General features: G+C 40.2%; 3 protein-coding genes and 1 long non-coding RNA gene across 13 annotated transcripts; 3 read left to right on the top strand and 1 right to left on the bottom strand.

The window, feature by feature from the left end:
* Positions 1-11,310: 11,310 nt before the first annotated feature.
* LOC309492622 (serine/threonine-protein kinase Nek7-like) lies at positions 11,311-24,045 on the bottom strand. Of its 7 annotated transcripts, XM_082161635.1 has the most exons (8): positions 21,915-22,047; positions 21,741-21,818; positions 18,635-18,735; positions 18,063-18,146; positions 17,736-17,797; positions 17,591-17,655; positions 17,420-17,474; positions 11,311-11,379 (listed from the first exon to the last, which is right to left on the bottom strand). In XM_082161635.1, the coding sequence occupies exons 4-7, from the start codon at positions 18,117-18,119 to the stop codon at positions 17,428-17,430; spliced, it is 231 nt and encodes a 76-aa protein (XP_082017761.1). In that variant the 5' UTR covers positions 18,120-18,146; positions 18,635-18,735; positions 21,741-21,818; positions 21,915-22,047; the 3' UTR covers positions 11,311-11,379; positions 17,420-17,427. The 7 variants fall into 7 exon arrangements, 3 of the variants coding, with proteins under 3 accessions (XP_082017761.1, XP_082017760.1, XP_082017759.1); XM_082161634.1 differs by lacking the exon at positions 11,311-11,379 and having other exon boundaries at positions 13,777-17,474; XM_082161633.1 differs by lacking the exon at positions 11,311-11,379 and having other exon boundaries at positions 13,777-17,474; positions 17,569-17,655.
* Positions 22,452-22,735, top strand: LOC309492639. Its single transcript, XR_014203627.1, has 2 exons — positions 22,452-22,560; positions 22,592-22,735. It is a non-coding gene; the product is annotated as an uncharacterized lncRNA (long non-coding RNA).
* Positions 24,046-29,029: 4,984 nt separating the features above from the next.
* On the top strand, positions 29,030-37,503 carry LOC309493524 (uncharacterized protein). Of its 3 annotated transcripts, XM_082162680.1 has the most exons (4): positions 29,030-29,210; positions 30,117-30,170; positions 30,401-30,445; positions 35,564-37,503. In XM_082162680.1, the coding sequence occupies exons 3-4, from the start codon at positions 30,435-30,437 to the stop codon at positions 37,158-37,160; spliced, it is 1,608 nt and encodes a 535-aa protein (XP_082018806.1). In that variant the 5' UTR covers positions 29,030-29,210; positions 30,117-30,170; positions 30,401-30,434; the 3' UTR covers positions 37,161-37,503. The 3 variants fall into 3 exon arrangements, with proteins under 3 accessions (XP_082018806.1, XP_082018805.1, XP_082018804.1); XM_082162679.1 differs by lacking the exon at positions 30,117-30,170 and having other exon boundaries at positions 30,398-30,445; XM_082162678.1 differs by lacking the exon at positions 30,117-30,170.
* Positions 37,504-38,907: 1,404 nt separating this feature from the next.
* On the top strand, positions 38,908-45,760 carry LOC309493190 (uncharacterized protein). 2 transcript variants are annotated; one of them, XM_082162309.1, is made up of 3 exons: positions 38,908-39,120; positions 42,139-42,190; positions 43,446-45,759. In XM_082162309.1, the coding sequence occupies exons 2-3, from the start codon at positions 42,180-42,182 to the stop codon at positions 45,016-45,018; spliced, it is 1,584 nt and encodes a 527-aa protein (XP_082018435.1). In that variant the 5' UTR covers positions 38,908-39,120; positions 42,139-42,179; the 3' UTR covers positions 45,019-45,759. The 2 variants fall into 2 exon arrangements, with proteins under 2 accessions (XP_082018435.1, XP_082018436.1); XM_082162310.1 differs by lacking the exon at positions 38,908-39,120 and adding an exon at positions 39,132-39,501 and having other exon boundaries at positions 43,446-45,760.
* The last annotated feature ends 23,802 nt before the right edge of the window (positions 45,761-69,562 follow it).

The raw sequence follows: 69,562 nt of genomic DNA on the forward strand, positions 1-69,562 counted from the left end.
ACACGGAGAGGCGCCCGCGCGTGAACTGGAGGTCGCCTAGGCTACTTGAATGGCCCAAAACAAAGCGCACTTTAGCGCTCATTAGCCCATTCATGAGGCTATTGTGATGTTGAGAGAGGTGCAAGATAAAAAATAAAGCACTTTAAATGGAATGATTTTAGCTTGTGTGCGATTTATCGCGGGCACGGGTCTCCAAAAATGGACCCGTGCAGGACTCTGCACTATTACAACTTGTGCAATATTGAACATTTGTTGGTAGATGGCGCGATCCATTTTGTCTAGCAAAACTTTGTTCGCAAATGTTTGCTTGAATGTTGTGCGATTCAGTGCAAAAATGAATGGAAACACCTTAAAATGTCTCAAATCAATTCGATATACCAATTTGATCGCAAAACAGCACGTGACGTCATTACGCACAGGTTTTTATTCGCTTTAAAGCCGTTTGATGGAAACACACTTTCACGAGCTTTATTCGCATGATTTTTTTTACCGAACTTCAGATAATTCGATTGACAAGTTGATGGAAACATAGCTAGTGACATCAATGGGGCTGCTTCGAACAGTTTTTTTCAGCGCTTCGAAACTAGACGGTCATTGGATAAATGCTGCGATTATGTCCCGCCCACAAACGCTCAGCTTCTCTGGGGGTGAATGAGGAGTGGGCTGGCCTGGACTCCGGGCTTCTGCGTGATGATTGGAGGGTCTGTCGAAAGGCTGTGTCTCCTTTTGATTGACAGCGATTTCATACAATAAAAAGTCGCTGATGTTGAAGCTGTTCGAGCTCAGTCCCATCGCGGATTTTTCAAAGACAAACTGCTGCAACCTATTTCTTGGTATTTGCTTGTCGAAATTGCTGGCCAATTTTCATAATACATTTCACACAATTATACATTTATACCTTTATTATATTATTACTTATATTTTTTATATTATTATTAGTACAAATTCAAAAATAATTATAAAAAAACAAACATATTATTATTATTATTATTATTATACTTTATTATATTATTATTTATACCTTTATTATATTATTATATACATTTTTCACAGAGCATTTTCTTGAAAAGGAACGTAGAATTTGCGTATAAATAAATGAATAATTTTTATGATGTAGGCCGAAAATGAGCTTCCCCTCTTTGAAAGACCAGCAGCCGCCACTGTCATGCAGGTATGTTTTCTTTCATTCTTCTGTTAATATTGTTTTGAGTTTATGTAAAATGCTTTTTTTTTTTTTATGAAATCTGTTGAACAAACACGATTTGATTATTTGAGAAACTGAAATACATGTTTATAAAGACAAAAGTGTAAAATGTTGCAGTTCGCGGTAGTGTTGTCACGGTACCAAAATTTCAGTATTTGGTACCAATACCAGTGAAAATCCACGGTTCTCGGTACCAATTTCGGTACCAAAGCTTAATTTAGATTAAATGTACATATATTAAAGTGTATATCACGGTTACAAACAATGTTGGGAAAGTTCACTTTCTACATGAACTAGTTCAAAATTCAGTTCACAAATTGTAAAATATAGTTCAGTTCATAGTTCATACTCAAAATTTTGAACTAAGTTCACAGTTCCAAAAATGAACTAGTTCATAGTTCTTTTTTTCCATGTTGCTGCGAGATATTATTTTTCAAAAATGATTGCCACAGCCCATATAGAACCACAGACAATTATTTTATCAGTTTTAACACTGAAGCTATGCGTCAGATTGTAACACTGGTTACAAAGATGGAAACTGTAGTATTAAAAACACTTTACAATAAGATTCCATTTGTTAGATAACATTAGATAAAATTACCTAACAATAAACAATAGTTATATACTGTCGCAATTATTCTCCTTGGGGTTAATTTAAAAATACATAAAAAAACATTATTGCTGTTAACATTATTTAATGCACAATGAATGAAGTGAACAAACATGACCAATCAAGTGTTTGTATTAAATAACATTCACAAACATGAATTAATGTTGTAAAAATATATTGTTCACTCAATGTGTTGAAGTTAGATAACGGATTAAGTAATGTAAATGAATGGTATCTTATTGTAGTGTTACCAAACTATACAGGAAATAAAACGTGTTTTATTTGACTTGACTGTACTTTTATTTAATCCAAAACTGCATTCATATTTAATTTTAAAAGGGCTTTTTAAACCTGCCAAGAATAAACCTAGAACTGCTTTTCTGATGGACCGATATTAATGACATAATGACGGCTTTTTATTTCTCATCTTCATAAATACACTCACCTAAAGGATTATTAGGAACACCTGTTCAATTTCTCATTAATGCAATTATCTAATCAACCAATCACATGGCAGTTGCCTCAATGCAGTTAGGGGTGTGGTCCTGGTCAAGACAATCTCCTGAACTCCAAACTGAATGTCAGAATGGGAAAGAAAGGTGATTTAAGCAATTTTGAGCGTGGCATGGTTGTTGGTGCCAGACGGGCCGGTCTGAGTATTTCACAATCTGCTCAGTTACTGGGATTTTCACGGACAACCATTTCTAGGGTTTACAAAGAATGGTGTGAAAAGGGAAAAACATCCAGTATGCGGCAGTCCTGTGGGCGAAAATGCCTTGTTGATGCTAGAGGTCAGAGGAGAATGGGCCGACTGATTCAAGCTGATAGAAGAGCAACTTTGACTGAAATAACCACTCGTTACAACCGAGGTATGCAGGCATTTGTGAAGCCACAACACGCACAACCTTGAGGCGGATGGGCTACAACAGCAGAAGACCCCACCGGGTACCACTCATCTCCACTACAAATAGGAAAAAGAGGCTACAATTTGCACGAGCTCACCAAAATTGTACAGTTGAAGACTGGAAAAATGTTGCCTGGTCTGATGAGTCTCGATTTCTGTTGAGACATTCAGATGGTAGAGTCAGAATTTGGCGTAAACAGAATGAGAACATGGATCCATCATGCCTTGTTACCACTGTGCAGGCTGGTGGTGGTGGTGTAATGGTGTGGGGGATGTTTTCTTGGCACACTTTAGGCCCCTTAGTGCAAATTGGGCATCGTTTAAATGCCACGGCCTACCTGAGCATTGTTTCTGACCATGTCCATCCCTTTATGACCACCATGTACCCATCCTCTGATGGCTACTTCCAGCAGGATAATGCACCATGTCACAAAGCTCGAATCATTTCAAATTGGTTTCTTGAACATGACAATGAGTTCACTGTACTAAAATGGCCCCCACAGTCACCAGATCTCAACCTAATAGAGCATCTTTTGGATGTGGTGGAACGGGAGCTTCGTGCCCTGGATGTGCATCCCACAAATCTTCATCAACTGCAAGATGCTATCCTATCAATATGGGCCAACATTTCTAAAGAATGCTTTCAGCACCTTGTTGAATCAATGCCACGTAGAATTAAGGCAGTTCTGAAGGCGAAAGGGGGTCAAACACAGTATTAGTATGGTGTTCCTAATAATCCTTTAGGTGAGTGTATATCTAGTAGTAAAGCTAATGCAAGGGCTAGAAATCAATTAATTCTTTGCTGATACTTCCTCATTATCATGGAGAGCGCAGTTTGCACCGCTTTCTCCTTTCCACAAGCGCTTGCTCTCCCGTGGCGTCTGTCGTTGCTATGCAACCATGAACATAGGCGCGCCTGGAAAAACGAGCGTGCCGCGCGCCTACATTTGAAATAACGAATCTGCACGTGCAAAAAACGCGCTATGTGAACGGCCCCTTATGGCAACGTGACATTAGCCTAATCCAAAATATTTCCATATGTGGCTCTTTCCTCCTTTCTTATCAACAAGTGGATTAACAGCCACCACATCAGCAGCACCGCCGGTCGCCATGTCTCAGCGCTTTTTTTTTTAAGAGGACGCAACTGCACGTGTTTCGGGCATGCACACACAAGTACCGGGTTTGTACAAAAAAAAAATTGTACCGACTTGGTACCGAAGTACCGGGTCTTTGACAACACTAATTCGCGGTAAATGCGACTGAAAAGAGGCTAAATTGTGAGAGAAGGCCACAGACTCGAGCTTGTTCTTAAAATTCTTTTTTTATTCATGCAGATGTAACGAGGTTAAAATGGTTTTATTTATTTTACAAGATTTTTCTGTTATTATACATTTAAGGCTGTTCTACTATTATTTAAATAAGTGTTTATATTCATTAAATTCATTAAAAAGGGTCTGTAAAGAGGTGATGGTTCGACCGTTTCCCCCCTCCTCTTTACAACAAAGTGGTTCGGTCCAGGCAGCTATATCCGCTGTATTGATCTCTGAGCGGTCTTTTCTGCCTTTTTCCCGAACTGAGGTATGCTGTATTCTATGCTACCGATTAGTTGTTAGCATTGGTTGAAAATAAGTCACACACACGATGTTTAAGTTGTTTTTATTTATTTTATTCACAGATGTAAGAAATGTATACAATATTTGGGAATGTTATTTTTTTGGCAGTGTCACTGTGTGATTGAGATGAAGCTGGCGTGACGGCCTGTTTATCAAAATATATTCTCTTATGCAGGTATGCATTGACAAACCCTATTTTTGTGTTTAAGTTTATATTATCGGGTTTCATGTTTAAAGGGACTATGTGTAGCTTTTTAGGTATTTTATTATCTAAAATCAATATTTTTATTCATAAATATGCCCTCAATGGTGTACAAATACCTATGCCAATGATCAGACTAATCCTCGTAAACGAAGAATTTATTATCTTTATATACATAGGACGGGTAGGTCCACGGAGGCTTCCATGTAGTTCCGCCATCTTGAAAAACTATAATAGCAGAGAGGGACAAAAAGTACTAGGCCAAGGCGTTTCCACAACGCGTTTTCGTTCAGAACCAGCGTCACGTGACTGAAGCCAGCAGAAGCGGAGGAGCAGAGCAGTGAGAGGCGCTTGTCACTGCACCGGCAAGTTTAAAAGGCTGCACTGCACGGTTATTTATACACCGTTCATTCATAGATATGTTGAGTCACAGGATAAGGAGTCCTTGTCGTCGAAAAAGTCCAAAATAGACCGTAAAAGGAAACGTGACCGGAGATTACAAAAACAAGGGTTAATGTCGGGATAGCTAATGCAGGAGAAAGCTTTCAAAAGAGACCCTGAAGTTGCCTGCTTTCTTCTCGACAGGTAAGTCAATGTTACGGTCTTAATTACAAGCTTTTTTTCATTGCTTGGTTGTGTACTTTATTATATAGACAGTCGAACATTTATAGTTAAAAGTTAAACAGGCTCTTTGATGAATAGCAGCTATTGAGTAAAGTAACGTTAGAGAATGCTCTGATGATGATGATATCTAACAATGCACGTACTTCAAAAAATATAACGAGTAAAGGCGGCATTACTACTAATTACCATAGTTAATGTTTTTCACAGTCAGTAATTGATAACTGTAACATTCTTTTTTTCGTTGTTTCAAGTTTCAGTTTGTTTTAAATAACAAACCTGTTCACCCGATGAAAAACTCGAAGTGCTATTATAAGACATCCTGTCATAGCTTTTTGGTACATAACAGCTACCGTAGATGCAACGCGCATTTGAAAAAGTGAGGCGCTGGAGAGCATTATTCGTTTGAATGCAAAATACAATTTCACCACTAGATGGGAGAAATTCCTACACAGAGTCCCTTTAAGTGTACAGATTTACTGTGTTTTCTCCATCTCTGTGCTTTTGTTTTCTTTGCTTTTTCTTTCCTTGTCCTTTTCTTTTCTGCCTTTCTCCCGAACTGAGTGTCACTGTGTGATTGAGCTGAAGCTGGCGTGACGGCCTGTTTATCAAAATATATTCTCTTATGCAGACCCAATCCGGCGCTCTCCTGTCGTTTTTGCACTGAATCTACAACACAACGCAGACAGAAGCATACGGTTACACAGAATAAAATCTGGCCTGAGAAATTTCTGCTGCCCGGTCTCGTTCATCGACCAACACAACGCAGAGCTAAACGAAGACCGGTCACACTTGCTTGTGGAACAAACCCATTTATGATCTCCCTATTCTAGCTTATGCTACTCAAAGCAATGTCTAAAACTTTGTATTTTAAGCACTTCTTGTGTTTATTTGCCTCTTCACAATAAATCGCTTACTGTATTCCTCATTTCTAAGTTGCTTTGGATAAAAGAGTCTGCAAAATGAATAAATGTAAATGTCCTGTGAAGTGGATCATAATTTTGCATGACATTGTATGCCAGTGTAGCAGATTGGGTATTTCCCTCCATTACTCCCCCTGGTGGAGAATGGGAATAATTTCCCCATAGACTCAGCTGTGTCAGATACCGGCTGGTTAATCATTATCATTATTGCACTTATAATAAAAGCAAGACGCACAAGTAGCGGAGTTTGCGTTTAGCCGTTTCTGGTTACCCTCTTGCTTTCCCTTTTTCTGCCTTTTCCTGATGGAGTCGTGTAGTTTGGGTCGATCTCAGTCGCTACAGTGCAGTGAGGGCATGTTGCAGCATGCAGTCGTTTTATATACGTTGTTCTGACGCAGTTAGGAGGGCGTGCCTAACGGTGTGCTTCCAGCTCGGCATCTGTAATCAGCAGGATACATGGACCCAAACTACGCTGCTGTTTTTGTCTCCTTTATAAATTTGCTGTGTTTTGTCTATTTATTTTTATGGGATCTGTAATTAAAGTGGGTTCTCCCTGGGACATCTGAAGGGGGGTATTTGGCCCGTTTGGGGTGTAGTGTTGTGTTAAACACACTTGAGTGTGGATTTGTTTCATTGCCTTTGGGACACTAGCGTGTGGGTGTAGTGAGTGATTACTTACAAGGTGGGTCAGAGATTCTTTCTCCTTTTAGTGTCTTCGATTAACCCCCAGTCTTTATTGATTTTCTCTGGGTTTTTTTTCTTTTTTTTTCTTTTTTCTTTTCTTTTAAATACCTTCATGTTTGGAAGGTATTTATTACTGAATGTGGTGTTTTTCAATGTGAGAAGATTTTATGTAATACATTTATATATATATATATTTATTTTTATTGTCAGAACCGTCTCAGTCCTCTTTGTGAAGAGTGTTGTCTAAGTATATTGGGTGAAAGTCCAGAGGTGGCGTAGTTGGCTACATTGAAAATCTTATTAGAGTTTATTTAATGTGAACTTCCTTGCTGTCTAGATTTGCTCTTGTCCCCCACTCTGCCACACCAGGGTATGATTTCAAATTCAAAGTCAAACTTTTATTAGTTTGTACTTGGTTGTTTTTTTTTTGTTGTTGTTTTTTTTCTGCACATATTCTGATATGCTGAAGTGGCACATTTCTTTCTGGTTATAATTATTCCAAGACCACACCTGAATTTAAGTTTTTATTCAGCGATCGCCAGTGTCTGTCTTACACCAAAATCTCGTCAGACCTGCTCATTAAAGAAGCCTAAAGACGCATTACAATGGGTTTGAAAGGCCAATCAGGTTTCACTCTGTTAATCCTCAATCAAAACCAACACATCAATGTTCACATTTATGTGTTTATTTCAGTTCAAGTGCATTATACAAACCGAGTAGAAAGAAAAATTACATTTAGCAGCTAGTCACAAAGTTTACATTTTCAAAACATCATGTAAATAAAGGCCACGCCCCAATTCTTGACATAATTAATTAGGATTAATTAAAATGCTCCTTTTTTTGCTTCCTAAATTTTCTTTGAGCATTATCCTAACTAGCGATATTGGTTTAGTGACTTCATTATGAAAACCTGAATATGGACCATATTACCTAACCTTTGCTACTACTATAATACATATCTATGATGAAAGAATATACTGAACATTACAAACTGCCAGATCTGGTAATTATTAGTTAGAAGTGTTTCTCAGTTTGGGTGCATTGCGTCTCGTAGTGTATCCAGGATTGCTTGAAGCTCCTCTGTTGTAGGGCTGTCAAAATTGCTCAAAAATGACGTTCGAATATTCCCTCTAAAAAACACACGAACTATTCGAACATCTGGTTGCACAATTTGTCAATGACGTGCATTACGTCAATAACAGGACAAATTATTACAAAGAGACATACATACTTGTATAGGTAGTTAATTTAAGTTTAAACATATTTGACAATGTATTACCAACACAAAACCAAGTAAATAAACTAATGGGCAAGACCGCAGACCTCAGTCTCGCTCACTCGCAGGCTCTCTCTCTCTCTCTCTCTCTCTCTCTCTCTCTCTCTCTCTCTCTCTCTCTCTCTCTCTCTCTCTCTCTCTCTCTCTCTCTCTCTCTCTCTCTCGCCCTGACGCCCTCGCGCTCTCTCTGCGCATAACGGTTTAAATTAACAACAATAAGCTCATGTTGAGTGCTGATCAAGAGTTTTGTGCAAGCAATTTAAGGTCGCGACTCTTGTCCCAAATATAGCAGGCTTCATTCAGTGATTGAAACAAATTTATTAACATTAATTGAAGTTTTACAGTATAGATCCGACATTGAACGCTCCGAGCGAGCTGTGCTGTGGTAAACATGGAACATTTCTGTTTAACGTTAAATGAAATGAGGCACACAATTCCGAGAAATGTGACAACAAAGAACTTTTACCCTGAGGTTCATAAAAAATAAAGTGCTATTAAAAAAGAAAAAGGCTACTTACATTATTGGTGCTTGTATTAAAAAAAGGAAAAACTGACTGCAATTTATTCCATTGTCTTTTAGTGCACTGTCAACTTTCAGCAGTGACGCTGTGCTAGACAGTGCGACTCGTGTGACCTGTCCCTCAGGCAGCGCGCGCGCCCACTCGCAGAGCAGACAGCCGCGCCTCTGCTTCCACGGGCGTGTTTTTCAGTATTCGAAATTCACATTCGAATATTAATTTTCACGTTTGAATTTCTGTTTTTTAAAACTATTCGAATATATATTCGAATTTAGAATATTCGTTGACAGCCCTACTCTGTTGTCTCCTTTATTTTTGTGACAAATGTCATGGTCTCAGACTTCAGCTCTTCTGCTTGTTGAGTGTCTGCGGGCAGCAGATCTGCTGTGTCGCTGTTATCTGATGTGTTCTCAGTCGACCCAGTGCTTTGGTTGCTGGTGGATTCTGATTCTCGTTCACTCTCTCTTAAAGCGTAATCTTGGCGGAGTTTGTGGATTTCTCTGGAGTCGAAAAAAACGAAGAAGACGTCAACAGCTTTTTATAAATTTTCCACTGTTATTTGGATGTTTTGGATACAGCAAATTGTGGAGGTAATTTTTTCTTGGAACTCTGTTATCATCATTTTGATCTTCTGTCGGTTTGTTTGCTGGTTAACCCTCTGAGGTCTGAGGGGTTTTTGGGGTCCTTGAGATGGTCTGACATGCCCTGACATTTGTGCTTTTTTCAGTTGCTTATAAACATATTAATGGCAAAGGTGTAAATTCACTCTATATAGCACAAACAGGACTACAATAATATGTGAGCCACATGTATGTACATGTTTTCATTTTTGAGAGAATAATGTTTATGCGTGGTTATCGAAAAAACTAAAAATTAAAGTTTTTGAAATAAGGCCACAAAACACATACTAAATATGTGGCAATAAGACTTTTGACTAATGGATGTCCTCGCCTAGAGTTTTTTCTTCAAAATTATGTGAAAATAGTCTTGCTTTATCGTTCACATAAAACCATACATTGATTTAAATTGATGTAAAACAGGTTTTGCTTGGAAAGCCAATATGCGAGGGGGGCGTGAACGAGGAGTGGTTTACACCTTAGAATACAATGTCCCACCCACTCTGCATAATGATGAGCCATTCACTCAGGTGTGACACTGACTGAGCCACAATGCAAGGACAAAAGATATATTTAGAAGAAGACTTATATTGACCATTTAAGATTTTGCTTACATCTATCTTGTAAATATGTTTTGCTATTTTATTAAAACGGTTACAATTACAACAATAATTACAATTTCAACAATATTTCAAGTGTACTCTTTCTTTGTAAAAAAAAAATGATTAGGCCTATAGGCCTACATTTTATCTATGTATTCATTAGTTTGAATATAACCAACATTGGCACAGCTAACATCTTAGTTGATGACTTTATTTTTGACAAAAATAGTATTTTATATATAGAAATTGCTAAACAAAAGCTTATTTGATGTGGCAGTATATTCTACAGTAAAAACTGTACCCAAATCTAGTCAACAAAATGTTGTCTTTCATATTTCGTCTGACTGTAACGTTGTTTTCATGAAATATTAGGGCATATTGTTAATTTGCAGTTTAATACGTTGCTTATACAAATAGCCTACATTTTATTTCAACATTCAGTCGATGTTTACTTATCTCAGTATAGCAATACAGTTTGCTAAAACATCATCATTCATTCACACACGCGATTTAAATTTAAACTGTCTTTGCCAGCTGTGGTAAACAGCGCGCATCTCTGCCGTTTATTCATTCATAAACAGAAACCCACGTGAAGAAATTCACGTGAGAAGGAAAAAACTTACAGTATTCCTCAGCTCGCTCCTCGATATACCCGCACTTCTGAGGGACATTTCCCATTAGTATTATTCCTCACAGCGCTGCAAGACGGTGTAAACAATGATCTAAATAAACTTGTGTGTTTTCTCGAGCTGATGGGGGCGTTCACAGGATTGCCTCAGCCATTTGCGTTTGAATAGCGCGCGCTCTCCGTGGGCGTGGCCGATTATAACGTAATGAGATGAGATGAGCTCGACTGGAATCGCTCTCTTTTAATACAGATTTCACAAGATGAGAATATTAGCTTTTTATATAAATTACTTCATTTAAAAGATGAGAATTCAAGCTTCATGCCTGTGTGTCTGTATGCCTGTTTGACTGAGCATTCGCTCAGTTATTGTTAATTTTCGGACGCGTTTCAGAATGGACTTCACTGGCAGAGAGAAGGCAGAACTCGCTTCGTGTTTATTTTTCTTTATTTGGCAAAAAGCACAACACTTTGTTTTTATTGTGAGTATACACAAAAATAATACACATTTAACAGAATCGATTGATGTATGAAACTCCTATGGAAAATCAAAGTCAACAGAGTATTTATGAGTTTCTTTTACACTAATAAAAAAAAAGCGAGCTGGTATCGCCGGCGATACCGTAGACCTCAGGGGGTTAACCATGTTTGTTATGTTGCTCACACCAGATGTTACTCCACCAGCTACAGCTACACCGCTCCTGTTACTATCAGAGAAGCTCCGAGAGTGAACGGAGCCAGAATAAGCCCAACTACTATGTGATTCCTCCAGCCAATCCCAGTACACCTCCTGTCAGACTGCTGACGGTTGTGTTGAAGTGGACCATCTCCAAACCATCTGCCAACTCTCTCAGTACATCTAGAGTCTTGTAAAGGTCTCCAATAGTTTGTATGCTCTGAAAAAAAATTAGCTCAGGAAGAGCTTCATAGGAGCAGGTGAGTATCTTTGTAATAATCTCAACTGTGCTTTTTGCGGTAAACTAAATGGAATTAAAATATTAACCAGTTGCAATCGTGAAAATTACAACATACAACTTTTACGCCAATTGAGACAAAACAACCTATACTGTCCAACCAACACAATTTCAAATCAATAATCAATACTAAACCACAATCTAACCCGAACCCCAATGCTCATGTTTGAAATATGCTTTATAGCATTGAAACTACAATATGAGCAGAACTAAATTTAGAACAAAAACCTTTTCCATATACTGTAGGCCTACATATAAAGTGACTAAACACAAAAGTTGTCCACTGGATTTGTGTGCTATTGTATTTGTTTCTATAAATCATGTGAAGCCAATGAATAGCTTTCAAATTAATATCTGGCGTATATTAGATGCACACCAGAAGAGACAAGTACTAGAGTTCTCAACGGGCCTGAAGATTACAACCCGACCCGACCCGGCCCGCGGCTTTTAAAGCCCGGCCCAATGTAACCCGACACATCAACATGAATTATCAGCCCGAACCCTGCCCGCGGCCCGACGCCGCCGTTTTTTTGGGTTTTTTTCTCATACACGTATTATCATGACCAGCAGGCGGGAATTCAAATCAACCTTTAATTTTCACGCCTTTTAACAATACAAACAACTGAAACAATAAACTTTAAATATATAAATAGGCTATATAAATATGCCTTAAATAAAATCTTCACACAATAATAAATAAAAATAACTCAAACATGTACCCAGCCAGCGGGCGAGCTACTTTTCACACCACACAATTTTTGAAGAGTTTTGAAACATAATCGTATGCTTATAAGGCATCGTGGAGGAACAGTAGTGCGTCCACAGTGGATGGACTGAGGCGTGTTCTCCTCTCTTCAATGGTACGGCCAGCCGCACTGAATACCCTCTCGCTGCTGCTGCTGCTGCTGGCTGGCACACAGAGCACCTGCCGTGCCAAATGAGCCAGTTTGGGATACACGCTGCTGTTGGTCTTCCACCAAGATGCAGTGTGGGATATTTGTCCCCCTCCAGTTCACGCTGAGCATCATAAAAGGGCTTCAAAAATGACACCAGCATGCCCAAAGTGTCGGGGGTTATTTTTTCAATCCTGTCACTCTCTCCACGCGCTTCCAGTTTGTCCTGCAGCTCCGTGTAAATGTCACTGATGGATTTAAGGGTCAAATACACAGTGCTGAAGCGTGTATCTACCATGTGCAGGATGGTCATTGAGAGCTGCGCTGTCATTCCCGACTGCTTTACATATCTGTAGAGACAATAAGAGAGCGTGCTGCTGTTACACAAATGAGTAGCCTAGTGATAATCATCAAACACAAACTAAAGACTCAGATTATATTACCTATTATATTATATTATATTATTATTTATGACTTATATATGTTTTTTTTTTCTCTCCATGACGCATTTTTTGACTGATGCAACTTATACTCTGGAGCGACTTATAGATTAATAGGATACTAATAATATTATAAGAGTAAAACATTTCTACCATAGCCTACTACTTTACCTGACAAGCGCCTTTGATGCTGTCTCTGTTTCAGCGAAGTCAGGGTCCACCTGCATCAGTGCGTCATTATCAAGTCCATGGCGAAGGACAGTGTTGAGGACGTGGTCCATGCAGTCAAGTCTCGTGTATGACCTGAGAGCATTAACTACATTTGCTCCCTGGTCTGTAACCCAAACAATGTCTTTTAAAGACAGTGGGTCGAACCCGAACTTGGTGACCAAGAGCTTGACCAGCTCCCTCTTGATGTTATCGCCCATCCACGGGAAACGTTGCCGTGGTCAGATTCTTTCCGGTCAATTCAAAATCTTCTGTAACATAGTGCCACGTTATTGACAGATAGTGAATCTTTCTGAAGTCGTCTGTCCACATATCTGTAGACATTCCCACTTTTCCTCCTTTGATCAGGATCTCTTTCACCTGCTTCGCAAGCTCTTCTCTTTTTTCCTCTGCCAAATTCCGACAGTGTGTTGCTACTGTGTTGGGAGATGGGAGGACAGAGCTTGCAGCAACTCTGCCATGTGTTGCACCAACATTTATGAGTTCCTGTGCAAGTTCTAAGAAGCCGTCTCCTTGAACAAAATAAAATGGCCTAATGTCCTTGGCGCACATGTAAACACATTTTTCTGTTACTGCCTGTTTTGTTTTAAGGGGGACATTTTTGGCAAGGAACTTCGTCATTGATTGCTGCTGCATGGTGGTGGTCGAATCATGCCCACAGTTTAATGTATGGCGGCTCAGGCTGGACGACCCTGTTTTTTTGCTGTCATATTTCATCAGCACCTTGCATTTTGACCATTGCACATAACCTGTAGAATTTCCATCAGCCAGCACCACTCCAAACACTTTCCAGACCTCTGATTTTCCCACTCCTCTACTGGCGACGGTGAATTCACCTGCGGCAAGTTTACTTTTCACCAACGGCAACTCGTCCAGGCTAAAGGCGTGCACGCAGCGGCATCAGGTGGTCTGCCCCCGCGATGCACGTTGCACGCAGCAGCCAGACTTTCTTTACGGTGAACAGCAGCGATGATTAATAAAGTTTTTTTTTTTTTTTTTTTTACTGAGCGGAAAAAATTAAGCCATTAAGCCAAGTCATTTGCTTATATTTTCGACCCGAACCCGCGGGTCCCGTCGGGTTTGTCGGGCCGACCCGACCCGTTGAGAACTCTTAACAAGTACTGTGTACTAAAATTTTCAAACGTATCATAAATTGGAAACACAGGATTATTATATATCTTATTATATTGTATAGATTATTGATACATTATACAGAATATATAATCCAGATATGTTCACTTAGGGTAATTGTTTATTTTTATAAACAATATTTTGGTTAATAAACCAGCTAAAATAATTGCATTTACTGTATTGGTTTGAAAATGTGATGAAAGGTTGATTGATTTGTCTCAACTAAGTAAACATCGAAGTAAACATCATAGAGTAAAGACCCATTCACACCAAGGACGATAACTATATAGTTTTAAATATTAAAGAATAACAGATAACAACACAGAGAAACAATATCAGCCTGTCATCTTTGAGTATTCAAAAAATGAGCCAATGCACATTGGCGTGCAAGATTTGCATATTGCGCTCCGCCCTGCAGCGCGGGTATAAATACAGAAGCACACACCACTTGTCTTTCACTTCGGAGCCGATCGGATGTCAATGTCTCTGAAGAGTGTTGAAGGGTTTTCAACGAGCGAGTGTATCGGTGCTTCCTCCGGAAGTCTCTCCCAGTGCTGGTGTGTTACAGCGCGAGTGCAGCGGTGATCGTGAGCCCTCTGAGCTCTCAACTGCTGTTTTAACAGCATTCTCTGTGTTTGTTTGTTCTGACGGTTGATTAGAGGGCGAAGAGGGTGAGTGCTTCACTGGTACAGGCTGCACCATCTCCTGTCAGTGTTGCCGCGGTCATTCCCCTGTGTGCTCCGGCACTGGTTGAGAGCACTATTTCCTGAAAGAGCAACACGGGTGTGTCTGCCTCTTTTTCAAGATGCCATTCCACCTGTGCATTTCTGGATGCGGTCCTTCCCTGTCCCCAGCTGACGGTTACAATAGATGAATTACGTGTTTGTGCTTATAGCACGCCGAAGCAACTTTTGTGGATGGTTCATGTTCCCATTGCCGGGAACATGACTAGCTCGGTGTTGAGATCGAGACTCGCCTTCATTCTTGAAGGTGGAGTCCTCATTCCCGTTCCCCGCTCTAGCTCCCCCCTCTGGCCAATCCCAGAGGAGACCTACTGTGCCGTGTGTGAAAAAACATACTTTTTCAGAGGCTCCTAGGGCATAACCCTCAGCCCGTGGTCAGACCCTTCGTTTCTCCGGGCCGGAGTGCCCCTAGAACAAGTGTCCAGGTATGCTGTGGTCTCCACAGATGCCTCCAACACCGGCTGGGGGGCCATGTACAACGGGCATGAGGTAGCGGGGGTCTGGACAGGCCCCCAACTGCATTGGCGTATCAACTGCCTCGAGTTGCTAGTAGTACATCTTGCTCTGAGACGCCTCAAAACGCAGCTGCTCGACAAGCATGTACTGGTCCGTACGGACAACAATGTGACCGTTGCGTACATCAACCATCAAGGTGGTCTTGCTAGTTGCCCCTTACTGGCCCAACCAGACCTGGTTCCCCGAACTGATGCTCCTCTCGACAGCCCCTCCCTGGCCCATTCCTCTGAGGGAGGACCTTCTCTCTCAGGGACAAGGTACCATATGGCACCCGCGTCCAGACCTCTGGAAACTCCATGTCTGGTCCCTGGACGGGATGCGGAGGTTCTAGGTGATCTACCACAAGCTGTCGTAGACACCATCACTTCGGCGAGAACACCATCACTTCGGCGAAAGCACCCTCTACGAGGCATGCTTACGCCCTGAAGTGGAACCTGTTCATTGAGTGTTCTTCTCTCCGAGAACACCCCTGAAGATGTTAGATCGGTACTGTGCTTTTCTTCCTGCAAGAGGTGCTGGAGCAAGGGCTGTCTCCCTCCACCCTCAAAGTGTATGTTGCCTCTATTTCCGCACATCACGATGCAGTTGATGGGAGATCCTTGGAGAAGCACAACCTGATCGTCAGGTTCCTGGGGGGCGCGAGGAGACTGAATCTGCCTCGCCCCCCATACCCTCACCCTCTTGGGACTTATCTCTGGTGCTGACGGCACTGCAGAGACCTCCTTTTGAGCCATTGCAGGCAGCAGAGTTAAAAGTCCTGTCTATAAAAACAGTTCTACTGCTTGCTTTGGCCTCTATCAAGAGGGTAGGGGAACTGCACGCATTTTCGATCGATGAATCTTGCCTGGAATTCAGGCCGGCCAACTCTCAAGTTATCCTGAGACCCTGGCCTGGACATGTGCCCAAGGTTCTTACCACTTCTTTTCGGGACCAGGTGGTGGACCTGCAAGAGCTGCCCCTGGAGGGGGCATGCCCTGACAGAAAACCCAGCCCTGGCTTTTCTATGTCCCGTCCGCTCCTTGCGGTTATATGTGTACAGAACACAAAGCCTCTGGACCTCAGACCAGCTCTTTGTCTGTTACGGAGACCAGCAGAAAGGAAAGGCTGTCTCCAAGCAGAGGTTGACCCACTAGATAGTGGATGCCACCGTCTTGGCATATCAATCCCAAGAAGTACCATGGATATGTGTGCCATTCTTGCTCCTGTAGAGTTACTCTTTAGCCGAACCCTGTTGAGTTCCTACAAACCCCTCGGCAACGGACGTTGTGGAGCATCTGTTGCCAGGCCTATCACTCGTATGCACTGGTGGAACCTGTGCTAGGCTGGGTCCTATATGTTGTGATCCCTATGGCAATCCCATATGTGTATTCTTCCACGATACAGCTCCCTGCGGCAAGCCTGTGTCTTTCCCTTGGCAGAGCCCGCTCTGCCGTCTCTGACCGGTGTTGTCTCTCCCCTGCTTAGGCTTAGAAATGCCCAGTCCATATGTGTAACCTCCACATGATACCTCCACATGATACGGGCAGGGCACCGAAAGGGCACGCTTTCTCAGTGTTATCCAAGTCTGTCTGAGTGTGTCAGTTACGTATGTAACCCTTGTTCCCTGAAGGAGGGAACGGAGACGTAGTCCCGTCGCCACTATTGCTGGATCACCGTTGACTCCGGGCTCTGCTCGGCTCCTCAGCGAAAAACAAGTGGTGCGTGCATCCGCTTCCGTATTTATACCCGCGCTGCAGGGCGGAGCGCGAGATGCAAATCTCACACGCCAATGTGCATTGGCTCGTTTTTTCAATACTCGAAGATGACAGGCTCCCTAAGCGTGATCCCAATCAGTACGGTATGTCCGACTACGTCTCCGTTCCCTCCTTCAGGGAACGAGGGTTACATACGTAACCGAGACGTTATCGTTCTTAGCATGGATGGACCTTAAAATAATTTTTTTGAGTCAGAATATTGTTTAATATCTTACAATTTTTCCAACTGGATAACTTGTATGAATTATCACCAATATAACAGTGTTGGAATTTATAAATTCTTTCAATTAAATCGCTGCAATATCTTACAAACTAGTTATACAAAGCGTTAAAGATCTTACAGCACACTTCAGCATGGAGAGCTCATAGATGACACATCCCAACCTCCAGATTTCACTGTAAAAAAGCGAATATTATAAAGGCTTGAGTTTTTGGGGTTCGGATATGGAAATATAAACAGTGAACATTGCAAATGTAGGATGCTTATTACGATTTCTCATCATAAGGTTTACCACTCAAATTATCCGGTGCAACATATGAGAGAACTTCAGTTTCTGCTGTTTGTGCATCACTGGACCTGATAAAAACAGAAATATATGGTAAAGAACATTATGTTTGCACATATGGACTATTTTGCATTTCGTTTTGAAGAGTTACCATTCATTAATCTCTCCAAACTCTCCAAGACGAACGGTTCCACATGCAGTGAAAAATATGCTCTGTCATGAGAAAACACATATTTGACAAATTGATAAGGAAGGTGGGAATGAGTGGCTTGCAATAATATCAGTCAAATTCAAATCGATAGAGCCTCTAGATATGTTGTGACCATGTCTGAAATAAAATCAAATAATTGCAGAGAAACTCCAAATAGTTTATCTAAGATTAAATGTCAATAGAGCTCCATAATGAACATCTGTGGTTGAAACATGGAAACATGAAAACATGCTTTCAGACCATATATTATCTGATTTGCATTCGTACCTTGGGCTGCAGGTTTTTATGTTGAATCTGTTGATCATGCAGGTACTTTAATGCCATGCTTATCTTCACAGTCCAGTCCAGAATCTGTAAATTGATAAAATGTCAAATCAGAAGTGTTTGCAATAGTTTTGTATTTTTTGTTATACAAGTATGGTGACACAGTGACATTTTTTTTTCTTAATTCACATAAACAGAACATTATACATCACTATTTAGAGCATTGCAAATTGTATGGATTATTTGGATAAGTTTCTTTATTAGGCTATATTAATAGATTTTAAGTATGTATACACACTTTCATATTATTATTATTATATATATATTTTTTTTATATATTAGATTGCTACTACCGAGTTTACAAACAGGATGAACTACCCACCTGTTGTAGGAATAGTATTGTGGGTTATATATTTACAAGATTATTGACATTCTATTACATTTTATATGCATGAAAAGATTGACTACCATTGTTTGTTGACTGAAATGCTTTGAGTCATGGGGACAGCAGTTAATTATACAGTTTGTTATCATTAGAATATTACACGATTTAAATTTGATCCTGACAATCATACCTCATTCTCAAATGATTCTGCGGCCTCTATTTTGCGTTTGATTTTCTGAGCGAGATCTCCACCCTCACAGTGCTCCAGTACAAGATACAAACAGTCACCATCTGAAAGCAGATTCATTCAACACTTTAATGATTTACTAAGTGAAAGTAAATATACTCCTATAGCCAGTGGTTAAATTGGGCCGGGGCTCTCCGGGGCTCAGCCCCGGCACATAAGCCTGCTCGTTTGTGTCCTGATGTGCCTGTTTACAGTCAGTTGCCTAATGGAAATTATGTCACATCAAATTTGATGAAAGTGATGCTTTTGAAAACATATTTCTGACAATAAATGAAAGATTTTTTAAATGGCATGTCTATTTTGTCTCGGCGGAACTGAGATGAGAACAATCGGGACACGGCCGTATTCTTGTTCAGCTGCTTAATCTCGTCAGTCGACCATGATCGCACACCGCTCGCGCATGCCATGCGCATCTTAGGCTACTACTCAAAACTCCGACACGGATAAATGTACGCAGCAATATATAATGAATGTTCCTGGGAGATCCGTAGTTGTGCGGGATGTGGAAGCGCGCAAAAGTTCCAGAACCTTCAACCCCCTTAAACAATAAATAAATAGAAACTCACGAGCTGCTGGCCGCCGCTGGAGATCAATTTTGTCAAGTTCAGCACAACGTTGGTTGTACAAAAAGTGCCCTGGCCTTGAACGACAAGGTAAGGAAAATATGTTTGGCACATTGTATGGGTCACTATATCATAACAAGGTAATACAATGTGTAATCAAGTGATGTCAATTCCAGCGTTATGGACGTGACATGCAGTAAAATTCTCAGTAAATAATTCTCAGAAAAATTCTCAGAAAAATCATTTAATACCAATATATTAAAACTGTTTATATATCAATACTCCCTTAATAAAGGAGTCCAGACATTAGAAAAATATCAGTCTACACATGCGTTTAATATTTAATATGAGGGAAATAGGCTACACATGCCATGGACGTGACACAAAAAGTCTTTAACTTTTAGGTGGCAAAATATTTTTTTTGTAATTCTGTGAATTACACTGCGCAAACCAAAAGTAATACTAGGCTACCCACCGGATACTCTCCACAGAACATAACATATTCATTTTATTCAGGGCCGCGGGAAGTGGGGGTGCTGTTTTCACAGAATTGTAAATGCAACGCATATGTTTGTTCATTAAAATGTATTAATTTTTAGCATTTAGTCATTTATTTGTAATAAACACTTTAAGTGGGCTATTTAATTTTTTTTATTTATATGTTAAATTATGTTTTTAAAACATAAGCGCAGAGTGTTACGTAATAGTCTATTGTGTGTGTGTCGAAAGAATTTGTCCGCAGCTGCTCAAAAAAAATAAAAAAAACCCAGTCAAAAACCCCACTGTCAGTGTTTTGTAAGGAACAGGCAAATATGTAAAATATAGCAGGAGACATTTTAATTGTTTACTAATAAAACAGTTATTTTTTATGTCAGTGTCGGCTAGACAGATGAAGTTGACGACTCGCGATCTTCGCAGCGCCAGAGAGAAATGCACATTTCATACGAATTACATAAGCAGCGCAGTCTGTTTTCTTTCGTTTTGAATTGTTCTGCTTAAAAGTAGACATTTCAAGCTATATATGTCTCAGGTCTGTGAGGCAATAGGCTACCTTATAGGCCCACGCTGAGTTTCGGTTCATTTATGAGACGAGCTCCAGGTTCGCCAGCGCCTCCGTATCCTGATTATCTATTTTCTAATAGCCTAGTATATTTAGGCTACTTATTTATTAAATCCAGACAATTGGTTGATGAAACATCGATTAAAATGAAGATACAATTAATACAAAACGAAATTAAATTTAAAGACAGGCTTTGTGCTTTCAGTTTGAGGTCTCTGTGAAAGTTTTAAAACATTCTTTTAGTGCCGCTTTAGAGCGCTCACGTCCGTAACGGAGAACTGTCTGTAAAAATTGTTTGTGTGTGTGTGTGTGAAATAAATTTCTAAAAAAATGCGACTTAGTCCAGTGCAACTTAGGCTATGTTTTTTCTTATGTTTACAGTAAGTTATTTATTCTTTTTGTGCAAATGTCCCATAAAGTCCCATCCTTTAAGGATTAATTTATGTCCCGTTGACCGGTCCATTGCATTACGAATAAAAGCAGAATCAATAAAGTCAAAAATGTGATGTGCAGAGTTTTATAGTCTTGATATTGTTTCTTATTCAAAAGTGGCGACGCCCCTTTTTTTCTCAGAATTGCGAGATATGAAGTCAGAATTGTGAGAAATAAAGTCGCAATTCTGAGAAATAAAGTCGCAATTCTGAGTAATAAAGTCACAATTAATTTGGGAGATATAAAGTAAGAATTGCATGATATTCGTCGAAATTTCGTGTTATAAAATCAGAATTGTGAGATATAAACTATTCTGAGGTAAAAAATATATATATAGAAAGCTTGAAATGTCTTCTTTTAAACAAACAATTCAAAAAGTAAACAGACTGCTGCATGTGTAATTTTTAGAAAACACTTGTTCATTAATAAACAATTAAAATGTCTCCTTGCTATATTTTACATATTCATAATCATTACTTTTGCCGGTTCTTTGTGACAGCTTTTAGGCCTTTATTGGCAGCGCCACCCTTACATGTTACATGAACGCGTCACCACCGCATCAGCACCGAAAACAGGAGATGTAACGAAGTAAAAGTCAAAAGTAGCCTATGCACTAATGATTCTACTTATGTAAAGTACAGATATGTGAAAAATGTACTTAAATAAAGTAACAAAGTATTTGTACTTCGTTACATTCCACCACTGCTGATTAACATTAATGTAAATGCTAAATGTCCTAATACCTGTTAATACTACAACAATGCAAAGTATGCTCTTAACGTTGCAGTTTTTCACATATCATGTAACACTCAATTTCTCCATTTCTTTGCACAAAACTCTCCAGAAATGGCCATTTAATGTTTTTTAATGGCCATTTAATGCATACCCCCCTAGGGAGAGCCCCCCCCCACATAATAAATCCCAATTTAACCCCTGCCTATAGCTAACTTTAGATGTATTAACAGAATTTGAAGAATATTATGTTTCTTTCAACCTCCGATGACTTCCTTGTGATGGACAATGTGTGGATGACATTGTAGTAAAGTTGTAGTAAAGAGTTTAATACATTTTCCTAAAAACAGACAGACACATATGAATCAGAATCTCTCTTTCCATTTAACTTTTTTTTTTTTTTTAAATATCATGATAACCTTTGTGTCCGTCTTACCTGGCCAACACTGAACTTTTTAATGACAAACTGATCTCCACCTTCATTTTTCACCAGGATCATCTGCTCGTCTTCACTCACTAATGTGTAGCCAGGATATGTGGTTTCTGACTGATTGTTGCCCATCTCTGAAACTTCTGCAAAGCGAAAAGTTTGAGTAGAGAAGGATTTTATGTCTGTGTATATATAAGGTCATCACACATGCTTTCTGTCACATCTGTGTTTGGTTTTGGTTCATGTTTTCTTATTTAAAATTTGCCATAGTCATGTTTCCTGTTGTGTCATGTCATTCCCTTGTTGTGCTTCTCATCATGTGCTTCTTTTGCTCTATAGCTGTGTTTAAAATCACCCGCTAATACACCCTCATTCACTATTCCCTACATTACTCCACTAATATAGTCCACTGAAGGAGTGAATGAAAAAGAGTGAGTGAATTCGGACACTGAGTGCGCCGGATTTGAACAGAGAGATACGAAGCGCGGCAGGTTAAAGTGTTTTGGATTGCATAAAATAATAAAAGAAACGAACAAATACATGGCAAAAGAAGTGTTAGACAACAGAAGAGGGGATTGAGATGATTTTTAATGAAATTTAGGAAGCGGATGGCCGTTACTCTTTCATGTATCTAAGCATGTAGTGTGTGCATGTGTATGTGTATGTGTGCGTGCCTATGAAAGCATGTAATTTGTATGTGTGCGTGTATGAAAAAAAGTGTCCTAAATGAAAACTGTGCAACCCAATGTCACAAAATATGTATTATAGTTCATTTTTCGACTTTAAAGTGTTAGTTTTTTTTTTCTAAATAAAAATCAGTAAATTCATTCTCTTTTTTTTTTTTGTCTATTTAATTTCTATTTATTTACACCACACACAATAATGGTGAATAACTGTAATTTGTTGAAAGCTCATCTTTTTCTGAAAAAGAGGACACCTTGCACATGAAGATAGCACATTGTTTTAGAATTTTACAGTCAAAAAATCTAATTATGTGGAAAACACCTATTTTAGCTTCAGGTTCTAAAGGGTTAATAATGTCACTGATTAAATCCACTGCCTATCACTCAATAACATAATCACATTGGGAAATGTGAATATTTAGAATGACAACAATAAAACTCCAGTTACATTGGGCCAACCTGCGAACACTCCCAAACACTCCTTTGGCTATTGCACTACACACATGTACAAGGCTGCCCCTGGAGGCGGGGATGTATGACCACAGGCCATGTTTGCCCTTTGTTCTTTGTCTTTACGAAGATGAATATCCTAGAAAGCTGAATAAAAGGTTTAGGAAATATGCACTGATAATGGCTTTATTTACAAAGCACAAAGAAAACAGAAAAATCAGCGTGAATGCAAAGAATAGTTAAATGTAGAACTTGACTGAATTTTGTCCTGCTTGTTTCATGATTCAGGCCCATTTATACTCTTCTATTTAAATTTTACTGCTGTGATATAGTACTTTTTTCCACAGAGAAAAGAAGGAGTCTTACCTTATTTTCAATAATATCTGTGTGTGTCTCAAAACTCTCGAAAGTCACTGAACTCACTTCATTTGTGCAAGAGTGCTGATGGTTAATCATTTACAACAATCACAATAAAGCAGAGATCCAGTTAGAAACGTTTAGCCACACACTGGTCAACTGCAGGTACATTTACTGTACAGGCCCTTAATCATTTCATACATTGCATTATCTTGTACCTATTTAATGCATTACCTCTTTGTAAATCATCTATATTGCACAAAGTTGTCAGAAAAGAAAAAGAAAAAGATTTAGGTGGCAACTTTTGATGTCATATTTTCCACGAGGGAATGATTTGCTAGGAGTCGTTTGAGGTGAAGTTTTATTTAGTAAATGGTTTGATTTGAATCTCATCATTCCATCAATATCTGTCGTTCTTACAGTTCCCATGTAAACATGTATTATGTTGCAGTTCCTTGTGCAGAATAAATGTGCCATAATTTGGCTCTTGGTGAGGTTTGACTTTAAACCCGGAATGAAAATGAAAGCATTCGGTGGCGTCTGGAAGCAATATAATATTTCAATATGAACCTTAGAACTTTTATCATTTTTATTCTGTTTATGATGATATAAGTGAATGAGCTTTAATATTTAACTTATCTGACTTATTATTATTTTAAGGTAAAAAGAAAGTACTTTAAGTAATTTTGGCTTAAAACAAGCAAAATTATCTGCCAATGGGGTAAGCAAAAAAATCTTGGGTTTTTTTTGAATTCAGATTTTTTTTCTTGTTTTCCATTCTTATTCAGATTTTTTTTGCTTACCCCATTGGCAGATAATTTTGCTTGTTTTAAGCCAAAATTACTTAAAGTACTTTCTTTTTACCTTAAAACAAAATAGAATTTCTTATGTCATTTTACTTCTCTAGTAAATGCTTCTTGATTTAAGAATTTTTAGATATTTGGACTGGAAACAAAACAAAAATACTAAGTAAGAAAAGCATTTTTTGCAGTGCTCAATGAAGGGGATTATGTGAACAGACAGGTGTTTTATGACCCCATTCCCTGACCCAAACCAGTTACAATGCAGCTCTAGCCAGGACAAGGGCACACAATGAAATGAACTTTGGCTAACTAAAGGGAAGATTTCAGTGTCTGATAAGTCTGAGGGTTGCACACCTGACAGGGCCTGTGACATTGCTGCATGTGCCATATTACACAACATTGCCAAAAAAAAAAAAAAAAAAAAAAAAAAAACTTTTCATTAAATGTTTAATAAAAGACAAATATGCTTAGTTCCTTGAGTTTTATTTCAATTGTTCTCCGTAAAGAAAAGCCAGTGGTCAAGTGCCTGCAACAAGAGATATTAGACACATGCCTCATGCAACAAATAAAAAGGAAAAGTTGTCTATCCACTGCCCACCTGTAGGCCTATGTCTCCTCTGTCTGTGCAGACTCTTCTGTAGGCCTTTCTGTAGATGTGGAATCCTGCAACTTATATTGCAGCCATAAAGCATACAAGTATAAATTAAGTAAAGTTATTTATGCACTTGCAGGTAGGCTATAGTTCCTCCATATGACAGTTATCTGAGAGGGTTTATTCACTGTCCAGTGCAATGGAAACAAATGGACATTACAAAGTCTTATACTTTCTTTCCTTTGGAAAGTTAGAAAATGTCCACTTACTGCACATATTTCAGCCACCACTTTCTTGGGAACAGATACAAGTGTTGGTGTATTATGTAAAAGTGCACAAAAGAGAAAAACACAATGTCATTACAATGAACTCGGGGAAAATGTGATCAATAACTCATGGCAAAATATTTTTACATTAACAAGTTTATCAGTTTTCACTTTAACAAGTCAAAGCAATTCATCATTACTCAAGATTTAACAGTTAAAATGACTATACGGCCTTAATTTAATGCAGCAAAAATTATTTTACAGTGTAGGCTACTAAGATCTTTTCTATTTTTTTTTTTTTTTTTTGCTCAGCCTTTTTCTTGGTTGCTTTTATAAACAGACAACCATTTATTTAACAGTGCCTTTTATAAAAGAGACTATAATATAACAAAAAATTACCATTATGTAGAATATTTTTGTACTTCACTTTTGTTTGTTCCCATGTTCTAGTGTGGTGACTCTGACATTACAATGAACAAAGTAATTATGCAACTATTAAAATACAAAAATATAGGCTAATAAGTGATAAAAACATCTAACATGGCCACTTCTAACGGATTTAAATTGTCTGCTACTTTTTGCCAGCCCTCTCTCCTGGCTTTTGCAGACTTTGAGGTGTTCCCTGGCGTTTTAATTAAACATTAGAATTCCGAATAAACTTGGACTATTAGTTCTTGCTCTGCTGAGGAGAAAAACTGTGCGCGCTCTTTGGCCACGCTGAACAGCCAATAGCAGCGTTGCTGATCAATGTTTCTACTATCGATACATATCCCCTTTTAACCCAGCGCATGAACGCGCAATTATCTCAGATAACTCAATCCAGCGATACTAATCATAACTGGCGGGTGTGTTCGAAGAACCGAGTTAGCCAGATCATGATTAGCACGATGATATCATCTTGGATGTGTCATTTGATCTCGGATGTAATAAGCAACGTACGAAGAATGAGCCCCAGGTTGGTGGAATAGTAAATTAAGCTAAGTACCTGGGCCCGTATTCATAAAGATTCTAAGAATCCTCTCAGAAAACTCTTAATTTAGCTTAAAACCTTTTACGTAGGAGTCTTATCTTAAGAGCGATTCGGGACCGATCTGAGAGCAACTCTGAATAAGGAAAAGACAAAAACTTTCATCTTAGTAAGGAGGCGGGGTTGACCCCGTTGCTATGTATGACACAATCTTTTGAAGACTGTGATTGGTTGGTTGTCCAAGAAGGAAAAACATAGTGATTTTAAGTATAGGGTCTATTCTAAGCCTTCAATTTGAAATGACATGTGTAATTTTTCCTTATTTGACTGTTCTCTCTCTCTCTCTCTCTCACACACACACACACACACACACACACACACACACACACACACACACACACACACACACACATTATATATGTGTAGGCTATATCAATCCTTTTTTTTATTTACCATGCTGTTAATTTCCTATAAGGTATTTGATTGGCTTAGAACGATCTAATCTATAGCGTCTTATTAACTCACTGTTATTCATTGTCTGCAACACATTTCTTCTCCTTCTTCCTCTTTCTGCCATGTTCTCCTCTGCTAAAGAAACTCTTAAGCCTCTTAAAAGTCCTCGTCCGTGCTCCTAACAATTTTGACCTTAAGACCTCTTTTAAGGGTTAAGATGCTTTCTGAATTACTTTTTTCTTTACTAGGATTTTTTCTTTAATTTTAAGAGTAAACGCCCACATTTCTAAGAATTTTCTTAGAATTTTGTCACTAGGAGCTACTCTTTGCATTAAGATTCTTTATGAATATGGGCCCTGGAGTTTAATATATTGACATGTTGCTTAATGTTTTAATGTCTGCTAATAAGGCTGTTTTATGAATATGTGGACATATATGTACCTGTTGCTACCAAAGTCAACGTCGGTCAGAGTTTTATTTTTAGCTCCTTCAACATTTTTGTAAAGTCTAATAGTTTTGAAATGTATGATATTGTGTAAAATGTGAAAAGTTAATGTTAAAAACTGAGTTTATGTAATGGTTAAAAGCTAATATTAAAAACAAATGTTATATATTTTAAAAGTGGTTAAAAACTATTTAAAAATCTGTCAGCTCATGCATTTTGGAAGAGTAAAAATGATTTTAGTTGGAAATGGAAAATGCATTTAGGAACCATATGTAAGTGGTAACATAAGCTGTGTATTATTTTAAGTTGAAAACAGACAATTTACAGGGTAACAGTGGTTATTGTCATTTTGATTTATTTAATCACACAAAACTTATAACTCAGTATTTGCTGAAAGATGAAAAAAAAAAGACAAATTGTATTTTATTTTGAAGTCGTGTTTATTTCATAGAGAACATTGAGTGTTTGTAACAGGAGGATTTAAATTGTGAATGTTTAATAAATCCTCTCTCCTCTTTCTGCTGATGTAGAGTTTGCCCTGTCTCACTTATTTCTCCTGTATCCAGAGAGAGCATATAAGCTGTTTATGTGGTGCCAGCCGGTGCGTGTAACACAACTTCTGAAGAGAGACATCACTGTGGCCAGATGGTGTAGTAACGACTTCTGATTGGACGACTAACCAGACAAACTTTACCTCTTCTGCAATATTACATCTTGCACATAAATGTGTTTAGTCACCTGCACATACAGTATACACTGTACAATCTAATTAGTTAACCTTACTTATAAACGAAAGCATGCAAACCGATTGCCTTTAAAAAAAATGAAAAAAAAAAAAAAACTAAAACTAATGGTGTACTAATTAATTTATGTAAAGTCATTGTGAAAAAATATGCATTTTGACCATTAGGGCTTCATGTATGACTCATTTTGTGAATAATTAAAACAAAATAGAATTTCTTATGTCATTTTACTTCTCTAGTAAATGCTTCTTGATTTAAGAATTTTTAGATATTTGGACTGGAAACAAAACAAAAATACTAACTAAGAAAGCATTTTTTGCAGTGGGCAGTCTATGGTCTAGCCTATAGTCTATGGTACCAATCACGTTAGTGAAGCCTGAGTGACATATACTGTAATCGGCATGGTCATGATTGCATGATCTTCATAAAAAATTATGATAGCAAAAAAAAAAAATTGCTTTAAAAAAAACTGCGACTCCAACAAGTCGAACATAAATGTGCGTTTCCAACAAATTAATAATGTAAACGACAATCTCACGAGTCACGAGAAAAAATATACATCTCAGAAAGTGCACTATCGTGCTGCGCTGGACTTCCCGTATCAGCTCCGCTTATGAAGCCGCAGTCTAATCCTGTTTACATGAAATAAGCCTGCTCCCGAGCAGGTTTAAGCTTGCGCACCTGTTGCTATGACAGCAAGTCCAGGATGAGCTTCGAAGAACCAAACAATCCAAGATCATGCCAAATCGCCAACAATCAAATCCAGCTAACTGAGTTAGCGACGTACGAAGAACCAGCCCCTGGAAACAGGAGAAATAAGTGAGACAGAGTAAACTCTGCGTCCGTTTTTCATCTTGCTCAGCAGAAAGAGGAGAGCTGCAAAGCGGACCAAACTGACGTAAAGCACAATAAGCGCCACACCGCCCCCTGCTGGCGACTTCACAATTACTCCTGACATAATATAGAAAATATTTTAGTGCAAGGATGGTGGAAACAGGTTCATTACACCTGAACAAATATTCAAAACATTCATTATAAAATTACAGAAACTACCACAAATGTGATAACACTTTAATGGGCATCACAGTTGTCATGTATCTAATGAAACATTGTGTGTTTAAATTGCACATACTTTGTTATATAATTAACACAAATCTTGTTTATATATTTTAATAAAAAAATTTTTAAAAATTGCATTGCATGTTCACAGCACTGAAAGTATTTTACAAGTTTCAGAAATAAACTGGATCAAAGCGGTTACCAGAACCAGGAAGATTGTAAAACTCTGTGTAGTTGTAAGATCATTCTCAAACACCACGCACACCCTGTAACGAGTGCAAAGGTTGTTTTCATCAAATGAAATCAAGAATGACTGTGATTTACTGTTGGTTGAGCACCTTCTAATGCCCTTTTCTCTTACACCTTTCTGAAAAACGTATACACATGTAGGCCCCTAATAGTCGTTGTTGGTTCTCTGACTGAAAATATCTCTGCTTTTCTGGATTATTCTCTATCCTGACCCAGGAGTGTTTTCTCTGAGGAGGTAAGGGAGATCTTCACTCTTATTCCTCTGTATGTTATGGCCAGTGAATAATCTGTGTATTGACCCTTGATATGTGTGGCATTTGAAGGCATTCAGTAGTCTGGATTTGATACGTGAAAAATAAGAACATTACAGGAAAACATCCCAAAAGTGCATAAAAAGCCCTCTAAATGTGCAAACATTTGAACAATGACTATATATATATATATATATATATATATATATATAATTATATATATATATATATATATATATATATATATATATATATATATATATATATATATATATATATATATATTATTTTATTTTTTTATACATTTAGAAATTGTTAAAAAATATATATTGTTTTGGTAATGGGGAAGCATACAGGTTTTTATTTTTCTAGCATACAAAGGGCAGCTTGTAATTTGGGTTGTTTTGATGGGTCAAATAAACCCAACCGTGAGTTATTTGCACTTAGCATGTTGAGATGTTCATTTAACTTGGCATAATGTGTTTACATCTTAACTTACTGTAATCTACATGTTATCTACATTTAAACTCGTTTAACAAACATTTTTAGAAATAAATATTAAACATTTAAAAGTAAAATTTTAAATAACATGTGAACATCAGACCACAGATGAGCATTTCTCATAGCCAAAAGATATTGTGACAGGCTCCTTATAACCTGCACATAAACAAACAGTACATATTTTAATATCCAGAGCAGTTAGATTCAGTATTATAAAGAATAAAATCTGTTTATTTATGCAAGGCAAAGGTGACTCCATCATGGGAAACGACGGATGCTGACTGACATCTTGTGTGTTTTGCGTTGCACAAAATATAAAATGAATTAGGCTACAGCACTGTAACGACTTTATAGATTAAATAAAATGTATACAAACCTTTATTTCGCAGAATAAATGCACCAATTCTGCGGCGTTGAGAAGCTCTCTCCTGACGAGGAGTTGGGTGGGTTGTTGTTTTGTTGGATGGTCAACTGGCAAAAATTGGCAGAAAATGACCCAAAAGGCTCAGTGCTTTGGTAGAAGAAAATAACCCAGCGTTTTTTAGAATGTATAGATTATTTAATGGAAAAGTTTTTTTTTATATATATATAACATACAAAATACACAATTTTAACAATTAAAACAGTCATATTCTGAATAAACTAATGATTTTGTTGTTGTTGCCGTAAGCAGACTGGAGATTGACAGTGAATGTCTTCTGATCACCATGGACTCCAGGTGAGTTGAAATTGACATTCTTTTACAGGCGGGTAAATTATTTACTTTTTTTTATTAAATTGAAGGCAATCACCTGATACGTTCATCTGTTGTGATAGTCTGTGAACTGACTTTTTATATCAATCCAACAGTCATAGCCTATATTTCTGTCAGGACCACTATCGTCAATAATGATTGGCAATTAGCATACAGTTTGGACTGGCGATACAGTTCTGTTCTGGGTAAGAACTCCCGAGCATGGATAAGAGCAGGGAGAGCAGCGATGACCCCCCTTAGGGTAAACAGAACAGAACCAATGTATATCTGATAATACTGAATTGACATATATACAGTGCTATGCATAAGTTTAGACACCCATGCTAAAGTCTAATTAAAATAGCCCCACATCATCACATAGGCTTCACCATACCTAGAGATTGGCATCTTACTTTCCATAAGATCATCTCTCAATGCAAATCAAACCATCTATTAGGCTAACTGAAATAAAACCATGCCAATCTCTAGGTATGGTGAAGGCTATGTGATGATGTGGGGCTATTTTAATTCCAAAGGCCAAGGGAACTTTATCAGGATGCATAGTATCCTGGATCCATTAAGTAACTGGCCTTTAAAAATAAAAATATGCCTGCCTCTATGGAAATTTAACATAGGGGTGTCCAGACTTATGCACCCTGTATTTTAAGGAAGAACATTTATTTATTTACGATATATTATTCATTCACAAAGAAAATTGGTGTCCTTAAAGGTTGGATTTTTCCTATTTTTTTTAATTAAGGCATTAAGTTCAATTTCCAAAAGATGATTTTTTATTCCTCTTTTTAGTCAACTTTAGCATGGGTGTCTAAACTTATGCATAGCACTGTATGTCAATTCAGAGCCCATAGGCTCTCCCTGCTCTTATCCATGCTCGGGAGTAACAATTATATATATATATATGTGTATGTATATGCTGTGATAGGTGTCGTATTCCTATAGGTAGACGTGGATCAGCTGAGAGTCAGCTGATGCGAGCTTGACTAACATGACCTGCCAGAACTGACACTACACTTGATATTTCCAACACTGACTGTGTCACAATTAAAGAAACAGAAAGATCAACAGAATAAGCATCAGTAGCTATATCTGGGTTTTATGTTAATAATAACAGTGGTTTTCAATCCTGGTTCAGGGGACAGCTTTTATTTTTTTTTATTTATTTTTTTTAAAGGTTTGGGCCATTCATTTACATGACAATGGCATGTTGGGTGCCTGAAAATGCACACTTTTGAAAACAATACTGTTACTGTCTCTAAAAACTGCAAAAAAGTACATTTGTGAAAACGGTGACGGCTTGCGCATATGTATTACTGTACGTGTTCAGTCTATAGGTGTGCAAAAGGCCACTTGATGAGTAAAAGAATCTCAGAGCACTGTCACTCTAACCATAGCGGTGACTCTTATTATGAAAGCACATTGCATCAGCTGCTGCTAGCTAGCAAGTTCTGAAGTTTCAGAACTTCTGAAGACGTACATTAAAGTCATTATCAGCCTCTGATTGGATGTATCTTGTGTTTGTGTGCCTAAAAGAGTGAGTTCTGTTAATCCTAGTATGTTCCCTGATGTATGCTCGTTATCAGTTATGACGCAGTTGTCGGCTGTGTAATGTTACATGATGATGCTAATTAATCCGTGCTAGCTTTAATAACTTATCTGTCGATCTACAATGTTCAGAGTTATAATGTTTATAATGTTAAGTCATGAACCAGCTAATCAGTGTTTTAGGCCTAGTAAGACATTGATTAGCTAGTTGAGGTGTGTTTAATTAGGGTTGGAGCTAAACTCTGCAGGACAGTGGCCCTCCAGGACAGAGTTTGGAGACCCCTAACCTAAACACTCCAGAGTCCACTGCAGTCCTCAAACTTAAACTTCTACTACTTCTTAATTTGTAAAGGCTGACTCCTCTCTCTAATGTTGATATCTGCATACCAGTGAAAATAAATCAGTTAAAATTGATTCTTCACTCTGTAGTGTTCTGACCAACGCATGGTTCACTGCGATCTGAAACTAGCCCTAACAGCTAATTGTAGCACTTTGCTACATTTTGTGGCTCTTCAAGCCGGGGCGCAGCTGTGCTGGGAGTATGCAGCAGAGTGACAAATTATCGTGGGCCCTACCCACTTGGCCCAAACATCAGTTAAGACAGCCATCCTATTTGAAGGGTTATGAGGTCAGTGCAGTGATGAGGATGACAAGGGACTGCCCCCTCCGCCATGATCTTCATCTGACTTCCCTCCAATGTCTGCGGCTGCCTAGGAACAGCGAGTGGTCATCATCATAGACCGAATGATGAGCGAGCTACAGCTCATGAGGGACAGTGTAACATCCAGAAACACAGCCCACACTCCACATTCTATCACTTGTAGCTTGAACCTCCCTAAGTCTAGATGAGGTCATGAAGAATATTATGTTCGGTCTCACACCCCGAGGCCAGAACCCTACTCGCCCATCTCCCGTCCGCAGCCTAGTATGTATCACACGGATACGGGATCCTCAACTCAATACCCAGTCAGGCCTGATACAAACCAACCATGCCCCGTCCAAGGAAGACAGTTCTCACCGGTGTCAGCGACTCCTGGGAGGAGAAGAGTAAAGGGGTCCAGCGCAGAAAATTGAGATGTGGCTTACATGTGGCCCGAATCCTCACCAAGCTTCCAATAGAGATGAGCTCATGCTCTGCTTGACCTGGAGGAATGGCTTTGATACAAGTCGTAGTGCCAAGGTTACAATAACTTCAGACATCTGTGCCCAAGGGCCATCAGGCTAAATGAGAGCTAAATACCAAACCAAGAGGATCAGAGCGCATCCACGGCATAATGGTAGGGCAAATCAAAACCCTACTGTCCATATTGTGAGGGCACAGAGCACTTCTTAAATAAGTGTCCAACTATTCAGAAACTCACCAGAGAAGAGGTCATGGAATAGATTAGAGTTAACAATAGATGCTGGAGATACGGGAAACCATATCAAGCAGCGAAATGTGACCTCAAGAGGCTCAGCGATTTGTGTCAGGGGAAGCATTTTAGAGTACTGCATGATGCCAACGCACGCCCCAAGGCTGAGCAGCTGAAGGCTAAAAGTTGTCTGGTGAGGACCAGTATGGAATTTCTCTACCTGGACAGACCATCAACCCACTCTCATGTACAATGCTCCTCCCTGAGGCAGTTGACAAACTGGGCCTGCATAAGAAGCCTGGGGACCTTGCTCTCTGCATAATTCGTCAGGAAGTCCAAACCCAGAAGGGATCCGCCGTCTCATTCAAAATCTCACAATGCTTGGGTCTAGCAGACCACTCCTACCCCATTGCCAGCTTGGAGAGAAAGTACAAGCACCTGGCGGACCTCCCACTTAAACCATTTGATCACATAAAGCTGCTTGTGGTAATTGGTGCTGACTACCCCCATCTACTTACCTCTATCGAGCCGGTGAAAATGGAGGACCGGACATTTGCGCGAGACTGTGATGGATGCTTTAAGGAACCGCACACCTTACCCAGTGGGCACCGAGCACCCAGCAGTGTCTCTTCATACTTTATACTGCCATACCAGAGCAGCAAACTGATTATGACATCAAAGCAGGATAAGGAATGGGTGGAGCTCCTGGAGGCCAAGACGAGGCGAGTACAGGTAGCAGGTGTTCTCAGACACGGAAGTGAAACATTCCCCCACTCCAAGCTCCCAAGGAAGCCGTCCTTCCCAGCCTCAGAAGTCTGGGGGGACGTTTGGCCTGGGACCCCCTACGAGCAGATGAGTACTGTGCAGCGAATCGCAAGTTGGTGGAGACAGGAGCTGTCAAGAAGAGTGACTCAAGGGAAGCCTCAACCACAGATAAGTCGTGGTACATACCCCACCACTTAGTGATCCATAATGGGAAGAGTCATTTCGTTTTCCAGGGTCGAAGCCTCAATGACACCCTCCTTTTTGGACCAACATTGGGAGCCTCTCTTCTGGGAGTTTTACTGCGCTTCAGGGAACATGTAAAAATCTGCAGAAATCATGGAAGGTGTGGAAATCGGAATTACAATAGGTGCGTGGTGTTTCTTTAAAAAGTGACTTTGCCAACTACTGGCCTGTCATGAGAGTTTTAATTGTTCTCGTGGATCCGTGTGAACGGGGATCATTTGGACGACGTTGTTGTCTATACAAACTTCTGATTTTAGTCCATCATTGTTGTGTAAACGTACTCTTAGTTCAGGTCACGGTGATCTTTCTGAACGAGCTGATGATCTGAATCAAGTGTGTTAAATAAGTAAGATACAAAATGTGCAGAGGGTGGTTTAATCAGGATTGAAAACCACTGAATAATAATATAAGTTAATAATATATGTTTTATGATTTTACATCAATCTCCTAGAGTCCATGTCATGATGATATGCAATGGATGCTAGATTATACAGCATCAGCTCACAGAATCTGTTTTTGCAGTCCACTGTGTGTTTTTCATTGTTTTTCTATGTGAACATGAGCTGACATGACCATTGGTCCCGCGTCTTTTTCAGTGTCTCCCGCGTGACGCTACATAAAAAAAAAACTAAAAAAAAAACGTGGCGCTCATTTTTAGCATTGAGAATTTGTGCTCTATTACATTACACCGTATTTTTTCTCATTTTGTGCTTATTCAGCTCACCACAGTTTTAAAGCCCAATTATTATGGTGCCGTTTTTATTCTGTTGAACATCACCTGTTCCAGACAGTAGGAGAAGCTGTCAGTCAAAATATCCTTTTCTCCTCCAACTCTTTTGAGAGGAAAATTATGATAATGATAAGTGGGGTCTCATATGTTTATGTCAAAATAATGAATGCAAAACTCTGCATTCCAACCATCTATATCTAAACGTAACATGGAAACATGCCATTAGAAGACTGCTGACCTCAAGATAAATATAAATGTTTTAAATGTCAACTATAATATTGTTAAATATTACAGTTAAATATTGTTTCTTTACATTTTTATTCATGTTGAAAATTTATATAATTCAAAATGTCTGCATTTTGATAGGTGTTTATACTCTTCAATTCTTTCTACAAAAAAAAAAGTCTGATATTTGTTTAGTGTTTATTAATTTACATGTTTATTTTACAGAGAGCTGAGTCTTCCACTAAACAGATCAACTCTGATTGATCAAGGTCCTCCAAAACGATATCGTCTGCATACAGAGAGAAAAGTGCTTGATGATCATGGAAAAGTCAGAAAATGGACTTATGGGAAAAAAGCCACCAGTAAAAAAAACAATATCGTTCTTCTGGTGGGAGAAACCGGCGCTGGCAAGACGACTCTCATCAACACCATGGTCAACTACTTACAGGGAGTGAAGTTTGAGGATGCAATATGGTATGAAATCACAGAAGAAGAAGCCAGAGACCAATCAGAATCACAAACCTCTGAAATCACCATGTATGAGGTCTGTCCTGAAGAGAGTCCCATATCTCTCACCATCATTGATACTCCAGGATACGGAGACACTAGAGGACTGGAAAAAGATCTGGAAGTTGCTGAGAATTTATCCACTCTGTTTCAGAATAATGATGGGGTTCGTCATATTGACGCTGTGTGTTTTGTGACTCAAGCGTCTAAGAATCGCCTCTCGGACAGACAGCATTACATCATCAGTTCAGTTCTTTCTTTGTTTGGAAAAGACATTGTGAGCAACATTGTGTTTTTAATCACACACTCTGATGGTCTGCCACCCAAAAATGTCCTCGGTGCCATTAATAAAGCTAGAATCCCCTGCAGACGAGACCACAGCGGCCAACCTGTTTATTTCTTATTCAACAACCGGCAGGCTGACGCCCACCACAATGAGACACGTTACATTCGTGCTCAAAGAGACGCCTGGGAAGACAGCATGGAAGAGATTAAGCATTTCCTTCAGTCTCTAGATGAAAAGAACAGAATAAGTTTAGAGTTGACTTCAGATGTCCTGATAGAGCGCATTATATTAGAAGCGTCCATGTGCAACTTACAGCTGCGAATTCACGAGAAAGAGCAGAAAAGGGCTGAAAAACTTCAGATCCAGCAGGCAATGACCGAAAACAAGGAAAAGATTGAGGAACGTAAAAACTTCACCATTAAATTCAAAAGGTCTGTCAAAGAGAAGGTTCCCATTGAAAGCGCTTCATGGAAGAGCAGGAAGGCAACGACCTGCACCGTCTGTGAGGAAAACTGCCATGAGTTTGACTGCTGGTGGGTTTCTGATCCCAGTAAATGTAAAGTCATGAAAAACGGCTACTGTACCGTGTGCACAGGGAAGTGCCACCACAGCAAACACGTCAAAGAAGACAAGAAATACGTCATCAAAAACTCGAGCATGATGATAGATTTTGATGATTTTAGAAAGGAATATGAAAAAGCTCAAGAAGAGTTAAAGAGATTTTTGGTTATAATGAATGATCTTGACAAAGATCTGAAGGAGATTGAGGACCAAAAATTCATTCTTCTGTTCAATGCTTACAAGACCATCAAGCATCTGTCTCAGATCGCATTAAAGCCAGACTCGGCCTTCACTCTTCAGCATCTGGACTTCTTCATCCCCAAACTGAAGGAGGCTGGGAAAAAAGACTGGGTCCGAGAGCTGGAGGACTTGAGGAAAACTGCTGAAGCTGAAGAAGCAAATAAAGATGCTCTGAGTTATCTTCAAGCAGGTCTGTCCAACTGGAACATTTCTTTGGTGGGCAAGTGAAGAAAAGAGATGAATTAATTAAAATGAAGAAGACTGCTTAAAATGAGAAATCAGTGCAGTTGAATTTCGGTAGTTCTGAAAGTAGTGAGATATTTTGTTTAATCAGAGGATCAAGCTAATTTTCATCTGTTTTTAGTATTATAAGGCAAGCCATTCCAATCCAATTAAGTTTGGGGTAATGGATGGTAGTTTTAACAAAAGATGTCAGATCTATGAAAGTTGATGTGTTTACTCTTGTGTTAATCCTTTGTGGTGAACTCTTCTACATTTTATCTTCATCTTTCCTTTTTATCTCCTTTGCTTTTATTATGTTATTTCCCTCAGATTGTCTTTCTTTACATAATTATTTAATGATCTAACACAGTTTTGATCAGTGATCAACCTTGGGATGAGATATGTGACCCAGAATATTCAATGCTGATTATGTCATCATCAATAAACACCCAACAGATTATCCACAGCATTTCTTTTAACATTTTTGCTATAATGTCTGTATCTTACAAAAAGTCACAGCAGCCAGAAAATAAATAAAGCTAAAAAAAATCAAAGGCCCAAATAAAGCAAACACCGATCATCGTAATGGTGACTTCAAACTTTATTATTTTCAAATATTCTGTTAAATATCTGTTAGAGTTTATTGTTCTGTTGGTATTTAAAGTGTTTCTGTTGTCTGAGTTTTGTGCACAAAGTATTTGCAGTTTAATAAATACAAATAAATGCACAGTTTATCATAGTCCCAACACTCTTTTGTATGTCTTTGTATTAACAACTTACAACTTTGAGTAAAACATTCTTAATATTTTATACATTAATACATTTAAGGCAATTGTTTTCCTCATGTTTTCTATTGAATATATTAAACACATTTTTCAATATATGAAAAGCGGCTATTCCTTATGTATTATTCATTATATTGTAAAATATTAACGCAATATATTATTTAATATGTTTTTCAGTATATTTAAAGGTGAACTAAGTCACTTTTTACCTTAACCGAACAGCTTCAGAGTCATTGGAATGGTTATATGACATTTTTTGGGGTTGAATGGTGGTCCTCTCGCACCCCCTGAGCGCCTGTGAGCCGAAAAACCAAACTTGCAACTTTGGGCCGGCGGGCCACCCAAGTATCGCTGATTGGCTGATGTCACCATGCAGAAACATACCATTCCTACTAAATCCCAATCCTGCGGGTCAGTCACTTTGTGCTTTGCATGCATGAAGACTCTGCTGACGAATCGCCATCGGCTTGATCAAAATCAGGAAGAGCTTTTTCCAAGTGTGCTCTCACAAATGAGATACCGGGACAATAAAACAATGACTTCATCAAGGTGAGGTGAGCCTCTGAAGTCGCTGCCAATGGGTAAAGTTAGAAATCATTACTATGCCATCTGGCCACAGTGATGTCCCTCTACTGGCCATTCAGAAGTTGACATGTATCTAATAAACATTTTGTGTTTAAATTGCAAATATTCTGTTATAAAATTAAGGGGGGAACAGTCTTGTTTAGATATTTTAACTGAAAAATAAATGAATACTTGGGGGAAATAAGATTTGCTTTGCAGTGCACCAAAAATAAAACTCACATTTGCACAGCACTGAAAGCATTATACGAGATTCTTAAGTAAACTGGATCAAAACGGTTATCAGAACCAGGAAGACTGTAAAACTCTCTGTAATCTTATCTGTAGGATAATTCTCAAAAATCATGTGCACCCTATAACGAGTACAAAGGTTGTTTTCAACCAGTAGCCTATTATAACGTGAAATCACTGAGGATGAATATGGTTTCATGTTGGTTGACCACCTTCTAATGCCATAATGCCTAACATTTTTCCGAAGATTCAAAAAGTCTACAGATAAAACTTGTACATCTGTAGGCCCATAATTTTCTCTGACTGAAAATATCTCTGCTTTTCTGGATTATTCTCTATCCTGACCCAGGAGTGTTTTCTCTGAGGAGGTAAGGTTCACTCTTATTCCTCTGTATGTTATGGCTAGTGAATAATCTGTGTATTAACCCTTGATATGTGTGGCATTTGAACCCATTCCGTAGTTTGTATTTGATGAGACCTTTTTTGAGTGAAAAATAATGTCCCGGACTGTCCTGCCCCCTCAGTCAAGATGGATGTGGAAATGGATTTGAATGATGAAATGGACTATTTAAAACATACATGAATTGCCAAGTTCATAGGCTTTCTAGCATTAATATTAGGGCACTATAGCAACATTTTAGTTAAGGACAGTCTGTTTTGCAAAGTCACATTTTTATTGGCACATTTGAGACATTAACCTACGAACTTCCCGCACCATGAAGAACGCAGCTCTACTGAGTAGGCTATAGGTACGATTTTTTCATGTTTACAATTGGTCGTAGTTAGTTGATAATTTCACTGTATTTTTTGTTACCGGTTGCAGTTTAGGCTGTTTTACCATAAAGTTATGCATGTGTTAAACGCGTCGCAATGAGTGTGTGTTACGTGTCAAAATGAGTGTGACACAATTTATTACTTTTGGTGGTGCAGGTATCATGGTGATTTGTCTGTATTCATGGTTAAACCACTGAAATTATGAATCTAAGACATACTTATATCTGGTACATTAAATGTGTTTATTTCGTGGATATCGATGAGTCGAATATTCGAAAATGTTGGCCTAGGCAATTTTCCTTTTTGTTTTATGTACTATTATTCAATGCTCTCTGCATTTGCTCTGTGGGTTTTAGTTTGATGTCACTCAGCTGTTGGTTAACTGATATCCACCTAGAAAGAAACATTCACAGTTGTACTTCTAAACAGTTTAAACCAGTATCAGAAGCGTAATGTATTTTTCAATTATTAATTTTTTTTTGTTTTTTTTTTTTTTGTCCTCGTTACTCCGTTTCCCACTTTAACACTGGTTTGGGTGTATGGAAGTATCATGTGGGCAGTGTAGCTTGTGATATACAACTTTATGTCAAGTCAAGTCACCTTTATTTATATTTCTTTATACAATACAGATAATTTCAAAGCAGCTTTACAGTGATAACAGGAAAATAATGCATTTCGGCTGTTGTTCAGCTGAAGTCAGTTCAGTGTTGATTCAGTTCCATTATAAAGATTGTTAATTATTAAATCAGTTCATTTCTGTTAAGCAGTTCTGCAAAAAAAAAAAGTTTTAAAGATAGACACAGACATTAAAGAAACAGGCTACTTGTGGATCTGAAGGCGACCATTGTCCCATGGTGTTAAATTAACTCCTAGAAGTTTGAGTCTACACTCAAGAGTGTTAAAATTAATAAGATAATTAAGTGATTAATTGAGTGATGATTGAGCATTAGTGATGAACACCTGCTGATTACAAGCAGAATCACTGAAGGACAGAGATACCATTTTATGTCACCATTACGATGATCGGTGTTAGTATGGAAGTAAAACAATGACACATGTTTTTGAAACAATAAAGCTTGTTAAATTGCACTACTTGGAAAAAAAATATGCATTGCATTAATAACCTTGCTTGCATTTGAATGCATTGTATTTTTAGGGCTTGCATTTTTATGGGCTGAAATTCAACATGGTTGAATATTTAAGCTGTGAATATTTCAATTCAACATATTTCACACTCATTCTCATTATTACAAATTAAATAATCCATATTCACCTTTCAGATTTCACTTCCAAAATATTCATTCTGTTTAAAAATACAACCTATAATATTCAACAGGCAATTTTGGGTCCATTTTATTTCGCTTCCACAAATTCAGTGGTTCAAATTCAACAGAACATTCGACATTTGACATCCAGGAACGGCAGGAATACCAGTAGATTGCCGATTGATAATCTCCACAGCTGTTAGTCAGCCTCACCAGCAGGGGGTGCAAGCGGCTGTTGACGAAGAACACTATAGAGCAACGGGTGAGAGAGAGTCATTCGTTCATAAAAACGGACTTAGAGAAATGGAGCAAGAGGGGTAAGTATTTGTAATCATTATCATATGGGAAAGCTGATAAAGACACAAAAGCTGTATTTACATTTAAGTCTTCACAGTTAGTTATGCACATGTAAGCAGCTTTCTCTACCGTGAACGAGATTATAATGTTATTCCCCGATGTAGATGTACAGATAAAATGTTAAATCTGAAGAGAATGTAAAACCAACTGTAAATTGTATGTGTCAGGCATTATGCACACGTTTTAGATGATATTAAAATACATATGAGACCATGCGGTTTGCCTACTGAAAAAATAGCAATATTTACACATGATTTGACAGTTTATTTAATTAAATATCAAAAATCTAAAAGGTGTGCATCATGCCTGGCACCTACATCAACACTTTAGAGTTGGTTTTATGACCAACATACAGGCACCTCCTGCTTCATACAGGCTCCCCCTGCTGGTGAGGTCGACTAACAGCTGTGGAGATTATCAATCGGCACTCTATTATATTCCAGGATGTCAAATGTTGAATTCTCTGTTGAATTTGAACCACCGAATTTGTGGAAGCGAAATAAAATGGACCCAAAATTGCCTGTCGAATATTATAGGTTGTATTTTTAAACAGAATGAACATTTTGGAAGTGAAATCTGAAAGGTGAATATGGATTATTGAATTTTAAACTACTCTAACTTTTAGACATACAGACATCAAGCATCAGTGTATGATTCTCAATGATTTTGTGATGTTCAAGAGTTGATCTGTTTATCTGAATATCCTGTTTGTCACAGTTGTTGAGATTAAAATGCTGATTCTTGATGTGTGTGTGTGTGTGTGTGTGTGTGTGTGTGTGTGTGTGTGTGTGTGTGTAGGTGTCTAAAAAAAACAAAAACTTTTTTGTTTGCAGAATCTCATGCCGTAACGTCACAGAGCTGCTATAATCAATAACGTAAAGTTAACACATCCCCAACAAGTGTGTGTGTGTGTGTGTGTGTGTGTGTGTGTGTGTGTGTGGAAGACCATCATATTCTGAGGAAACTAATGAATTATTTTGTTGTTAACAGACTGGAGAGTGACAGTGAAGGGGTTAGTTCAAGACATCACCATGAATTCCAGGTGAGTTGAAAATCAGGGTTGTAAATTATTTACTTAAAAAATCTATTTGAAGGGAATTAACTCTTTCCCTGCCATTGACCACATTTTCAGTCATTTATGAAACAACGCTTCCATGGCATTGAAATGTTGACCCAGGACAAGGTATATGAATTTTCTGGCGGCCACGAAAGTTTTTTGGAAAATTAGAGGTGTCGCGAATCTCGTGATATACCGGTATTGACGATAACCGTGATATTTTGTCTTGGTCAGGCTCCAACCATTACGTCCTGAAGGGGAGCTGAATGTCATTTGGCTTTGCAGTGAGCAACAGTTGCATTTTTATTCACTAAAACATTTCAAATGTAAAAATGGCAGCAGCGTGAAGAGGGGCTGGATGCCTATTTCACTCCAAGCACTGCAAGCTGGGGGGGTTTTCTGGTCGCCGAGAGTTGAAAAATACTCAACTTTGGGTAAAACGCAGTGCTCATTACTGTCACTTTTTACCCAGGCACTCAGTCACAGTGCTGAACACCCATAGCTAGCTGTTTTCAGTAGAACACCTGCCGTTTTCAGCAGGCTAAAATGTGGACACACGGCCATGACCTGCATCTCGTGTTTTTATCAGCAAAACGGTTCCATTACGCTGCTTTTGAATTGTTTTTCTGTCTAGACATGCGCTAGAAAAACGTCTTTGTCTATTGCTCCATGTCTCACTAATTTTCCAGCACCTCTCATGGTTTTAAAATCTCATTGTTTTCATGCGCAGTTTGAAAACTTCAAAATAAGTTCAAAATAAGATAAACTTCTTTTATCTTGCAGTTTGTGCTCACCACGGTCAGCCCTATTTGTACGAGGTAGTTTATATTATGTTGAATAGCACCTGTTCTAGGCAGTAGGTGGGGCTGTCGTTTGGCAGGTATTTTTCTCCTCCAACACTTTTTGTGAGAAACATTTTGATAATGTTAATGATAAATGGTCCCATCTGTTTAAGTCAAATTAACTGATGCAAAAACACTGGCATCCAGCCATCTACTATATATGTAACGGTAACATGGCAACATGTCATGAGAAGTCTGCTGACCTCAAGGTAAATATGAAAACATCTTAAATGTCATCTGTAATTGGAGTAAAACAAATTTTCTTTACATTATTATGTTCATGTATTTAATACATAATGTCTGCATTTTGGTGGGTGTTTATACTCTTGAATCCTTTCTACACAAATGGTATTTGCTTATATAGTCTGATATTTGCGTTCATGTCTTCCATCAAACAGATCAACTCTGATTGATCAAGGTCCTCCAAAACGATATCGTCTGCATACAGAGAGAAAAGTGCTTGATGATCATGGGAAAGTCAGAAAATGGACTTATGGGAAAAAAGACACCAGTAAACGAAACAAAATTGTTCTGCTGGTGGGAGAAACTGGCGCTGGCAAGACGACTCTCATCAACACCATGGTCAACTACTTACTGGGAGTGAAGTTTGAGGATGAAATATGGTATGAAATCACAGAAGAAGAAGCCAGAGACCAATCAGAATCACAAACCTCTGAAATCACCATGTATGAGGTCTTTCCTGAGAGTCCCATATCTCTCACCATCATTGATACTCCAGGATACGGAGACACTAGAGGACTGGAAAAAGATCTGGAAGTTGCTTCCAACTTATCCACACTGTTTCAGAGCAATGATGGAGTTCGTGAAGTCGACGCCGTGTGTTTTGTGATTCAAGCGTCTAAGAATCGCCTCTCGGACAGACAGCATTACATCATCAGTTCAGTTCTGTCTTTGTTTGGAAAAGACATTGTGAACAACATTGTGTTTCTAATCACACACTCTGATGGTCTGCCACCCAAAAACGTCCTCAGCGCCATTGATAAAGGTAAAATCCCCTGCAGACGAGACCACAATAACCAACCTGTTCATTTCTTATTCAACAACCGGCAGGCTGACGCCCGTCACAGTGAGAGACGTTACCTTCGTGCTCAAAGAGACGCCTGTGAAGACAGCATCGACAACATGAAGCATTTCCTTCAGTCTCTCGAAATAAAGAACAGAAGAAGTTTGGAGTTGACTTCAAATGTCCTGACAGAACGCATTCAATTTGAAGCGTTTATTTGCAACTTACAGCTGCGAGTCGAAGAGAAAGAGTCAAAGAAGTCTGAAAAACTTCAGATCCAGGAGGTAATAAGACAAAACAAGGAAAAGATTGAGGAACGTAAAAACTTCAACATTAAATTCAAAAAGACTATCAAAATGAAGGTTCCCATTGAAAGCGCTTCATGGAAGCACAGGAAGGCAACGATCTGCACCGTCTGTGAGGAAAACTGCCATGAGTTTGACTGCTGGTGGGTTTCTGATCCCAGCAAATGTGAAGTCATGAAAAATGGCTACTGTACCGTGTGCACAGGGAAGTGCCATTACAGTAAACACGTCAAAGAAGACAAGAAATATGTCGTCAAAAACACAAGCTTGACGATAGATTTTGACGATTTTAGAAAGCAATATGAAAAAGCTCAAGTACAATCCAAGAGATTTTCAGTTGTAATGGATGATCTTGACAAAGATCTACAGATGATTGAGGACCAAAAGTCAATTCTTCTGTTCAATGCTTACAAGAACATCAAGCATCTGTCTCAGATCGCATTAAAGCCAGACTCGGCCTTCACTCTTCAGCATCTGGACTTCTTCATCCCCAAACTGAGAGAGGCTGGGAAAAAAGACTGGGTCCTAGAGCTGGAGGAAATGAGGAGAACCGCTGAAGCTGAAGAAGCTAATAAGGATGCTCTGAGTTATCTGAAAGCCGGTATGGCTAAACTTTTCCTTGGTGAGCAATCACAGGCATAGTGATAGGGCGGGGGGCCCCTGAGGGCTAATCATTTTAACAATCAGAAATGTTAATATAAACACGCAACAACATCTCTGCATCGGGGGCCCCCTCTCTCATTATGCTTTTTCCGCCTCATCTCGGCCACCTTTTTTTAAACATGAAGAGGAATTATCCGTCTGGTATGGCCGGTCATATTACTTTGTAAAATCACAATAACAAGAAAATGTTGTGCTTTCATAAAATAAAGAAAAAAAAGAGGATGCGCTTTCTGCCGCTTCTGTCTCCGTTTACTGGAGCACGTCTCAAAAAAAGTATGAAACTCTGCGTATAGGCTTACCTGGCATACAGACATGAGGAATATATCTTTGGAAAGCTTGAAAGTCTACTTTTAAACAAATTGATTTGAATAGAAAACAAATAATCTCACCAATCTGTTAGTTCATGTTCTGTAATAATAAATGAGTATCATTACATTTTGGGTACTGGATGATAGCTTTATTTAACAGAAAAATGACAAACACTGATTTGTTCACCATTGTGTTGAGCCCTTATATATTTTTATGTCCATCAAATTCCTGTTATCTCTTTTGCTTTTATATCGATAATTGGCCTGTCTCTTTGTAAAAACTCTTGTTAAATAAAGCAAAAATAAATACAAAAATATTTTTAAGACATTGCAACTGCATTTTTTCATTGGGTTTGTATTTCAGCCAAGCTATGATCAAGTCAGCAGACCTCCTTATCTTCAGGTTAGTGACAAACAATTAGTGAAAGGATGCAAAAAGCACACATTGATTGTCTGTGACGTCACAGGCGGAGCGCCCGGAAGTATAAGAGGGTGCCCGTAGTACACATCATCAGATTTTTTGTCTCCATGTTAGAGTTTGTTAGCGTGTTGAAGGTTGGATTATGGAAATCCCAAGCAAGTGCCTCCATGTCCCAGGTTTTTACACCTGAGGACACACACAATCTGTGTGTTCTTTGCTTAGGAAAGGAGCAAGCGTGTTCAGTGGTCGAGGGGATGTTGGACAAATGTCTGAGTCCCCCAGCTAAGGCCCCGCTGTAGCCGAGGCAAAGCTGAGGCTTCAGTCGTGGAGATCGTTTGAGAGAGGGATAGCTGTTTCTTTCCCTCTTTTTTGGGCTCAAGCGATTTGCTAGATCAGGATGTACTGTCTCTTGAGTCATCCGATCCAGCCAAAAGGAAGCGGATGTGGTTGAGGAGGGTGAGAATAGTGTATGTATTAAGTCTTCTCAACCTGCCAGCCCTGCACACGGGGAATTGTTTAAAGTCATGGCCCTCGCCACAGCCAGATTGGATCTATTTGGGGGGCGTGAAAGATGGGAAGTCATTCATGGTAAGCTGTACAGCGCTTACTTTTAGGCAATGTTTGTCCCTCCCCCATGAATCTTCCATTCCTTCCCGAAACTTCACACTGGAGAAGTGAAGTCGTGGAAGAAGCCATATTCAGCCCGGATTCATCCATTTTATCATTTGAACTATGCAAATGTGGAAGGACTAGCTCCCAAGGTGAGTCATCTTCTTTGAAGGCTCCTGTCCTGCCATTTAGGTCGCATCAGACCACTTTGCGCTTGAATGGCAGGGCGTATACGGCTTTGCACACTATGACGTGTGTTACAGGCCTACCAGGCCAATCTACATAAAAGCCTAGATCAGTGCGGTTGAGGTCATTGCTGAACTGCGCCGCACCACCAACTTTGGTCTCTGGGCTACCAAACAAACAGCCGCCTATCGATAGTTTGATGGTGGCCATAGAAAGGCATCTGTGATTGAACTTGGTGGACATCGGGGAGAAAGAAAATAAATTGCTCCTCGATGCCCCAGTTTCACCCTCAGAACTTTTTGGCACATCTGTCGAGGCAGTGGTTAGGAAATACAATCCTCACTGATCCAGATCCCCACCTAAAGCCTCTGGGGGTTCTAGCCCGCCACAGTCCGAGGAACGGAGGCAGGGCAAGAAGGAGAGTATGGCCACTCACGCTCCTCCTTTGCAGAGGAGTCGAGTGCAGAGGAGATGTGATGTGAGGAAGAAAAGTCAAGATCTTAGGGAAATTATTAATAAAAAGTGTTTTGGTAAAGACCCGAATGCTGGTGAGAAATAACATCTCTCCCCTTCCTCTCCTCTCTTCCATCTCTCCCCTTTCACGCTCATATTGTGTTAGGGTAGAGCAGAGTGACACAGCTTTATATGTCTATATCGTCTGTTCGTCATCCCCTCTCCAGCAAAAAGATCTGGGTGGCACTATTAATGTTAATGTAAGAGAATGTAAGAGAAACACAAGAACTACAACTGACTTCCAGCCACAGCCTTAGATGAAATCAAATAAAGATAAAAGAACACATTAAATCTCTCAAGATCTCAGCAGAGGATGATTAAACAACTCCACTAACAGCATTACCAGCTTCATTTATAACAAACTTTATTTATGTCATGCGTGTACAGAAGTACTTATTGAGAATTAATAGAGGTTTAGATGTTGATGTTTGGTGGAAAATGTTTTGTTTGGGTTCACCATTATGGTGATCAGTGTTTGCTTTAGTTGGCCTCTTGACCCCTTGACTTTTATTAACTTATTTCTCTTTCACTATTTGCAGATGTTTTCAGCAAATGTTTCTGCATTTATAAAGATCTTGATGAAAAAGCAGGTCGACAACAGGTCTGTTTTAATGGCAGTCAAACAACTGCATTGAAGTGATTTAAACAACTGTGTTTTCTGTAGTTCTCTTACGAGAGGTCTCTCGTACTGCGTAAGATATCTTACGCTAGGGGAAAATCCTTTTTCCGCGAGATATTGAAGCCAAAAATTATCCTTAATTTTGTAATAATGCAAAACGCGTTGCGGCAGCATGCAGACATAGGCGAGGCAGCTCGCGCGCCTATTGGCTGCTCTGCGGCAACTGCAGCAGCCTATCGAGCGAGGCCTGGCGTGACGCCAGACCCAATCAGGGCACTTCGCGCCCGCTGCGTCACGTCCCGCCGAAATGGGCGTGGTCTAGGCCTATAAATACCGCTCGCAGGCAGCTATTATCTGATTTTTCATCCTTCAAGCGGAGCACACGCATCGCTGGAGCTGGATAAGAAGCCGCGCCGTCTGAAAGAGAGCACCTTCAGCGGGACGAGTCACTGAAGTCGCTGGCCGCGCCGCCTTCCTTGCCTTCCTGCTGCGCTATCCGGCGTTATATCCTTTTCTCTACTACTGTGTTTATGTATGTGTGTGTGCTCGCCGCCGCGACACACACTCCCATTGCACTAAAAGAGCTGGGCCCCCCCCCCCGCAAAGCTTGCCGGTTCGCCCGCTTGCCTTGCCTGCTTGGGGGACGATACCTGTTCTCCCTCTGTTCGAGCCGCGCACACCGCGCCGCTCACAGAGGATGCCAGGAACGGGCGGTCACTGGGCTAGCTTTCTCTCTCCCTCTGTTCAAGCCGCGCAAACTGCGCCGCTCACAAGGGAGGCTGGAAGCGGACGGTCGGGGTTAGTTTTTCTTTACGTTATAAGAAAGCTACCCTGCCTTCTGCGCCCCATTCATGCGTCACTCACCGGCGAAAGGAGAAAGGTGTGTTTTTAGTCCCTCCGAGGATGGACTGACCTTCAATTTCTCATACATTTCCCAGTTCCCTGATCATGCGACTGGAAATATCAATATTGCAGCAGGCGAGCCTGTTTTAATACAAGCGCGCCTGCAAGCATACGCCGAAGAAAGCATGTGACGCTCTTATATGCTCGTGCATCCGAAAACCTTTGTGTTCCCCCCTGTGGCTCAGTGGCGGAATCATTGGTTTTCCTCACGAGAGACCGGAGTTCGAATCCCGGTCTAGCGGCAGTTAAAATTATGCCGCCAATGCTTCGCTCTGTCAGTTCCCTGAAAAGCGACTGCAGACGTGCATTTTGCAGCCAACGAGCGCGTTGCACAACCCGCTCGCCTGCACCCAAACACCGTTTCTATGGTTTCCGTGCGTCACTGGCGAAAGGAGAAAAGAGCGTTTTCTGGTCCCCCCGCGGACGGACCGACCTCCTCTTTCTCGTACATTTCTCATTCCCCTCTGAAGTTCGGGCGACTGGAAATGTCAGTATTGCAGTGAGCAAGCCTGTTGTAATACACGCATGCCTGCAAACAAACGCCAGCACGTTGACGCTCTCTTATAATACTCGCGCTAACTGAGTTACAATGTGTCTCCCCCTGTGGCCCAGTGGCAGACTCTCAGGTTTTTGCACGCGAGAGACCCGCGTTCGATCCCCGGGTCTACCGGCAGATAAAATTATGCCGTCAATGCTCGCTCTGTCAGTTCCCTGAAAAGGCGACTGCAGATGTGTATTTTGCAGCCAACGAGCGCGTTGTACAACCCGCTCGCCTGCACCCAAACACCGTTTCTATGGTGTTCCGTGCGTCACTGGCGTAAGGAAAAAAGGGAGTTTTTCTGGTCCCGCTGCGGACGGACCAACCTCCTTTTTCCTATACATTTCCCATTCCCCTCTGGAATTCAGGCGACTGGAAATGTCAATATTGCAGTGAACAAGCCTGTTGTAATGCACGCAGGCCTGCAATAAACGCCAGCATGTTGACGCTCTCTATTTCTATGGCAACTTCTCGCTCGTTCAGTTCCAGTAAATGTGACTGTTCCAGTGTATCCTGCAGTAAACAAGTCGGTTCTGTCACCCGCTTGCCTGCACACAAACGCCGTTTTTACGGCTACCCAGATAAATCCCATAAGTGTGAATTTTTCTGGTGTCCCGGCCACGGCCGATGGTGCTTTATGTGTAGAAAGAATGCCCACTGCCCAGTGCCCATCTCTACACACAAGCACAGCCCGTCACACAGGGCTCGCGCACATGAATCGACTCAGATTGATTGCGCTTCAAACATGGTGAATGTGCCCACTAACACCACGTTATGCATGTCTCACGGTTTCTGTAAAAACGAAACCAACGTGCATGTCCCGCGCCCACATCCACACATAGACATGACAGTTCCTACGGGAACCGCCCAGCCCTCCCCCTCGCGGTTGACCACCGCAGAGGAGTCGAGCGCGGGCAATCTGCCCGCTGTTATCAGCGCGCCCCATGCCTCAAATGTCACGAGCGCGACGCTTGTGTTACAGCACTCCGAAGCCTCCCCATCGCTGAGCGAGCGGAGCGCGCTTCGTATTCAACCCCTAGCTATTCATGCGGACGCATTGGCAAAGCTGCCCGGGGTTTCGAAGTGGGTGCTGAACATTATAAAAAGAGGCTATTCGCTACAGTTTCGCCGACGCCCTCGCCGCTATGTGGCGCGCGTCGAGACCACGGTAAAAACAGAAGTAGCACATTTACTTCGAGCCGAAGTGGCGAAACTATTGAGCAAAGGGGCCATAGAGCCTCTCTCTCAAGTTCAGAGCGAAGGAGGGCTATACAGCAGATACTTCCTGGTACCGAAAAAAGACGGGGGTCTCAGACCCATACTAGATCTAAGGCAACTGAACAAAGTGCTTGTGAAGCGACAGTTCAGGATGCTCACGACCAGACAAATCCTTGTGCAGATTCGCCAAGGAGATTGGTTTGTGTCAATAGATCTGAAAGACGCGTATTTTTCAAATACAAATAGCGTCACGTCACAGGCGATATTTGAGATTCGCCTTCGGGGGCCAGGCATATCAGTACACAGTCCTGCCGTTCGGTTTGTCCCTGGCACCCCGTACATTTACGAAGTGCATGGATGCGGCGCTCGCACCCCTCAGAATGAGAGGCATGCGAGTACTGAACTATTTGGACGATTGGCTGATTCTAGCGCAATCTCGCGCAGTGCTCATAGAACACACGACCATTTTACTCGATCACCTCGAGGATTTGGGTCTCAGTGTCAATTGGGCGAAGAGCTCTCTGTCACCCAGTCAGAAGATATCTTTCCTGGGCACAGAATTGGACTCGCTGTCCATGATAGCGCGACTATCACCACAGCGCGTGGTAGACATTCAACGCACAGCGAACTCGTTTCGCTGCGGCGCGTCTGTCCCGCTCAAGAAATTTCAGAAGATGCTAGGTCTCATGGCCTCAGCATCATCAGTGCTCCAGCTGGGCCTGCTCCGCATGCGCCTGCTGCAGTTTTGGCTGAAAGCGAGAGTCCCACGCAGAGCGTGGGCATCCGGTTCGCTTCGCCTCAGGGTCAATCAGAAGTGCGTCACAACTCTGAAACCTTGGAGAGCGAACGACTGGTACCAATCAGGTGTAAGCCTGGGGACTTCCTCGAGGGTGAGAGTGGTGTCCACGGACGCGTCCACCTCGGGATGGGGAGCGCTGCTCGAGGGCAGACCGTTCTTCGGCCAGTGGTCGGAACGGGAAAAGCTCCTGCACATAAACTGCCTCGAAATGACCCACAGACAGTCCAACTGCTGTGGAAGAAATTCGGCAGAGCGGAAGTAGACCTGTTTGCGTCTCAAGAAAACGCTCACTGTCCGGAATTTTTCTCCAAGAGCAGGAACGCGCTGGCCCATGTGTGGCCCCGCCGCCCGCTCTATGCTTTTCCCCCCGTCTCTCTCCTGCCTCAGGTGATAGAACGGATCAGGGAAGAAGGATGCTCAGTATTGCTGGTGGCACCGTTCTGGAAAAACCAACCTTGGTTCCCAGTCGTGATGTAGTTAGCAAGTACTGCCCCGTGGCCAGTACCAGTGAGGAGAGACCTCCTCTCACAGGCCCACGGCTCGATCTGGCATCCTCACCCGGAACTATGGTCCCTTCATGTCTGGGCCATCAACGGGTACATGTTGGACTCCCTAAAGGAGTATTAAACACGATCACGCAGGCTAGAGCTCCGTCTACGAGACGGCTCTACTCCTCGAAATGGTCAGTGTTTTCGGGCTGGTGCACAGCCCGTGGTGTGTCACCCACAGACTGTGGTGTGACGGAGGTGTTTTTCCTTCCTACAAGAGCTGTTGGATGAGGGCAGGGCCCCCTCCACGCTCAAAGTTTATGTGGCGGCTATAGCAGCGTTCTCAGGAACAACGCTTGGTCAGTCAATAGGAAGGAACGATTTAGTCATCCGCTTCCTTAGAGGGGCTAAGAGACTGAATCCTCCCAGACCTCCCTCAGTCCCCGTATGGGACCTTTCTACGGTTCTGGAAGCCATGAAAGGTGCGCCATTTGAGCCTTTACAGTCAATTGATTTGAAACACCTGTCATTCAAGACGGTGTTTTTGCTGGCTCTCGCTTCAGTGAAGCGCATAGGGGATCTACACGCGCTCTCTGTGAGTGCGGCGTGCATGGAGTTTGGGCCTAATGACTCAAAAGTTATACTCAAACCTAAGCACGGTTATGTTCCAAAATCCCTCAACACACCGTTTAGGGCGCAGGTTATCTCCCTGTCAGCCCTACCGGTCCCTGATGAGGAAAGAGACGCGAGCCTCCTTTGCCCAGTCAGGGCATTACGAGCTTATGTGTCTCGCTCGTCTGTTTTCAGACAGACGGAGCAGCTCTTTGTTTCATTTAGCGGGCGTTCTAAGGGACTAGCCGCGTCGAAACAGAGCCTATCCAGATGGATAGTTGATGCTATAGCGCTGGCATACGCCTCCAAGGGCATGCAGTGCCCGTTGGGTGTCAGAGCGCACTCCACGAGAGGCATGGCCTCTTCGTGGGCCTGGTCAAGTGGGATTGCCTTGCAAGATATTTGTATGGCGGCAGGCTGGGCCTCCCCGTCTACATTTATAAGGTTTTATAACCTAGAGGTTCCCGCCCTGCAGGCCAGGCTGCTGTCGGTCTAAGTTTACCAGTATTATCTGACCTGATGCTATCAGCTCAGAATGCTGCGTCTACTGAGCACAGCTCAATGTTCGACAGTAAAAAGTAGCAGCACGAGATGTGCCTGGGCAGACTGTGTAAGACCCACATTCCCCCATCAGTTCAGGCCGTACCCCGCCCTGTCTGTATGAAATTCGCGTCTCAGCGACGCTGCCATATGTGGAAGAGTGCGGCTTCGCCCCTCCCTCTTCCCGGACTCCCTGTGAGTTCCCTGAGTGATTGTGCACTATATGTACCCCGGGCTTTCGCCCTTGGGTCTTTGGTGTCAGATCTCAGCATGCACGGCGTTTTGCATTGGGTCCCCTAGCGTAAGATATCTTACGCAGTACGAGAGACCTCTCGTAAGAGAACGTACTCGGTTACTAACGTAACCTCGGTTCTCTCTAGAAGAGGGAACGAGTACTGCGTATCTTGCCGTGCATGCACACGCTCTGGTTGCTTCGATGATGAAAAACCAGATAATAGCTGCCTGCGAGCGGTATTTATAGGCCTAGACCACGCCCATTTCGGCGGGACGTGACGCAGCGGGCGCGAAGTGCCCTGATTGGGTCTGGCGTCACGCCAGGCCTCGCTCGATAGGCTGCTGCAGTTGCCGCAGAGCAGCCAATAGGCGCGCGAGCTGCCTCGCCTATGTCTGCATGCTGCCGCAACGCGTTTTGCATTATTACAAAATTAAGGATAATTTTTGGCTTCAATATCTCGCGGAAAAAGGATTTTCCCCTAGCGTAAGATATCTTACGCAGTACTCGTTCCCTCTTCTAGAGAGAACCGAGGTTACGTTAGTAACCGAGTACGTTTCATGATTGACTTAAATAATTATGGAGTTGAAGCATTAATGAAAAAAGTAATAAACAAATAGTAAAACTAACAAAACAATCAAGAGCCCAACTACAGGAAACACTGATCACTACAATGGTGACTTTAAATGTTTCTCTTTCCTTCAGTGATTTTTACTCATTAACGTCATCACTAATGGTCACATTGGGCAGTGTTAATTAAACAGGGGATTTTGTTGTGTAACATCCAACGTTAAGCCATTTTTAAGACTAAAAGTTAGTGATCCTTAATATTTAAAGGACGTTCGAATGGTGTTTAAAGAATGTTTTCTACTAGCATTATGAGAACATTCATCAAATACTAATGACAGTATGTGGGGATTTCATGAACATTGTTTTGAAAGTGTTTAATTCTAACACTTGCATTTCCTTTACATAAATTCAAGAGACAAGTTAGGAACAATAACTATGGGACAGGCTAGGATTTTTTTTTTTTTTACCCACTTTTTGGTTAAGTTTCTCTGACAGTAGAAATGATGCACCTCCTCACAAACTACCCATTATAGTAACCCACTGCTGGTTTGCCAAACTAGATTAAACTGGATCGGTTTATCAACTGTCATTTTGTCTCCTGTCCTCAGAGAAAACTTACTGAGGTGATCTTCGTGAATAACTTTAAGGTTTGTATTCACTTGTATATCAAATAATTACTTTACAGACAGCAAATATTTGTAGTTTCAACTTTTTAAATTACATTTAGCTACCATTGTTTGCTCCGCTAAAATGATTTCACATTTGCTAAGAGACTGAAATGTAGAATTTTGAATTGAGTTTAACTGAGGTCAGGGACCAAAGGAAATTAAAGTGACATTTGTCTATATTATATAAATGAGTAAAACTGTTCTAGCTAAACTCAGCTTCGTCAGTAGGGGGCACCCTAAGCTTTACACTAGATTGCATCAGTAGTGTATGCTAGTAGAGCAGAAAAAGCATCCAGGACGTGATGAGTGAGTTCAAGTGTACACGCTACGGAGAGCACTCCTAATCTGACCTGAGTTTTTCATACCTCTTACAGGTAAGATGACAGTAATTAATATTTAAGTAATATATAGATATATTGTGTTTCTGTAGAAGTTTAGTTTGTATCGCAGATTAAAAGTCGCCATACGTGGGAATGGTGGACGATAATGTAACTCTGGTAAAAGCTCTCGTTTCAGCGTGAGCAAATAAGTGAGAGAAATAATTGCTTAGAAATACGTATTGTTGAGATAAAAATGTGAGATGAATGACGGACAATGAACATTAGCCACGTGTAATGTTGAGCAGGCTTAGCTAAGAAGCACACATGTGAACAGGCTTGAGCTGACCGCGGTAAAGTTGGTTTTATATTGGACATTCGTTTGACATTCGGCTTGAAAAGTTAGGGAGCGTTTCTAAAGTGTGAAACGGATAAAAAACAGAAAAAAATAAATAAGTAAAAGTATTTAGTATCTGCAGCTATAAAACATGTAGGCTAGTGTGTTTTGGGTATGCACAATTTTTTTTTTTTATGATCAATATTCCTTTTTGTGTATGAAGCAATTATGTATTGGAGTCAACAACGTTATATAATGAAAGCGTTTTTATAAAGCAAGACACCAAAAGTGGAAGAAGTTTTCTGTGATCTAAATATTGTATAAGTTTGGAAAATCAAATGCCTATTATTTAGGACAGATTTGACTTTACCTAATCTGAGAATAAAAAAATAAATAAGGTAAAAGGTGTTTAAAATTACACACCATAAAACAAGTGATATGCAAATATAGTCTGAATCATGAATGAAAAGGGTTTTGGTACAAAAGCCACATAAGCTTATTTTTATAATTTATTTTTATGTATATTAAGCAAGAACAACAGCAATACATTGCACAGATATACACACATGTTACAAACCTTAGATAGCTTTGTTTATAAAAAATATATTTTTATTTGCAATATTTATTTTATAGGACATTGTAAACAGGAAATAGAGTCAGAGCAAGGACTTTAATTCTACATTGACCTAAAAGCTGGATTTGAACTCGGGTCCTTGTGATGTGTCCCGATTAAAGGCAAACACGCTACCACTACTCAACTTGTTTAAACATATATTTTTATTTAACAGACCATTTTTTCCAAAGGGACTTAAGCTGTGTCTGAAACCGCTCACTCGTTCACTCATTCACTAATCCCTACATAGTGAATGGCAGTTGAGTGCACTACATCAGCAAAGAGTGAACGGAAATGAGTGAGCGAATTAGGACGCTGACATAATTATCACGCGCCAGAGAGCTCGGACAATTTCGTCATAAACATTACCTACCCATCTTTAATATTTTCTTTTTTGGCTGTATGAATTGTATGTATGTATTTTTCACGTTTATTGCGTTATTTCATAATAAAAAAAAAGATAATAAAAACATTTGCTTGTCATATTTATTAACTTTTTACATTTATATGTGAAAATAAAAGAGAACAAAACACTACACAACACATTTATTATTCAAATATAGATATAACGGTATATAAATAAATAAATAAATAAAACTGTCAAAAATTTTTGTTATTTAAACATTACTTTCCCGGGGTTTCCAGTCAGTGTCCTTCAGCTTACTCCTGAGGTAAACCAGGCATAAAATGTACTCCAAACTTCTTTTCCTGAGGAGAAGAAAACGGCTTTTTTCCGGAAGAGCAACAGCTCAAAGGCGTGCTTTGTTAGCTCGAAGATGCCACCTATTGGTAAGAAGATGTTATTATGTATTATACAGTACACATTCAGCAATTAACTAACTGAAGATGAGGTTATTCTTCCTTCTCCTCTAAGAAACAAACATTTATCCATTTTTTTTATTTATTTAGTTTCCAGTGTTACTTATGATAATTGGCAGAACACATTTTTGTGTTTAATTTACAGCTGGATGTAGCTATTTTTCAATATATAACATCTTAATTATATAAACATATGCTTATGCTTATATGATCATATCACATCATATCAACATCTTTAATTTTATATAACACTTTTTAATGTTAACTTTTTTATTAAACGCATCCTATTACATTGACATAAATATCATTATTGACCATTTTAGTAAATTTACTCTTTCAGTCTGGCACTCGAGCTCCATACTCCCTGCTGAACCAATCAGTGCCTGTCCTCAGGTTGTACCTGGATGGGAGAAGTGACCTGAGGCCAGACTTTCGACTTAACAGGCAAACACTGACCTACCTCATTTATACACTCCGTGAGGATCGTGATCATGGTTGGGCTCAGGATATAGAAATTCTGGTCTTCATATTCTGGCTTGCAAGTGCAACTTCTTATCGGGTTGTTTGCAGAGCATTTGATATGCCCCGTTCAACAGTTCACATGATTGTCCACAAAGTCTCAAAACTGCTCCTCAGAATCAAATGCAAAGTAATCCACTTCCCATCATTAGAAGAGCTAGAGGAAATCAGCACAGGCTTCGCAAACCTGGCTGGCAGTCCTGTCTTTAGTTCAGTTGCTGGTTGCATTGATGGCTGTCACATTAGAATCAAGCCTCCATCTGCTGATTCTATGTGTTACTTAAACAGAAAATTGTTCTACTCTATACAGTTACAAGCACTGTGTGACCACCAAGGTAAATACCTGGATGTTTTTGTGGGGTATCCCGGATCAGTCCATGACTCCCGAGTTCTCAGAAACAGCACAGTCTATTTGAAGGCACTGTACCCACCAGAGGGATACCACATTTTAGGAGATGGGGGTTACCCCTGTCTTAACCAGCCAATCTCTCTCATCACTCCATATAGAGAGCCACTACAGAATCCAACTCAGCGTCGCTTCAACTTACACCATGCGAAAGCTCGATCCATCGTTGAGAGATCATTTGGCATTTTGAAAACCCGGTGGCGGTCACTTTTCTTTAAGGCCCTTGAAGTCAAGCCAGAATTTGCTCCAGAGGTCATCACTTGTTGTACTGTACTGCACAACATCTGCATCACGAATGGTGACATCATGGAGCCAGAGGAAGAAGGACAGCTGAATGGTGATGATCCTGATGACCTGCAAGTGAGAGAGCCACAGAGTGGAGAACACACCAGAGACCGCTTGGCTGCAGCCGTTTCTGCTCCAGATGATGATGATGATGATGATCTTCCTCCAGCCCTAAGACATCATGATTATTTATAACATATGTTATAACCATGTATATATTATAGTTATGTTCAACTACTATATAGTTAGTATGTAATTAAATTAAAAACAAAACGAGTGTAAGTATTTTAGGTTAGTTTATGTATATGTCGTTTTTTCCCATTTTAATTCAAATCTAAGCTAATTTAAAACATGTTATAAGTTCCTTGTTATAAGTATTATAAAATAATATAATCATATCTTAATGTGTTTAGATGTACATGATATTGTTAATTTGCTATAACAGTTTATATTATTATAAGAATTAAAGAATCAGTTTTTTCAAAAAAAAACAAAAAAAACAGTAAAACTCAAAATTATTTATTTAGAAAAAGAGATTACATTTTTATACTCAATGTTCAGATTTTACATTTTTTCAACAAGTTTCTCCAGAATTGAGAGAAGTCTCTCCTCTCTGATGTTCTCTTTTCTCATTCTCTCTTCTGTTCTTTCTGCTTCCCTCTCTAAAAAGTCCAGTACTGGATCTTTTCTCTGCCTCTTTGCTGGCCCTGCCTCGCCACTCTCTCTCCTGTCCTGCTGTTCCGGGTCCTTAGGGACTGAACCAAGAGAACTCACTGCAGGAACAATGGAGTCTTCCTCTGATGAGGCAATTAGGATAGGGGGCTGGATGGATGGCCTCCCACCTAATGCCTCATCCATGAGGTCAAACCACTTCCATGTTCCTGCAGTAGACTCTCCTGATTCAGTCCCAATTCCAGTAGGTGGCTTTCTTAGCTCCTAAAAATAGTTTTATAAGCAAATGATGTACAACCCAACAGTGTTTTATTATAATTATAGGCAAAAACGAATCCATCTGCTTCAGTCACACACATTTTTATCATATGTAGAGGGAACGATATATTTATCTCGTGGCCACGACTTCATATTTTCAGAGAACCACATCTATTTCTCGTGGCCACGAGTTATGTTTAGGGAACCACATGGTCCTAGCCTACTGTAGGCCTACAGCAGTCGGAGATGGAGATGACTGATGAAACAACATTTTACTTTGAGTTAGGAATGTCAAATAAAGATATATGAGCAGAAAGCCAGCGCGCAAAGGGAGCGCACACAGCGTGTTAAAGCTGTATCGCCCCAGTTTCTAAACGTCTACGTTAGCTCCTTTTATCAGGAACAAATGGCCATCACCTGTAAATAGACATAAATCATGACATTTTGTTCGTGGTAAATGTAGTGATTTCACTCATGGTTATTATATTTGACAGATTATATCTCATTTTATCTCTTGAAATGCCTTTAAATGGCAAATTAGACCAGTAAACATAGTTTTACACTTGCCCAAAAGTGACTTAAAGCCTCCACTTATTGAGTGAACTGTTCTTTCTGCCTAAATATTAGACTACTTGATTTTAAACTTGCCTTGCCTTGGATAAGATATCTGTCAAATATAGTAACCATGAATGAAATCACGTAATTTACCATGGACAAAATGTCATGACTCATGTCTATTTTGCAGGTTATGACCATTAGTTTCTGATACTATATCTATATGCTACTATATCTTTATGTGACATTCCTAATTCAAAGTAAAATGTTGTTTCACCAGTATGGTTCCCTAAAGTCGTGGCCACGAGAAATATGAAGTCGTGGCCATGAGATAAATATATCGTTATATGAAGCAAATCTGTAAATATCTTACCTTGTATTTTTTTTTTTTTTTTTTTTTTACTTTTTAGCCGCTCTGGCAGGGGATACCACATCCAGCAGGCCTATCTCCTTAAGTTCTGCTCTGTAACATATAACATAATGATTTACACATTAATAAATACACATCAATTAAACCGTATTATTATAATTAAACTGTTTGATTCTGAAACTCACTCCCATCCATGCTGAGCAGCGTTTCTCCGCCCAGAAAAGAGATGGCCATGGGCTGTTCTATTAACAATTAGCACTCGTATGTCCTCATCTGTCCCTAAGCAAATTAAAATTCGTCAGTACATTATTTTCTAAGACGTAACGTTAGGTGAATAGTGTAACGTTATGCAGTTCACTAACAGATATGAAAACAATCGATCAATTTATGTTATGTACAACTGCAAATTTAAGAGTTACAGCACTAAAAGTGTCTAAAAAGTAATTACAGGACCAACAAATAAACCTGTATCATTTCGCTTCAAAATATCTTTACAAAGTTTTTTTTTAATTAATAGAAAGTTACACTTACATTTATAAAAGTTGCCGCCTCCGTTGCTGCCGTCCGCCATATTTATTTTTCATTCGCGCTCTATCGCCTTAGTTGGATTGTGGGAAATAGTGTCTCAGCAAGTGTACATCGGATGTACACTCGAATTCAGAGAGGATTGTGGGTAAAAGTAGTGAACGAATGTAGGGAATGATGTCGTTCACTCAGAATTCGGACACCACTACAAAATGGCCGACACCCTAAATAGTGCACTATATAGTGGATAGGGAGCGATTTCAGACACAGCTTTAGTCTTAGTAATTTTTTCCCCGTTCAAAGCTATTACACTTCCTGGTCATGTGACCCGATGACATCACAACGTGTCCACTTTGTTCACTTCACACGCATTTCCTGTCCATCATACACGACTCATATGGTCAAAACAACAATCGTTGTATTTTTAAGTATTTTTTCCCCCGTTCAAAGCTAAGCTATAGGTCTGCGTGCCTTAAAACAATACTCAATTTGTAAGGCACAGCTTTTACCTTAGCAACAACTTGTTCACTTTCTTTGCATCGCCAGAGGGCTTCAACCTGTAGATGTATTATTTGGCATTATTGAACCATAGGCTTAATTATTTTTTTATTTTTTTACATAATGAAAACCTACTTGCTGTACAAAATGTAAATATTATTGGATTTACTTTTCACAATTCTTTTCCTATTCCAAGTCAAACAATTAATGTAGGGATTAACGATGCAGTACAGCCATTTACAGTACTCTCGTTTTGTAAAATGCACACATTCATATATATATATATATATATATATTTATATATAGCTATATAGTAATGCAGGACACTAAATTAAGCACAATTTAAGTCACAATTTGCAGTCAGAGTTATTATAAATGACACAGTTATTATACCTCATCTGCAATTTGTCCTTCCATTTCTCCCGCAGTGGCTGGGTCTGTGTACTTCACTGATGTGTGTGTTTTTTTTTCGTTTATGCTTAAATTTAACCTTTGGAATGGCAGCTTTGATCTGGAAAAAAATGTTGGAACTGAAATTAGTTCCCAGAATAAAATAAATCTGGATTATTATTATTATTATTATTGCCTCTTGAGCAGCAGTTTCATTTGCATCTTTCGATGGATCGATATACTTGGGTGGTAATTTAGTATCAGGCAGTTGGACTGTTGCGGCCTGTAAAAAAAAAAAAAAAAATCCATACAAGTTAAAACCCATTTTTTTGCTCATTCTAATATATTTGGATAACTGAAATTACTTTTTCAACAGCATCTTTATGGGGTTGAGGTGAAGGTTTCCTTGAGGTCAATTTTGACTTTGCCATTTCATATGGGACACTGAAATAGCGAGAGGTTTGTCTGCCTCTTTTCCTGGATTTTTTAGACCACCTCTCTTCAGCAAACGATTCATCTTTAGATGACTTCCTAGGTCGGGTAAGTACATCTTGGGGAAGACTATTATTTAAGATGTATTCCCTGTATCGTCCCTTCAGTGAGGTGTACATGGAGGTAATGAACTCTGCTGGTCTGAGGTTATGCTTTCTGCAGAGAATGGAATTTTTCACAATCCCAAACCAATTTTCTGCATGACAGTTGGTGTCTCTTGTTTGGCATAGGTCTTCAGGAGGTGGCAGAGTCACAGAAAAATCCACAGAATACCTTTTTAGGTCACCCAACAGTATGCCGCTCCAAAGTGGGAATATTGGCATGTAATTCTCTAAAAGAAATGTGACCATACCTGGGCAGTAACTAGGATTTGGTTCACACTGCTCGTGTTTTTCAACCATCAAAGTGTTCAGTACCCCTTCGATGATGCTTCGGAAGAGTCTACTGTATGGAGAACCACCAGTGATTGTTCTTGATGTTTTTTCATCAACTTCCCAGTTTGGGGACTCTTCGATTGTTTCTAGCATGGGTACTTCTTGATTTATCACTTCCTGCAAGAATCCTACACTGCTTGACACACTTTCGGTGACATATCTTGAAAGCAGCACAACGCACAGGTTTTTAAAAATGTGCAGCCCATCATCAACACACACCATGTTTTGCAACCTCGCAAAGACAAATGTGGCAAATATTGCCAAGTCTTTATCGCTGGTCTTTTTGTGAAAAGCAGAAGAGACTGCTTTAATTACATGTGCTGCACAGAGATGCAAAATGGTCTTAGATTTGATTTCTGACCATTTTTTCTGCTTTTGGCAGATCACATGCACACTTTTGAGGTATGCGAGCACTGATTCCTTGTTAAAAGATAGAAGAACCGCTTGCATTAGTGACCAGCTGTAGTCCGTCTCTATACGGTGTACTTTCACAGTAGTATAAGCAGATAATTTCAGCAAAAATTGCATGAGCCAGAATGTTATTGGCGGGACAGAATGCTCTGAAGAAATCATCTCACTCACTGGCAAAGGTGGGGCAACTCTTCCTCTTCCTGGTAAAGTCAGAGCATAGTACAGGATTTTCTTCTTTTGTTTTGGGAGACTGGAGATTACATTCCCTGTTGCATCTAAATAGTGAGTTACTTTTGATTTTTTTTTTTTGCAATTTGCTAAAATAGTCATCCCCGTTTCAGTATAAAGGTGGGCCCCAAATGGGTCAACTTGAAAATTGTGAACATATCCTGGTGTGTGGTAGAATTCTGTATCCATTGCCCTAATGATGGACTGTGTCAGCTGTGTCTCCAGTAAAATGTTGTCATGAAGTGTCATTATTTTATTTTTTTTCGTATGAGATTCCCTTCAGGCCTGTTTTTCAGGCCCAACTAACCTGTTTTTATTGAGGCTATGGGTTATGTTTCCTGCCACAAGCTCCTCCACTGGGGTGTTTTTCAATCGGTTATAGTACTCTTTGCTGACGCCTTGAATGACACTTCTGGCTATAGCCCCCCGCCTGATGTTACTTGCTTGTCGGAAGCGCTTATGGGATTTTCGATGAAGTATTTCACCAGAACGGTACACGGTCACTGGAACGAACTGGTGTTGCAAGGGTTTGTGTGTGATGATGAACTTGTAATTAGCACAACATGAAGGGAAGGTGCATTTGGCCCGCACAGTTATGTACGGACAGTTCAATTTTCGGCTTCCTGTCACACGAACGTGTTGGTAGGTAAATTTGAGTGGGCAGCAAGGAGTGATTTTACGAATTTTTTTATACATGTAGTGAGTCCATGGCTGTCTAAGTTTATTCATCCCTTTCAAAGGTGATATTCTTTTCCAAATTTTTGGTTCTATGACCAATTTAAAGGTTTTTGATGGGGGGGTTGACATTTTCCGAAAGTCATCCTTTGTACATTTATTTTCACCACTTTGAAACTCGATTGGGGGTTGCACATCAGCTCCACTGGGAAGAGGCACATCATTGTCAGTTTCACTTCGTACACTCAGCTCACTGGGAAGAGGCACATCATCTTCAGCTTCGCTTGGTACAGTCAGCTCACTGGGAAGAGGCACATCATCTTCAGCTTCGCTTGGTACAGTCAGCTCACTGGGAAGAGGCACATCATCTTCAGCTTCGCTTGGTACAGTCAGCTCACTGGGAAGAGGCACATCATCTTCAGCTTCGCTTGGTACAGTCAGCTCACTGGGAAGAGGCACATCATCTTCAGCTTCGCTTGGTACAGTCAGCTCACTGGAAAGAGGCACATCATATTCAGCTTCACACTCCATAGGTTTCACTGCTCTAGGTTTATCTGCTCTTGTATGACAGTTAGAGGGCGTAGAATCATCTTCCTTTTGAACACTTTCTCTAATGTTCCTCCTGTTGTATCTCCACACAACATAAAGCCACTGTCTATTGTTTTGAGTGTTTTGTTCAAATATGTTTGTTGAAAGTGTATGCCAGATGGGTGCATTTTGTTTTGTGTCTTGTTGATTTATGTTTGCTGTCTTCAAAAGCCTAACCAGGTTATGCTCACCCTGTCACCATTATGCATATCTAAGGCATAAATCAGCTGTGACCTCAAGGCTAAACTAAAAAGAAATGCTGGTGTAAAATATGGAGTTGGTGTAAAATATGGACAAACCCAACAGTTGAGTCACAATAGCTGGGTTTCAGTCACGTGATTATGATGACGCGCGAAGGCGGGGCGATTTCAGATGGAGGGCAGGAAGTAAACACGGAGAATACGTCTATTGAGGAAACCGTTGCGGAATGTCCATATGGTGTGTGGGAAAGACCACACGTAGTTTAAAACAGAGGATAAGTGAGCATAAAAGCTCTATCAGACGTGCTCTATGTGCTCTATCAGACGTGCTCTACCATATGGTGTGTGGGAAAGACCACACGTAGTTTAAAACAGAGGATAAGTGAGCATAAAAGCTCTATCAGACGTGCTGACCCTAACTACCCTGTGGCCTGTCACTTTACAGAGTGTGCTCATTCAGTCTCTTCTCTCTGCTTTCAGGGAATTGAGCAGATTAAATTATCTAGAGGTGGCAACATTGATAAAGTGCTATGCCAAAGGGAACTGTACTGGATTCATACTTTGGATGCCTTATGTCCCAAAGGTTTAAATGTGGATTTCGACATGAGTGTCATGTTATAGTCACAGCTGTACAGATTGTTCACAATACAGATTGTATCAAAGCAGCTTCACAGTATTAAATTAAAATAATACAACAAAGTTTGTTTCAAGAGGAATTTATTGATTGATAAAATTAAATTAAATTTCAGATAAAAGTCTTGAATACTGCAGTTGAAAAGTCTTGAAAGTCTTGAAAGTCTTGAATACTGCAGTTTATGAAGGTTTTTACTGATGTCCTTGCAGTCTCCATGTACTTATACAGCATGTATGTATATATATATATGTATATATATGTGCTTGTATTTCTGTATTTTTGTATATTTGTACTTATGTTTGTTTCTTGTAATGGGGGGTTTTTCACTATGGGGAGTAAATGTGTAAATTATGTAGATTACTCAATATGTTGGGGAGGTTAGAGAAAAACTACAACTCCCACCATTGGACTACAACTCTCCTACCTGGCTTCCACAGGTGTGGTAATCACTGTTAATTATCCTGATGTGTTTGAACACAGTTAAGTTGATTGCTACATTGACTGTTTGTATGCCCTGAGGATGGTCGTTTGACCGAAAGCTTGGCTATTAAATTTGCTGAAAGGATTCAAGTGTGCAGATAGTTTTATTTATTTTTTGAGATCTTCAGTTTTGTTTGTCTGGCACCTTGTTGTTCGTGAGTGCGGTGTTACTCCTTCGGAATGTCCATATTGTACCTTTATCCGATTTTTTTGACCGTCCGTTTACACGTTCTTTCAACTCTGACCCATATCCGATTCATGTGTTTACACTTGCCATACTATCTGAAACATCGCGCATGCTTAACCCTCTGAGGTCTGAGCTGTTTTCTGGGCCCTGGAGGTGTTCTGACATGCTCTGACATTTGTGTTTTTTTTCTGTTACTAGTGACATTTTCATGGCTAAAGTCTAATTACACTGTATTCAGCACAAACTCTGCTACAATAATATATCAGCAGCATGTATGTAGAAGTTTGTAGTTTTGAGATAATGACATTTATGCGTGGTTTGTGAAAATACAAAAAAAATTCTCACTGAAATAAGGCCATGAAACCCATACTGATTATTTCTTCACAAGACTTTTGAAAATTGTATGACAAAGCCTAGAATATTTGCTCCAAAACTATGTGAAAATCACCCTGACTGCTCATTCAGATAAGACAATATATTGATTTAAAATTTCTAAGACGTGTTTTGTGTGACAAAGCCATATGCGAAGAGGCGTGATCATCTCATGAATATGTAAGCTTTTAACACCTGAGAAAGACAAAGACACTCCCCTAACTGCCCTATTAGGAGCGACCAGGCCCTGTCATTCAGAGCAACCTTGCACAAAGAATGAGGAGATTTAAAAAAGAATGGCTTTTAGATTGTTTGGATTTATTTACAACACAACACAATCCAAAAATACAAATGACAAAAGAGCACATTGAAAACAATGATCCAAAGACAGAGACCTTTGTGCCATTCCTAAAAACATTGTACATACCTTTCATTTCCAAGGTGTTTGATTTTCACTTTACCATGTTCATGTACAGAGACTCATGTGAATGTTGAAGTCAGCAGGACTCAGTTGCATCTGGTCCCTGAAAGAAAAGAAAAAAAGAAAAAACTGTGAACATACTGATATCAAGAGAAACTAGGCCTGCACAATTTTGGGAATAGATTTTAGATTTTTCTGGTTAAAATTTATTTTTTAAATTCACAGAATACACACACACACACACACACACACACACACACACACACGTTTCCAACAATATATAATGAACACCAGGTTTGTTGTGCCTTGTAGGCATAGGCTATGCAGTGCTGCATAAAATAATAATAACAATAAATTAAATCTTCCAAAAGATTTCAAGAACAACTACGCTAGAGAAAAATATATTGATTATCATATGTTACTTCAAATGTTTCCATTCGTTATGATGATATGAAATGAGATAATAGTAAAAACATAAAGCCTAATTTTTGGTGCATTTTTCCTTTCAAACGCAATCGAGCTCCAAAATATGATACATTAAAACCCACAGCGCGCTCCAAAATATGATACATTCAAACGCCATCGCGCTCCAAAATATTAAACATTATGGTTATACATATCTATGTTTGAGCAGATATCCACAAACAGTATTTAACAGGAAACACGGGTTTTTAATAGTATAATATTCACCATATATCTAGCAACAGTTCAACTGCAATGTGAAGTTTATGCAACAATACCATAAACTAATAAGTAAGAATTTCTTACCTTACATCTTTCTTGTCTTCAAATCGCGTTCTTCTTCTTCTGGGGGTAAATCCAATATAAGCTCAGACGTGTCTTCCAAACTCGACGAAAAGCAGAGACTTGTGAAGTTTTTTGGTGTTTTGTGTTTGAGGTAACGAGGGCGTTCGCGTCCCATGTGGAGATTTGCATGTGAATCTCTTTTGCACGAGTGGACGTGTCGAATTAAAAAGTAATTAGCAAGCGTTTGAGATACTGGACATCCTGTTGGTTTTATACAAATTACTTAAACAGAGAATATTTGTTTTCAGTTTGAATCCGATCATTTAAAAGTACACACTTAAATGTGTATAAAGGTATATGGCTCATAAATGTGTGAGAAGTATTCGCTGAGTTTTGATTCAGTTTATAGACGTGCTCAAGAAAAAAAAGTTCACCGCGACGGAGAGGCACAACGCACACTCTGTTTATTTTCTTTATTTTACAAAAGCACAATGTTTTGATTTGATTGTAAGTGGACACATACAAAAGTAGAAATATCACAGATTATTTTTTTATATTTCTCTTTTCTGTATAACCATAAATGACGGAGTAATTTAAGTTTATGTTGCTGCTATGTGAAAAAAATCCAGCAAAACGCGTCGGCGCGTTTCTCGACCTCAGAGGGTTAAAGGGTTAAATTATCTTGCACAGATGGGCGGACGCGAAATATGCTTGATCCAAGCTGGAAGCTGGGGAACAATAGTCCACCAGGGGGTGGGGGGAAGAAGAAAAAAGGGGAAGAGGGGGGGGAAGGGGGAAAAGGGGGAAGAGGGGGGAAGAGGGGAAAGGAGAAAAAAGAGGAAAAAAATGACTAAAACAGACAAAATGAGAGAAAAGATGAGAGAGGCTAAAGTAATCAAGTTGTTTAATTGTTACCTAGTTGCTACTTAGTGGAATTTTAATTGAATTGCTGAAATTGTAGTGTTTCTGGTGGAAAAGGGAAACTTGATGTGGATACAAAGGTCGCAGGTTCGAGTCCCACCTAGACCCAAAGCTTAGTGCGTTGTCGTTACACCTTAGAAACACTGCCTACTACTGTGTTGTTATACCTAACAATGCTGTTTATTATAATTAAAATTTCATGTAACTCTACATTTAGTAATCCTAATAGATTTGGTCAAACTTCAAGTAGTTTAAGACTATTACTTTTTCAACTCACAGACCAAGAATTCTTTTGGTGTACAATTAGTTTATTTATAAAGTGTATGTTGGGATAAACACTCCAACATTTATAAAAAACAAACTGTATAAAAAGTGTATTATTTCTCACCATGTTAGGAAAGAGGGAGAATTAACAAACACAACAAACTAACATTTCTCGGTCGCAGACTGTGTGGAGGCAGAGAAGGTCACTGGCTGTGTGGAGGCAGAGAAGGCCGCAGACTGTGTGGAGGCAGAGAAGGCCGCTGGCTGTGTGGAGGCAGAGAAGGCCGCTGGCTGTGTGGAGGCAGAGAAGGCCGCAGACTGTGTGGAGGCAGAGAAGGCCGCTGGCTGTGTGGAGGCAGAGAAGGTCGCTGGCTGTGTGGGGGCAGAGAAGGCCGCTGGCTGTGTGGAGGCAGAGAAGGTCACTGGCTGTGTGGAGGCAGAGAAGGCCGCTGGCTGTGTGGAGGCAGAGAAGGTCACTGGCTGTGTGGAGGCAGAGAAGGCCGCAGACTGTGTGGAGGCAGAGAAGGCCGCTGGCTGTGTGGAGGCAGAGAAGGCCGCTGGCTGTGTGGAGGCAGAGAAGGCCGCAGACTGTGTGGAGGCAGAGAAGGCCGCTGGCTGTGTGGAGGCAGAGAAGGTCGCTGGCTGTGTGGGGGCAGAGAAGGCCGCTGGCTGTGTGGAGGCAGAGAAGGTCACTGGCTGTGTGGAGGCAGAGAAGGCCGCTGGCTGTGTGGAGGCAGAGAAGGCCGCAGACTGTGTGGAGGCAGAGAAGGCCGCTGGCTGTGTGGAGGCAGAGAAGGTCGCTGGCTGTGTGGGGGCAGAGAAGGCCGCTGGCTGTGTGGAGGCAGAGAAGGTCGCAGACTGTGTGGAGGCAGAGAAGGCCGCTGGCTGTGTGGAGGCAGAGAAGGCCGCTGGCTGTGTGGAGGCAGAGAAGGCCGCTGGCTGTGTGGAGGCAGAAAAGGCCGCTGGCTGTGTGGAGGCAGAGAAGGCCGCTGGCTGTGTGGAGGCAGAGAAGGCCGCTGGCTGTGTGGAGACAGAGAAGGTCGCTGGCTGTGTGGAGGCAGAGAAGGTCACTGGCTGTGTGGAGGCAGAGAAGGCCGCAGACTGTGTAGAGGCAGAGAAGGTCGCAGACTGTGTAGAGGCAGAGAAGGTCGCAGACTGTGTAGAGGCAGAGAAGGTCGCAGACTGTGTGGAGGCAGAGAAGGCCGCTGGCTGTGTGGAGGTAGAGAGGTAGCAGGCTGGCCTGGAACAGATGTTGAAGTCATAAGGTTGAACATCCTAACCTATTTACATTTTAGATTTTTTTATCTGTTCCAACCACAGCTCTTTAGGCACTGTCTCTGTATTGGGGCAGTAGATAGTGCCCTGATGTTGACTGTGCCCTGTCTCTGCAGTCCGGAATTGTCCACACTTCCTGCAAGTGTTGAAGACTACCTTCCTTTTATTAAATCTTGCCTTAGGCTACGTTCACACTGCAGGGCTTAATGCTCAATTCCGATTTTTTGAAAAAATTAGATTTTTTTGCAAGGCCGTTCACATTTCCAATTAAATGCGACCTTTTGTGATCTCCTGTGTGAACGTGAAATGACCCAGAAGTGACCCGCATGCGCAGAAGAGTACTCAACGGTCAACGACGTCACTTGTTGTTTGCGGAAGTAGTTAAACATGGATGTCGACAGTGGAG

Source organism: Leuciscus leuciscus (genome assembly GCF_965113295.1).
Source record: "Leuciscus leuciscus genome assembly, chromosome: 2".
Lineage (NCBI taxonomy): Eukaryota > Metazoa > Chordata > Actinopteri > Cypriniformes > Leuciscidae > Leuciscus > Leuciscus leuciscus.

What these genes read in the sequence shown, in the direction of transcription:
- LOC309492622 (XM_082161633.1), bottom strand. Translation starts at nt 18,119, where the DNA reads ATGGCATTAAAGTACCTGCATGATCAACAGATTCAACATAAAAACCTG. An exon ending in ATAAAAACCTGCAGCCCAAG is followed by an intron (nt 17,798 to 18,062) that starts GTACGAATGCAA and finishes TTCTCATGACAG; the next exon opens with AGCATATTTTTCACTGCATG. An exon ending in TTTGGAGAGATTAATGAATG is followed by an intron (nt 17,656 to 17,735) that starts GTAACTCTTCAA and finishes TGTTTTTATCAG; the next exon opens with GTCCAGTGATGCACAAACAG.